The sequence below is a fragment of the Pinus tabuliformis genome, chromosome 9 (assembly GCF_031772625.1).
Source record: "Pinus tabuliformis cultivar Carrire ecotype Pingquan chromosome 9, CPIR1, whole genome shotgun sequence".
NCBI lineage: Eukaryota > Viridiplantae > Streptophyta > Pinopsida > Pinales > Pinaceae > Pinus > Pinus tabuliformis.
The window spans coordinates 1,385,671,978-1,385,744,066 of NC_142307.1; the positions used below are offsets into that span (position 1 = coordinate 1,385,671,978).

Sequence of the window (72,089 nt, forward strand, 5' to 3'; positions counted from 1 at the left end):
TAATTTGTTTCCAAAGTTTTGACCTAAATTTTGTGCCATTTAAGGTCTCAAATAGTCTCAAGAAGTTTATGGACTCCAAATAACCAAAATGGGACTACCCTTAGGGACCTATAAGTCAATATCTTCAATTTTTCCACCTAGAAAGTACCAAAATAGATGAAAAAGTATACACTGATCCATTTTGGATTGGGCATGGCTAAAATATATCAATTTTTCCTTTGATACATTGAAAAATAAAGAGCTTACATAGGAATTCACTAATGAAATGATGCATGAAATTTATAACCACCGCAACCGAGATCTAATTAAAATATCCACCAGAACTGATTATACATATATATACTAAAAGGAGGAGGGACTCACTTTATATCAAAACCATCGGGCTCAAGCCTTTTTTTATAATAGTCTCTGGAACTAGTACATCCATATATATCCACCAGAGTCGATTAGACATATATATACTAAAAGGAGGAGGGACTCACTTTATATCAAAACCATTGGGCTCAAGCCTTTTTTTATAGTCTCTGGAACAAAATTAAAAAAAATCAAAACAATCAAAATTAAAAGAACAAATTTAAAAATTATAAAAAAATCAAAAAATTTAAATTAAAAAAAAATTAAAAAAATCATTTAATAAAAAAATTAAAATTAAAGAAAATTATATTATAAATTTTAAATTATAAAAAAAAATTAAAATATATTTAAATTAATATATATATATATATATATATATATATATATATATATATATATTAAAAAAATAATAATTTTAAAAAAATTAAAATTAAAAAAAAATATTAAAACTCCTCCCCTCGCTCTCCACCCGACCCGCCAAGGCAAACTGGCTAGAAATCATAGGCTCGACATATCAGTGTTGCGGCTCAAGCTTATGTGACAAGTACCCTACCCAAGTGAGACAGATGATTGCAGGTTGGGAGGTAGACCTCAACCAATGCACCGAGCAGGAGATACAAGAGGAAGAATGAAGGTTGTTGGTTCCGGATCCCGGAAATACTGGCGACAGGCCTACATAGTATAAACAAGCAGTGCATCTCTATTGGATGATGAAGAATATAGTGGCTAGGGCAATTATGAACACAACATGTTTCATTAAAATTGATCCAGGGTTTTAGGAAATCCAAAAGGAATTCCAACTTGTCCACTTCCAAATTCAGTAGAAAAATGTTTGGTTTGGTCGTACTAAGCGACACATCAGGTGCCCGCCTCAATCAAAGATTCTGGGTTCTAGTGCAAAGGACCCAGCTCCATCGGAGTCATTGGAGGACTAGCTCTAGATGTTTCTTTTTTTTGTGGTTGTTGTTAAATTTTGATGTTGTATAAGTCGTTAAGTGTTGGCATTATGATATAGGTGTTGTCCTTGATGGGAACTCACTTAGATGACAGATCATAGTGCAGTAGGTCAATAGCAAAGAATTAATGATTAGACTACAAAGAATGAATAAAGAAAGGTATACGCAGGTTAACCTTGACAAAGGTGCATATACACATGGGTTAACAGACCAAAAAGAGCATATAACGTACACACGCACTTTCACAGAAGGGAAAGCGCGTATACCTTGGAAAACTAAGTTTTGGTTCGAAGTATTTTGTCCATGGTATTTGGTTCAAGGAATTGACCCTTGGTATTTGATCCAAGGTATTGGTCCTAAGTGGTTTTGGTCCATGGTATTGAGAAAGGCCTAAAACTATAAAAGGAGGAGAAGATCATTAGGCCAAGATACACAAGTATTGAATATCTGATGAAGTGTGAGATCTAGTATGCAGGTTATTGGGTTATGGTGCATCGCTGGATCTGAACTAAGGAGGAAACTTAGCAGTTGATGGAGGATAAGATCTAATGATGGATCGAGAACATAAGGAATCAAATGAACTATCATTATGTGTTTTTGTTCATGAATATTCTAGATCTGAATACTGACGCATATATTATTTTGTAAATGATATGATCTAGGTATAACTGAAGTCTGGTATAGCTGCAGAATTATGAATTAATATTTGCAGATGTATACGCTGGTTGGCTTTGAGGAAAGCATGTATACACGCAGGTTCGGCACATGAAAATAGTGTATACCTTATAATCTATGTTTTAGTTGATGCTGTTTGCTATTGCAGAGTTCTGGTCAGGGTTCTAGTTACTGTATTCTGAATTATCAAATTGATGGGTTGTCAAAGTGATTGATTGATTCGGTTGTGGTTGGTTCGAAAGGAGATTGGTTGATGTAGATATATTTGATGATTGAATGATGTTGTTGATGGATCCAGTGTGAAAATTTATGAGACGTGGTCCCTGGAAGAAAAGAGAAGGTTGTAGCCTTCTGTAGGCCGGCATCTACATACTAGTAAACATATCAGCTAGTACAAGAGCTAGGGGGTTGTAGCTCCCTTCTAGTAGAAGTTGGAGAATGAGGGAAGGTTGTAGCCTTCTGCGAGTAGAATCTTGCGTACTGGTATAAGACTGCACCAGTACAAAAATTGTAAATAGAATTTTCTTGTTATTAAAAGAAGACATAGACGATTGCAGCAGGTGGTTTTCACCCACATTAGGTTTCCACCTTATATCTTGGTGTTCATGTGTGATGCTTTATTCTATTTTTACTACACTGTCTAATGAATTCTTGATATACTGGTTAAAGTTCAATGCATGATAATTTGGGTAAATCAAAAGACCTCTGCATATACGCTGGTTGCATTAAGTACAGTTGCGTATACACGCTAGTTCACTAAGCTGAAGTAGCGTATACATTTCAATTTTGAAAATTAAATTATTAATACTGATTCACCCCCCACCTCTCAGTATTATTTCCAACAATTGGTATCAGAGCAGGTCCTTCAGAAGAAGCTTGATCACTTGAAGGAAGATCCATCATGCGGGGCATCCATCAGACCGCCAATCTTTGATGGGAGCAACTTTGTTTATTGGAAGGTAAGAACCACAACCCATCTTCAATCTCTTGGAACAAATGTCTAGGAAATCGTGGAAGGAGGATATACATTTCCATCAACAATTCCTACAAATACAGTAGGTAAAAAGCAATATGAAACCAATGCCAAGGCTGTCAATACATTATTGGGAAGTCTGTCACGATCAAAGTTTGTCAAAGTTATGCAGCGCAAATCAGCCAAAGAAATATGGGATAAAATTGTTCTAAGCTACAAAGGAGACTCTCAATTAAAATGTGTTAAATTGCAAACCCTCATAATTCAATATGAAACTCTCAAGATGCACAATGATGAAAGTATAGCTAGTTACTTCTACGTATAGATGAGATTTTTAATTGCATGAAGAATCTGGGTGAAGAGATAAAGGAAGTTACCTTAGCTGAAAAAGTTTTAAGATCCTTATCTGATAAATTTGAATCAAAAGTATCTGTCATAGAAGAAAAGCAGGATCTACAAACTATTACTATGACACAACTTCATGGAATCTTAACCGCCTTTGAGATGAGAAAAGGAGGTCCTTCAGATATTAGAGAAGCCGCATTTAAAGCTTTAGCAAAAGGAAAAGAAGAACTCAATGAATCAGGACATATTTCAGAAGAAGAAGAGGAAGCAAACTTTGTCAAGAAGCTTCAACAGGATTCCGGAAGATTCAGAAGTAAACTACCTTTCAAATGTTTTGCTTGTGGTAGAGTCGGTCATTATGCTGCCAAATGTCCTCATAAAGATAAATATGATAAAGAGAAGGAATTCACAAAATGGAATAGAAAACAAAGTGTAAGTAAAAAGAGCTACTTTACTCATGAAGATAGTGATGGTTTATCAAATAGTGATGAAGATGAAAATAGTAATGACTCTAGACTTTTGATGGCTTATGAAGATGATGACTTTTTGGATGCTTTAGATGAAGATGACCTTTATGAAGAAATATCTAAACTCAAAATATGTTTAGAAGAAAAGAATATGATTATAGATACCTTGACATACCAACTTGCTGAAAGATAAAAACACAATGAAAAGCTAGAATGTGAGATTGTGGGTCTAAGAAAGGATCTTGAGAAAAAAAAAGCTCTCAATCTTAAATTTGCTAAAGGATCATAAAAGTTAAATGAAATTATCAAAGTGCAGCGCTCTCCTCTGATAAAGACAGGTCTTGGATATACTGAAGAAACATCTCAATCACAAAAGTTGTCAACCTCCACTAAAAGCTATCTTGATGTAGCAAAGAGCAGTGAACAGTTTGATAATCGTCAGCAAAGGCATAAATCAGATCACCAGGTGAATCAGGCTCAATTTAATTCAAGGATGAACATAAGCCACAATCAACCTCAGGTAAATCGTACTCAATTTGCTTCAAAGATAAATATCAATAGAAACTACAATCAACAGGTCAGTAGATTCGATAATCGCATGAACTTCTTTAATGGTCAATGTTTCTCATGTCATAATTTTGGACACAAAGCTACTTAATGTGTTGCTTACAAAACTATCATGACTAGAGAAGCACAAAATCAAAGGAATGTGACAACGATCAAGAAAAGTTCCTATACTAACTTTTCTCTTCTTGAAAATGAAATAGAATGCTCAATCTGTAACAACTTTGGCCATGAAGAATCTGAATGCAAGAGTAAATTTTGGCAAATAGCCCAAAAGGAGCAAACTCCATTAAATCCCAAAATATGGAGAAAGAAAGAACTGCGAACAGAAAGATGTGGTATAGCCTTGTATGCAGAAGGACAAGAAAACTAGTGGTACATCGATAGTGGCTGCTCAAAACACATGACAGGTGACAAAGAAAAACTACACTCATATAATGCATTAGAAAAGGAAAAGAGTGTCTCATTTTGAAACGATACTCTTGCTGTCATAAAAGGTAAAGGCTCTGTTTTCTTGAAAGAAAAAGTTAAAGCTGGGAATGTTATGTATTTTGATGGCTTAAAGCATAACCTACTGAGTGTGAGTCAAATGTGTGATCAAGGAAATGAAGTAGTGTTTCGATCAAATGGATGTGTTGTTCGTGATCTTGATACAGGAGAAACCATGATCAAAGGGACAAGAAATCCAAACAACCTATACATACTCAAGGGAGGACAACAACAGTGCTATCTAAGAAAAAATGATGAAAACTGACTATGGCATAGAAGATTGGGACATCTAAGCTTCTCTCAAATAAGAAAAGCATGCAGATTCTAGGTTGTTCGTGATCTTCCAAATATAAACATTCCTGAAAATACTATATGAAAATCATGTCAATTCGGTAAGCAAACCAGATCTCACTTCATCGAAAAGGAAGGGTCAGCTAGTAAGCCCCTTGAACTCATTCATACTGATTTATGTGGACCATCAAGAAAAAAGGTCACGTCCTGGAGAAGAATACTTTATATTGTTCATTGGTGATTTTTCCAGAATGTGTTGGATAGGTCTTATAAAGCATAAAGGTGAAGCATTTGAAAAGTTCAAAGCCTTCAAAGCTTTGGTTGAAAATGAATCAGATCGCAAAATCAAATGCCTCAGATCTGATCGAGGAGGGGAATTTACCACAGATGAATTCTTTAACTTTTGTGAACAACATGTGATAAAAAGACAGAACTCCACCAGAAGGACTTCTCAACAAAATGGAGTGGTAGAAAGGATGAACATAATTCTTCAACAAATGGTTCGTGCTATGCTAGATGAATCCAGAACTCCTGCAACCTTTTGGGGTGAAGCTGCATTTGTCGCCGTCACTATTCTCAACCAAGCAAATGTTCAGGTAAACAACACTCAAACTCCGCATGAACTTTGGTATGGTAAGACTCTTACTGTAAAATACTTCAAAGTTTTTGGAAGCAAATGTTACATCAAAAGGACTGATGAAAAACTTGGTAAGTTTGAACCCAGAGCAGATGAAGGTATTCTTCTTGGCTACTCTTCCCGAAGTAAAGGATATAAATGTTACAATAAAAGACTTGGGAAAATTATTGAAAGTATTGATGTTGTGGTTTATGAAGCATGCAAAAATCCAAAACAGATAAAAATTGAAGATTATGACAATGAAGAAGATGACGATCATTTTCCCACATCAAATCACACTGATTCTGAAGAAGAAACTAATGAAGCACCAAAAGAAGAGATAACGATAGAAGAAAAGACTCCGTCCAGGTATGTTTAGAAAAATCATCTAGAAACTCAAATTTTAGGGGAAAAAGGGGCAGGTGTGCAGACTAGAAGAACCATTGCTGAAGCTTCAAGCTATCTAGCATTACTATCTTCCACTAAACCTCAAAATGTAAATGAAGCATGTAAAGATGAATGTTGGGTCAAGGCCATGAATGAAGAACTTGGGCAAATTGAAAAGAATAATACTTGGAATTAGTTCCTAGACCTCATGATAAGAATATCATGGGAACTAAATGGATATTCAAAAAAAGCTGAACAAAAATGGAGAAGTTATTAGAAACAAGGCCAGACTTGTTTGTAAAGGATATGCTCAACAAGAAGGTATAGATTTTGAAAAAACTTTTGCACCTGATGCTAGACTTGAAGCCATAAGAATGTTTCTTGCTCTTTCTAGTTTTCAGAAATTCAAAGTATGCCAAATGGATGTAAAATGTGCCTTTCTTAATGGAGACTTAGAAGAAGAAGTCTATATTGAACAACCAGAAGGATTCATTCTTGGAAATGACGCAAAACTTGTATGCAAACTTAGAAAAGCTCTCTATGGTCTAAAATAGGCTCCAAGGGCATGGTATTACTGTCTTGACAAATATCTCCACCAACAGGGTTTTTCAAAGGGGTCAACAGATAGCAATCTATATACAAAGATGGACACTGGTAAATTGCTAATAATTGTTGTGTATGTTGATGATATCATTTTTGGTAGCAATGAAGAATCCATGAGTCAGAATTTTGCTTCAGTAATGCAGCAAGAATTTGAAATGTCCTTGCTTGGAGAGCTTACCTATTTTCTTGGTCTACAAGTTCAACAAAATAAAGATGGTATTTTTTTCTCACAAACCAAATATCTCAAACAGATCCTGAAAAAGTATGGCATGGAAGATTCTAAACTAGTATGTACCCCAATGGTAACAGGATGCAGTCTTAGCTCAAATGATGAATCAACAGCAGTACATCAACCAACTTACAGATCCATGATTGGCAGTCTGCTTTATCTAATAGGTACCCGACCGGACATCATGCATGCAGTGGGAATAGTTGGAAGATTCCAAGCAAATCCAAAGGAATCACATCTTCAGGCAGTCAAAAGGATTTTCAAATATCTTCAAGGAACACAGAACTTTGGTTTATGGTATCCTAGGGATACAGATCTTACACTTCATGCATATACAGATGTGGATTGGGCAGGAAGTGTTGATGACAGAAAAAGCACTAGTGGTGGTGCATTCTATATGGGTTCCAGGTTAGTGTCTTAGTTCAACAAGAAACAAAGTTCAATTGCATTATCTACAGCTAAAGCAGAATACATGGCTACTGCATCTTGCTGCACACAATTACTTTGGATGATGCAAACCTTGCAAGATATTCAGATCACATGTACTCCACCCATCTCCATTCTATGTGATAATACAAGTGCCATCAGTATTTCAAAGAATCCAGTCATGCACTCCAAGACCAAGCATATACCCATCAAATATCATCTCTTACGTGAATAAGTGCTTGAACAAAATGTCAAATTGAGTATGTTCCCTCCAAAGAATAGGTTGCTAATTATTCACTAAACCACTACCTAGAGAGACATTTGAATATCTCAGACAAAAGTTGGGAGTAGTTTCTGCATCATCCTACTGTTAAATCCTATTTTTCAGAGTAAGGTGGTTATACGCAAGTTTCATGAAGTGTAGTCGCGTACATAAGCGAGTTTCTGTGGACACAGTCGCATACATGTTGGTTTGAGGAAAAGCAGTAGGACAGACTCGGGAAAAAGGATCTGATATGGTTTAGTCAATTATTTGCTCTGTTTGATGATGGTTACAAGTTGCTGATGATGTGTGGAAATGTGTTGGTACTCATAATATGTTATTTAGAAGTGCTTTTGATCCTCACAAGTTAACTTGATGTATATCTGATTGATGGTGATGCCTTGATACTTCTTGCTGATATACATGATCAGATCTTACAGTGAACAAATGGAATAGGTTCAGGGGGAGCATATGCTTCGAATAATGCATTGTTGGCATTATGGTTAGAAGTCTTTGATGATGATGCTTATGTGGCTAAATGATACATCTTGCTATCTCAGATGATACTTGGGGTCACATTGTTGGTATTAAGATCAGATTCATGGATGATCACTTAAGTGGCATATTATTGTTGGTTGGCCAAGAGAATGGTATTGTAGGTTACAGGTTTGGATGTTGTTGACAGATGATTATGGTGCAGATCATATACATGTATGATAGTTGCTGATGACTATCATGGTCTTGCTTAAATTGCTGGTCTTTGTTATAAAAGTCATGTATATCATTTGATGTAAAGGTCATGCAAAGACCTAATTTGTAACCCCACTTTGCATGGGAAGGATGATGTAATAATTTCTATTTTTGTCATGTATAAACATTTGGTGTATCCCCACTTGGTTGGGAGATTGATGTATGTATGAGTCATTGGTGATAGGAAGGTCATACTCACTTAGTTTAGTTGTAGAGTCATGCTATTCTTTTGAAAAATACTTTTGCAGACTCCGGATGTGCTCAGGGGGAGCAAGGATGGTTTAGTACATCTCAGCATGTACAAAGGGGGAGCCCAATCAAATATTTTAGCATGTACTCAGGGGGAGCATGAACAGCATAATGTATGTCAAAGGGAGAGAATATCTTGATCCACCCTTTGCCCTTGATGTCAAAGGGGGAGAGTGACTTGGTGTTGTTGTTGCCATCAAGTCCAAAGGGGGAGATTGTTGGCATTATGATATAGGTGTTGTCCTTGATGGCAACTCACTCAGATGGCATATCATAGTGCAACAGGTCAATAGCAAATAATTAATGATCAAACTAAAAGAATGAATAAAGAAAGGTATATGCAAGTTCACCTTGACAAAGAAGCATATACATGTGGGTTAATAGACCAAAAGGAGCGTATAACGTACACATGCACTTTCACAGAAGGGAAAGCGCGTATACCTTGGAAAACTAAGTTTTGGTATGAAGTATTTGGTCCATGGTATTTTGATCCATGATATTTGGTCTAAGGTATTGACCTTAAGTATTGGTCCTAAGTGGTTTTGGTCCATGGTATTGAGAAAGGCCTAAAACTATAAAAGGAGGAGAATATCATTAGGCCAAGATACACGAGTATTGAATATCTAATGAAGTGTGAGATCTAGTATGCAGGTTATTGAGTTATGGTGCATTGTTGGATCTGAACCAAGGAGGAAACTTAGCGGTTGATGGAGGATAAGGTCTAATGATGGATTGGGAACATAAGGCATAAAATGAACTATCATTATGTGTTTTTGCTCATGAATATTCTAGATCTGAAGACTGACGCATATATTATTCTATAAATGATATGATCTGGGTATAACTAAAGTCTGGTATAGCTTCAGAATTATGAATTAATATTTGCATATGTATAAGCTGGTTGGCTTTGAGGAAAGCGCATATACATGCAGGTTCAACACATGAAAATAGCATATACCTTATAATCATGTTTTAGTTGATGTTGTTTGCTGTTGCAGAGTTCTGGGTTCTGGTCTAGGTTTTGGTTACTGTATTCTAAATGATCAAATTGATGGGTTTTCAAAGTGATTGATTAATTCGGTTGTGGTTGGTTCAAAAGGAGATTGGTTTATGTAGATATATTTGATGATTGAATGATGTTGTTGATGGATCTAGTCTGAAAATTTATGAAACGTGGTCCCTGGAAGAAAAGAGAAGGTTGTAGCCTTCTATAGGTCGACACCTATGTACTAGTAAACATATCAGCGAGTACAAGAGCTAGGGTTTGTAGCTCCCTTCCAGTAGAAGCTGGAGAACGAGAGAAGGTTTTAGCCTTCTGTAGGTAGAAGCCTGCGTACTGGCATAAGACTGCACCAGTACAAAAATTGTAAACAGAATTTTCTTGTTGTTAAAAGAAGACAGAGACGATTACAGCAGGTGTTTTTCACCCACATTGGGTTTCCACCTTATATCTTGGTGTTCATGTGTGTTTCTTATGTATGATGCTTTATTCTGTTTTTACTACACTGTCTAATGAATTCATGATATACTGGTTAAAGTTCAATGCATGATAATTTGGGTAAATCAAAAGATCTCTGCATATACGCTGGTTGCATTAAGTACAGTTTCATATACGCGCTAGTTCACTAAGCTGAAGTAGCGTATACATTTCAATTTTGAAAATTAAATTATTAATACTGATTCCCCCCTCCCCCTCTCAGTATTATTTCCAACAGTTAAGTAGTACTGTTGTTAGTAGGTTAAGAGTGAATTAGGTTTAGACATTCATGCCTATAAGGCTAAGTTTGACAGACTTAAGAACTTTAGATATTGGATGGCGTATAACACATTCCGATGGAAAAAAGACCTTGTTTCCCGATGGGCATGTTGAGGCCACAGAATGTCTATTAAGGTTGTAATTTTCTTTTTATGAATGAATGAGAGGTCCTATTAAGCTTACAAAAAAAATTGTTTAAAATACCTAAATGAAAACTTCTTCCATGGGTTGGATTTGAGTCAATTTATTTATTGTCTATGTTGTTGAAATCTAAAAACTTAGAAAAAAACGATCACTAAAATGTAAAGTTTTGGAAATATATGATGCATCCAAGATTTAAAAAGGTTTATAAACTATTATAATATAAAATTTCAGAAAGTTTAAGATTTTATAGAGATCAATCACATCTTAGATCAAGTAGCTATTTCTTAAAGTAGGAGAAAAGAAAGGAACCTTTTGTACTCAACTCATTATGAGTAAGAATATCCTTACTTAGTATAATACATTATCTATCCAATATAATCTAAAAACATAGAAGGGATGAAATGTGTTATTGATAGTTAAACATCAACATATTAATTATATATAATTTTTGAATTTTAAAAAAAATAAGAAAAGAATAATATATATATATATATATAAACTCTTGGAAAAATATATCCATCTTAATTTTTATGCATTTAAAAAAAAATATTTCAAAATTTTTAATTTTTCTCTATAATTAATAAATATATGTAAAATGAATTTGCATTTGTATAAGAAGTATCAATTATATAACAAAGTATATTAAATGGAATAACCTTAAATAAAAAATGATTGCAATTTTTTATCAAACATTTGATGGTTTTTAAATTAGTAATTGATTTGCTTTTAACATGATGTTTTTTGTTTTCATGACATAGAAAAACATACCTAGTCTCATTGTTAGTTTTTCAATATGTTTAATGCCTTAAACAGACCACCCCCTCCCCCCTAAAATGAAATATATAAAGTAATAACTATATGATTGTAGTGACTATGAGATAAAAACATAATTCAAAGAAAAGCAAAAGGCGAGGTGATTATATAATTCTTGGAATCAATATGATAGAGAGAAACCTACCCATTTGCAATCATAAAAATAACATCATACATCAATATCCAACAATTATCTAATTTTTGGAATCAATATGATAGAGAGAAACCAACCAATTGCAACCATAAAAGTAGCAACAAGCATCAACATCCTTTGGAATGAGGCTTTCAATAACCTCCTCACACATGAACATGACAAGTATATTTCTTGTAGTTGACCTCAATGCTATTAATGTATAAAATAGATTCAATAAGATGGTTTGAACAAAAAAGACTTCCGATATGAATTAGTCTCATAGTCAACAAAATTCCTAGTAAAACACTTAGTGAGATTGTCATAAGTTGAATTCAAATATAATAATAAATGTTGATTTTGAATGACATGATTGGTCATATTTTTTGGAAAAAATACAAAGTTGGCATTGGTTAATGCAAAACCTCTCAGAAATAAAAAAAATAAAAAATAAAAAAAATTGCGAAACAACATTTTTTAACAATCAATGTGTTGTTAATAGCCAACTTTTTCATGTCAACATCAATAGTGGAAGTTAAAAGACATGAAAATCGACAATCCAAAATCTCCTTTTTTGGACATTATCAAGCATTTACAACTATACTCCCTTCATTGGTATGGACAAAGAAAGGATGTGTGAGTAACTTAAAAGTCTAACATGTGGCATCAAACCAATGAATGATGATGTTACTTGTGATGTAGCACCTTCTTACATTGTATTAAGGGAAACTACATTTATGTTCAAGTTATTAGTTGTACGGGAGGAAAGAGCCCTAACTAAGTATTTCACATAACAAAGAATGTGACCATAAATATTCTCTTTATAAGTATCACTATGAGAGAAGTAACGAAATTGTTAGGAATTTGATTCACTCTAATTAAGTGAAGGAAAAGGAAGTAAAAAAGTCTGATGTAATTAATCATCATCATAAAAACTAATGAAATTAATATGTGACTTGTTTGAAATGGGATTCCTTCCTAGGTCATGGAACATACATACATTTAGAAAGAGCAATGATCAAAGCCAATGTGTGGCCACTAATGCGAAATTGTTGACATGATGATCCTTCCATGCATGATGGACTATTGATATCATTTGAAACAAAAATTTATAGCTTATAATTGAGTTTTACCAACTACCCATGAAATTGTCCCAAGGTGTAATGGTGATGCTGAAATGCAATTTGAATTATACCAAGTTGTCTCTAAATAATTATAATATGCCATCATTATGACATAAGTAGATTTTGTGCTACACTCAAATTCTATTCATCTCATAAGAAGCTGTCTATTAATAATTATAACATCAAATCATTATGACACAAGAAGAGTTTGTGCTACATTGAAATTTTATTCATCTCATTCTTCTTTAAACATTTTTCCAGTTGGCTTTGATATCATTTGAAACAACAATTTATAGCTTCTAATTGAGTTGTACCAACTACCCATGAAATTGTCCCAATGTGTAATGGTGATGTCGAAATGCAATTTGAATTATACCAAGTTGTCTCTAAATAATTTTAACATGTCATCATTATGAAATAAGTGGAGTTTGTGCTACACTCAAATTCTATTCATCTCATAAGAAGTTGTCTCTAAATAATTATAACATGGCATCATTATGACACAAGTAGAGTTTGTTCTACACTCAAATTTTAGTCATCTTATTCTTCTTTAAAAAAATTTCGAGTTGCCTTTCATATGTATGGATTAATTAATTAGAATTATAACCTACCACTATTGTCACATGGTTTAGTGTTGTTATCTCTAATTATTCCACCTTGTAATACAAGTGGATGCAATATTATTCATTATTGACATGCTTTCAATGCCTTAACTTTTTATTAGTCAAATAGATGGATTGCAAATTTCCTGATTATGTATGTTTAATCAAAAGAGATTATAAATATTTATTATTATTGAATCATGTTAGCCAAAATTATTTTTGGAAAAATTATTTAAACCATTTATAATATGATTTGATTATCCATTTTTTTTTTAAATTAAAAACACTTAGCTATAAAAACATCTAATTTATAGAAAAAACAAAAAAATAGTCATATAAACAGTCATGGATCACTAACATCTCTTATTCATCCATATCTATAGTCATGAATTACTACTATCCTTATTTATTAATTGATATATTTCAACGCATCTACTATTATTTAACTTAGATTTAACATTATGAATTAATGCCTTGTGAATAAAACTATTATTGTTTAACCAACCACATTGTAATGAGACATTTTTTTATATATAACATTCTAATGGCACATGGTGTAAATTAAATAGCAGTGTTGTTAGGAATTCCCTTGCCAGTGAGTCCTCCTTGGTGAGTCTGATTTGAGGTGTTTGGATAAAGCAAAGTATAGGGAACCTTGGCCAGACCAGACCAGTTCTTCAATATTTCTGCATTCTGGTTTCTTTCTCTTATATTCTTCTCTATCTCCTTCAAATTTGTTCTGAAACGTTTAAAAGCCTCTATCACACATTCATCATCGCTCCATTCATTCATGGCTCTTTTCCCCAAATATACCTCATTTGTTGAATGCCTCAACATGATTTCTATGAGGGCTATACCAAGGGTGGTTTGAAACTGGTTACTTAGAGTTTTAAGGCTAGCCAAGTCACGATTCTCCACCAACTCTGAGAACTCCTGGGACCCTTCTTTAGGGTTCAATCTTCTGTTCATGGTGGGCCGATCAGGCATGTATCCGGCATAAGGGTATTGCCCATAATTAACTGCAGCATGAAGATCCGAGGTCACCCATATGATTGTTTTTATTTCTTTTTCAATTTCTTCCACGCTCTCCATGTTGTACCACCATGTTTCGTCCTTCTTGTCTACGTGACCAACATTTTTTATTTCGGCCCACCATGCTTGAAGCTCTATATCAGATTTCACTGCATCATCACTCTGGTAGTACAAGGACAGGTACTCTTTAACCCATGAAACTATTGCAAACCATATCTCCAAGGAGTTGTCTTTAGTGCCACTTTTTGGAAGATTTTTTCGGTGGATTTTTCCGGTCTAATTTCTCTAACATCTGGCAAGAATTCATTGAAATCACAAGCATGATGGGTAAATCCTGCACAATAGAAGTTCCCTAGGGGTTTTTCATGGTGTTGAATCTATATATATAGTAAAAAAACCAGTTTAAATAACACAAATCAAGATTTCACCTCAATTTGTTCCACCAGATTTTGGCACTGAAACTCCAAAAAGTCGCACTATAGACAACTCCTATCTCCAATCCACAGCATAAGGGTAGCCTTCGATCATCAACTTCATCCCGTAGGGTGTTGATGAGTCCATCACTGCCATATATATATCAGAATTCAAATGGATTGTTGGAAATATTAATCTCAACCACCATCTTAAACACATTGACAACCACCATACTTTCCCAGTCAACTTTTGCAGGTTGCAATTTTGTTTGCAGGCGAAAGGACTGAAGTTCTGAAAAGAAGTACAGCACCGACCATTCCGCAACACATCACATAGTTAAAGCACTTAATACATAGTTTGTAAAATGTATATTCAACCATTTACTCCGCAACTCTAATACATAGTGGGTAAAATGTATATTCAAACATTTACTACGCAACACTTAGTTGTAGTCCGCAACCTCTCCAAGTTCAGAAAAAACCCTCATTATGTATAATCGCCCATCTCTTGTCTTAATGATTTGTTGTGTCATGTATTAATGTTAAATTTGTATGTTGAGTTAAATATGAATGTAAAGATTCATTTGTATGAGTGAGCGAGAGAGAGGGTGAAAGTCTCTGAGGTAGTGAGGAGAAAATTGTGGAGCAATTTGTGGTGGGTGTGTGAAAACAACAGTCACTGTGTGTTACTCTGCAACCCATGGTGAAGTGTAAATCGTCATAAACCTTTTTTTTTACTTGGTGAATGAATATGAATTTATTTTCATGCATTAGAATTTAATCCTAAGTTTTATTGTGTTGCTTCAAGCTTTACTCTGTTTTACTCTATTTTGCAGTGAGTGAATTTTGTGCTTTATTAAGTCTCTGTGTAGTTGTGATATCCTTGCCGCAACTGAAGTTGACTTTGTCGCAACTGATTTCTGAGCAAGACTCCTCTCCTCTCCCCCTACAAATTTTTCTAACATGGTATCAAAGTAGGTTAAACTTTGTTAGTGTAAAAACAAGTGTTTTTATTAGCAATTGACAATTGCTTTGAGGGCAAAATTTTGAAGTGTATTTACCAGCAGGTAGAAAGTTTTTTTTACACTCGGAAATGGAAACATCAAGCACAAGCTTGAATAATCCTCAAATACCTCAATTTAATGGAAAAAATTATGATTATTGGGCTATTACAATGAAGGTCATGTTTTCTTCTCAAGACATTTGGGATTTGGTGGAGAATGGTTTTCAAGAACCAGCAGATGCAACAGCATACAATGCCTTGTCTCAAGCAGAAATGGATTTGTTGAGGGACAACAGGAAGAAGGATGAAAAAGCCCTCTTCTACATTTTTCAAGCAGTTCATGAAAGTATTTTCCCAAGGGCTGCAGCAGCAACGAAGTCCAAGCAAACACGGGACACCCTCCAGACAGCGTACCAAGGAATGGCAAAAGTGAAGACAACAAAACTGCAAATGTTGAGAAGAGATTTTGAAACACTTTGTATGAAAGAGTCTGAGAATGTAGACTCATTTTTTACACATGTAATTGGGTTGGTTACTCAAATCAGGTCTCATGGTGAGACACTTGAGGAAAGGAGAATAGTTGATAAAGTTTTGAGAAGTTTGCCAGCAAGGTTTGATGCCATTGTTGTGGCCATAGAAGAGCCAAATGATCTCTCACAGTTCTCAGTGGATGAACTTCATCCATCATTGATTTCTCATGAACATAGACTGAATAGAGCAACAATTTTGTCATTGGAGCATGCCTTCAAGACACAAGTTTCAATTGGTCAAGGTCGAGGTAGAGGACGACCATATGCTAGAGGAAGAGGAAGAAGCCCACACAAAGGTGGAAGAAGCATCCCTTCAAGCTCAAGTGGAAGAGGAAGCAATCAAAATCCAAGTCAAGGCCCAAGCCAAAATCAAGCACAAGGTCAAAGTTATGATAAATCTCAAGTCTAATGTCATTATTGTAAGAAGTATGGTCATTATGCAAATGAATGTAAAAAGAAGCAATATGAAATTAGTAAAAAACCAAGTGTAAATTTCACAAAAGAAAATCAGAACCATGATAGCATGTTTCTAGCTTGTAATGTAGCACAAGAAAGACAAGTGAGGTATGGTATCTAGATTCAAGGTGTAGCAACCACATGTCAGGGAACATAGAAATGTTTTCCAATCTAAATGAAAGTGTGAAATATAAAGTGACATTAGGGACTGATAACAAAGTCTCTGTCATGGGAAAAGGAAGAGTCAATATCGTAACAAAGAAGGGGGAGAAGAAATACATCTCAGATGCTTACTTTGTCCACGGTTTGAAGCATAACCTCATAAGCATTGGACAACTCATGCAAAATGGCTACAATGTCGTTTTAAAAAAATGATGAGTGCACAATTTTGGATAGGCCACCAAGCAAACGATTGGTTGCAAAGGTTCAGATGACAAACAATAGAGTGTTTCCCCTAAAGATAAGATCAGATTTGAAGGAAGAAGGTGCACAAGCACAACTATCAATGAACTCACAAGAGGATGAAAGAAAAGATGCAGTTGTCACACAAGTAAACTTTCAAGTAGAAGTTAAAGATGAAAATTGGTTATGGAATTTGAGATTTGGTCATCTCAACTTTGGAGGTTTGAATTTGCTGCATAGGAAAGGGATGGTGAATGGATTTCCACTTATAGAAAAATTGGACAGCCTATGTGAAGGATGTATCTTGGGCAAACAACATAGAGAGACATTTCCAGCAGGAAAGTCAATAAGGGCAAAGGCACCTTTGGAGATTGTCCACTCAGATTTATGTGGACCAATGCAGACACAATCAATTGGTGGCAGCCACTATTTATTGACCTTCATAGATGACTACACAAGGAAGACATGGGTCTATCTCCTAAAATAGAAAATTGAAGTGTTTGATTGCTTTCGTCAATACAAAGCTCTTGTTGAGAAGCAAAGTGGAAACTACCTCAAATTCTTGAGGGCAGACATAGGTGGTGAATATATCTCAAGTGATTCCTTTGATTTTGCAAGGAGCATGGAATTCACAAGCAATTTACAACAAGGTATACACCTCAGCAAAATGGCGCAGCAGAAAGGAAGAATAGGACCATTATGGAAATGGCAAGGAGTATGTTAAAGGAAAAGAATTTGCCAAATGTTTATTGGGCTGAAGTTGTCGCTTGTGCAACATATATTTTGAATAGATGTCCAACCAAAAGTGTCGAAAACATAGTTCCTGAAGAGGCATGGAGTGGAAGAAAGCATAGTGACACTCACATGAGATTCTTTGGTTGTGTGGCATATGCACATGTCCCAGATGAGTTAAGGAAGAAGTTGGACAAAAAGGGGGAGAAATGCATATTTTTTGGTTATAGTGATGAATCCAAGGCATACAAGCTCTACAATCCATCAACCAAGAAGGTCATAATAAACATAGATGTGCAGTTCATAGAAGAAGAAGCATGGGATGGAAGTTTAGAGAAGAAAGTCAATGTCAAAGCATGTATACCACGAGGACAAAGAGTAATTAACAGCAGCAAGTAATTCATCAACAATGACTCTCTCTACTCCTATTCAAGCGCAACAAATCAAGCAGCAAGAAACACCATTAACAAATAATAGGATAGCGTCGTGAAGTCAAGCCAGTGCTTCTCCAAGCACACCACAAAGAGAAACACAAAGTGACATATCAAGCCCATCTTCAGCAAGCACAAGAAGACCAAAATTCAGAAATTTAAATGAGATTTATGAACAAGATGAAGTTGATAGTAGCGCTGGTCTGAATTACTTATTTGCATCGTTTTGTCATGTAGATGACTGAATCCATTTTGAAGATGCAGTCAAAAAAGAAAAATGGGTTGTGGCAATGGAGAAATAAATAGAAGCAATAGAAAAGAATGACACATGGGAGTTAGTGAACCTTCCGCAAGGAAAACAAGTCATTGGAGTGAAGTGGGTCTATAAGACCAAGAGCAATGTCAACAGGAAGATTGAAAGGCATAAAGTAAGACTAGTTGTCAAAGGATACAAGCAGCAACATGGAAGAGATTATGCAGAGATGTTTGCGCGAGTCACAAGGATGGAGACAGTGCATATAGCTGTGGCGATTGCCACGCAACATAAATGGAAAGTGTATCAAATGGACGTGAAATCAACGTTCTTGAATGGAGTGCCGAAAGAGGAAGTGTATGTTGCACAACCCCCTGTTTATGAGGTAGAAGGAAAATAAGACAAAGTGTATCGATTGAGGAAAGCTATTTATAGACTGAAGGAAGCACCACATGCATGGTACAGTAGGATAGATGCCTACTTGTTAGACAATGGTTTTGACAAATGTGACGATGAGCCTACTCTCTACATCAAAGAGAGCGATGGTAAGATTCTTATTGTCGTCTTATATGTATATGATTTGATTTTTACAGGGAGTGATGATTTCCTCATCGTTGAATTCAAAAAAGTCATGAAGAATGAATTTGAAATGACTGACTTGGGGTTGTTAAGGTATTTTTTGGGCATAGAAGTGAAGCAAATAGAAAATGGCATTTTTATTTCTCAAGCAAAATATGTAGCAGACATTTTGGAGAGGTTTAATATGCAGAACAACAAGCCCGCACCAACTCCAACTATTGTGGGGTTAAAGTTGAGCAAAGAATATTCAGTAGTAATGTCAATTTGACATTATACAAAAGCATGATAGGCATCTTGATGTATTTGATTGCCACTAGGCCGGATATAATGTATGCAATGAGTTTGGTGTCAAGGTTCATGGAGACACCCAAGGAAAGACATTGGAAAGTAGCGAAAAGGATTGTAAGGTATGTCAATGGGACAAAACCGTATGGTATTTTGTACGCCGCAGCAGATGATTTCAGGCTAGTTGGTTACACTGAGAGTGATTGGCCAGGAAGTGTCGATGACAGAAAGAGAACATCGGGATATGTTTTTCATTTGGGTTCTGGAGCCGTTTCATGGGCCTCCAAGAAGAAACCAATAGTGTCATTGTCAACAACCGAATTTTAATATGTCGCTGCAATAGCAACAACGTGTCAGGCAGTTTGGATGAAAAGGATGTTGAGGTATCTTCGCCACGGCCAAGAAGGAACGACAACTATTTTCTGTGACAACATCTCAGAAATTGAATTGTCAAAGAATTATGTCTTTCACAAGAGGACCAAGGACATTAATGCTAAATATCATTTTATTAGAGAGTTGATTAACAATGATGAAATTGTGTTGCACCACTATAGGTCACAAGTCTAACAATTTGTTGATATTTTCAGAAATCCATTGGCACATGAAAATTTTGCTTGTCTCAAAGATTGTTTGGGAATTGTCAATGGTGGCAGTTGTTATTAAGGGGGAGTGTTCAAAATATTAATCTCAACCACCACCTTAAACACACTGACAACCATCATACTTGCCCAGTGAACTTTTGCAGGTTGCGATTTTGTTTGCAGGTGGAAGGACTGAAGTTCTGAAGTACAACGCTGACCATTCCGCAACACATCAGGTAGTTAAAGAACTTAATACATAGAAGTACAACGTCGACCATTTCGCAACACATCAGGTAGTTAAAGAACTTAATACATAGTTGGTAAAATGTATGTCCAAGCATTTACTGTGCAACTCTGAGTTGAAGTCTGCAACCTCTGCAAGTTCAGAAAAACCCTCATTTTGTATAATCGCCTATCCCGTATCTTAATGATTTTCTTTGTCATGTATTAATGTCAAATTTGTATGTTGAGATAAATATGAATGTAAAGAGTCATTTGTATGAGTGAGCGAGAGAGAGGGTGAAATTTTGTGAGGTAGGGAGGATAAAATCGTGGAGCAATTTGTGGTGGGTGGGTGAAAACAATAGTTAATGTGCTTTACTGTGTTACTTCACAATCCCCGGTGAAGTGTAAATCACTCTAAACCTTTGATTTTACTTGGTGAATGAGTCGCAGTCTCATATGAATGTATTTTCATGCATTAGAATTTAATCCTAGTTTTTATTGTGTTGCTCCAAGCTTTACTCTGTTTTAATTCTCTGTTTCACTAAGTCTATGTGTAGTTGTGATATCCTTGCCGCAACTGAAGTTGACTTTTCCGCAACAGATTTCTAAGCCAAACTCCTCTCCTCTGCCCCTGTAATTTTTTCTAACATGGATGACACAGATTGAGATTAGATTTTAGGCAGTATCAAGATTAGATTATGATTACCTCTTAAGGAGATCTATAGGCAACCCTTGTTCGTCAAACCTCCAATCATTGTACGCTACCGCAAACATCTCCATGCTATACTTTCCAAGAAATATTGTTGTTTCAAGAATGCCTCCACCATTTATAAGAATTTGGCGAGCCAGAGCATTGATGTTCATGGTGTCCCGAAAATGGGGGCTCAGTAGCTTATACATGGGATTCATCACACTCAGTTGTCTGTTGGTGGTGATGAAAATTGGGTCCATGACTGTGTGAGTCTTGAGCCTGAAAAAATCCCACCATCACTTAGTTGGGACCCTATATTATATAATGATATTGTAAATACCAAACCAATTCTACATGTATATTCCCAAATTCTGCATGATTTTACCAGTGACTGATAAGCTGATGGTAACGAGAATCATTAATGGCTACGTATCATTTGGCCATCTACCATAGAGCTCCTTGTGTGCCTTCCTTTGTTGGGGTAAGCACCTCCTGAACACTTTCACGACATTGATCTGAAGGGAGTAGGCTTAGATCGATTGCAATTGATCTTAATGTGCCATCATTCCTAAGGAAGAGAATTGTGCAAGAAGCATATATATTAGTGGTAGCCAAAGTGTTTATTCGGTTCACATAAGGCATGAAGACATCATGGTGGTCCAGAATGAACAACTTTTTGTCCTCCATACTATGAACATACATATCATATAAATTTATAAATACATATCTTTGTGAAGAAGAATCACAAAGCCATATAACCATATGCACAACAAATTAACACACAAAAATTAAACTGGTGGAACAGGCAGAGAGCCATCATGTGGTCTCTCATGCTTATGTAATTCATATTATTCAAAAAATTTAATAATACATTTAAATACATGAGTAAGTGGTCTTAAGATAGTGTGTCCATCTTAGACTTACTTGATTGAGACAATTTCTCAACTTGCACACTAATTTAGGAGAGCTAGTTGGAGAGAATATCTCATCCAAACTAGACTCCTTAGTTTCAGGAATTCTCATGATTTTATTTATTTAATTTAATAATTGGATTTATTATTGATTTTTAAGAAAGTGAGGCTAACATTCCCCCCCCAATGATAAGTCCAAAACGAACAAGGAACCATCTTCCAAGTTCTCAAGTTGATCCTCAAAAAGCATTTGCCTGAAAAACTACCAAAACTGGATGTTGAAGAAACTACAATATGAAGAGACCATGAGTCAGTTGCATGACTAATTCATCTCTGAATGTCGCTTGACAACTCCATCATGTGCCAAACCACAAAAGGATCCAACTGTCCTTTTCTTGAAAACAACATCCGGTGTCCATTGACACAATTTGATGAACTCCCACTTGCATATTTGCTAATGATGACCGCCCACTAGCTGATGAAGATGCCCACTAGCTACTTCGTTGATGTTGTCAAGACTTTCAGTCTGACAACCACTTGTCAATTTCATTAACATTTCCCCCCTTTGTCAGCTGAAAGGAGAGGCAATTGTCTCCAAAATATATCTGAACTCCCCCCTGTAGGTGGAGGAGTATTTCACTAATGTACTCCCCCATTCAACTGCATGAGAGTACTGTCTTCACTTGACTGTTGGCTGCAATATGTGTGAGTGAATCTGATTGTAAAACTTGTACAATATTCTGGTTATGGATGACCATTCCCAGGGATCAATCCATGAATAATTTATCTTCAATCTAGCTGACTATCATTGGTTGCAACATTTCTCTGATGTATGATTTGACTTGCCACAATGGCTACAAGGATGGAGATCAAAACATTGATTTTCCAAATGATCGGTTCTTTGACAATGAGAACATTTCGGTTTGTCTGCAACTTGAGTTTGTGTGCATTTCTATTTGTCTACAACTTCAGTTTGTGTGCATTGACGTTGGTCTGCAAGTTGCTGAGAACTTGCTGAGGTGATTTGTTCAAGTAATCCGGCACTGACAAACTGAATGGGCTTTGAATAATCAGGGATATGTAAGTTGTCGTTATCTTTGACATATCCTAAGCCGCATTGATTTCAATTACTTTGAATTTCTTCCCATGGCTTGATGATGGGTTTGGAAGAAAGTTGAACTGGAACAACTTCAACACTTGAAGCTGGTTGGATGAATGAAGTCGAATGATCAGCTATCTCTGGATTGGTCAAAGACTTGGAAGCAACACGCTTCTCTTGCAACTCATTTCTCTGCAGTTGTGACTCCAGTTGAAGGAACTCAATCGTTTCATGTGCATGTTGAATATGCACTTGAATGTCAGCAAGATTTGTTTTGTTGATGTTCACCATGTTGCCAACTGATGATAAAATAAACTTGGTAAGAATTTGGGACAGTTGAATGTGTGTCACCATGTTAGCTTGCTCACTTTGAATGCAGGCTTGCTGGTACCGTTGCTTATTGCTGATGCTGTAAACACTTGCTAGAGTTTTATAACTTGTTTGCTTGAACGCTTGATGTCACGCTCGCTTGATGACGATTTATTTGCTTGAATGTTTCATTAACACTTTGTTAATGCTTCAATCAAATTCACACTGGCTCATTTGTTATAGATGTCGTGCTTTGAACTTTCACACTTGATTTTGACACGCTCGCTTGCTTTGTTGTTTAAATGACACGCTCACTTGCTTGGTTGTTTGAATGGCATGCTCGCTTGCTTTGATTGGTTGAATGACACGCTCGCTTTAAACACTGGCTTGATTTGATGCTCAGTTGAACTTGCTTGATTGATTACTGACACTTGTGATTTCTTGAATGTACGCACTAAATGTGATGATTTAAAAAAGGAAGGGTGTCGAACACTGTCGAAAATGCACCCAAGAGACAAATGACAAGTTCAATATTGATGACTCAGTTGAAGACTTACTTGACTTAATGTATTCACCTTAACAATTCAAATTAGGGTGTCGGTTACAACCGAGAATGAACCCATACAATTCAGTGAAAAAATGTTTATCTGCAAGTGATACAAAAGTGTTATTGATGTCGTTAAGCTTGAAGTGATTGATTTGTAGCGTCCTTAACTTGATGGCGTGAATTAGCTGATGTGAAATGTTGTTGTAAAATATTACTTTTATCAAGGCAATGATGTGATGCTCTGTGCTTATGAACTTTATTTATTATGGGAGCTTTGATTTCAGGAGTTTGATCGATGACTTGTATATGTAAACTTTCTTATGTGCATATAGTTGTTTTGTTTAAGCATAATAAAGAGAGTGTTTTACAAATTCGACTCAAATCATGCAAGCACATTCACGACACAGAGTGTACCTATGATCCCCTTATTCAATTTCACGCAGATCTAAGACACGATCACCACAAAAAGATATGTTTTTATTAACCTTCAATATACATCATCATGACAATGTCTTCAGTGAGGTGTCTCAAGCACAAACTGAGAACTCCTTGGTGTCAAATTGTCTTCAAAAACTGACTCTAAAACAATGATAATGCCAAGCTCTAGCGTCAAAGTTAACTTTAATATTTGTTTTAGCTCTATTCAAAATTACCTTATTTCTCTAAAACACAAGATCCATACACCTTTTGAACTAATCTTTTTTTTATCCCACTCCTTATCTCTCCTAAAATTATCCACCACTTATCACTCCCAAAAAAATACAAATTAAAAAATCACCTTATCACTCCATTACAAAACACCCTTCTATTTTTAAATGCCACTTTAAAAAAAACATACATAATAAGTAGCCCACGAAGTCTTTCATAAAATTAATGAAGTTCCTTTTAAAAAGTGAATTAACTTTCATAAAATCGCCCCTTTTTTTTTAACGAATCTCTTTCTAAACGTCAAAACACTTTAAAAAGCCAAAATACACTTTAAATTTTTCATAAATTATACCTCTTCATTGGAGAAGAAGTTGAGTATGGCCGCATCTGAATTTTTAACGCATTTTGTTTGGAAAGTAGCTCTCTTCCACGCTAGCTCTCTTTCATGCTTTTTCTTCACGCTGGATCTCTTCCCGGCTTTCTTCACTCCACGACAGCCATTTTGAAGTATTTCTATAGACACATACATGATCCTTCCTCGCACTTTTACGTAATACAAACCCCTCAAAATATAAACAGTGACAGAAGGGTCTTCATGAATTGTTTGGTGAAGGTGCTGTTTAGGTGCTCTACTTAGTGGTTTCGGCCAAAACAGATCTTATCTTTGTTGGAGATCATATGAACAGCAAACAATAAAATATATACACAGAAATTAAAAACATGCACAGGGACACAAGAATTAACGTGGTTCACCCAACCAATCTGGGCTACATCCACACAACTAAGGCATCGGCAATCTTATTAATTAAATCAGGAGATTACAAAATGAAATCCTCCCAAAACTCTCACCCTCATAGCAAACAATCCGAATGGTTGCCTGTTATATAGAAAAGAGAATCTAAAAACCTCATTAACTCACTCACATCAAATATAGGAGGCATTAATCATCTCCCAACAACCTGGAGCTAATCTAGGAACTGAATTTCTATTGTTGTCACCTACAGAGATTTTTGCCTATTTTACTCCAAACAGAAAATCTCAACAATCTCCACCTTGACAACAATTAGCCTGATGCCCTATTATTATTATTTTATCTTTTCTGCAAGCCAAGAGAAGCCAAACACCAGCGTAGCTTCTCTAACAAAACTGGTTTCGTGAACATGTCTGCACAATTCTCCTTTGTATGCACCTTTTCAAGAGAGACTCCCCTTTCAGTGATAACCTGTCTTACAAAATGGTACTTAATTGGAATATGCTTTGATTTACTATGATAGGCCGGATTTTTAGCCAAATGTATTGCACTTTGACTATCACAAAGTAACCTGATGTTGTCCTGTAACCTACCAAACTCACCAAGCAAACCTTTCAACCAAACCGCCTCTTTTCAAGCATGCGAAGTAGCAATGTATTCTGCTTCAGTAGTGGATAAAGCAACAATGTTTTGTAGCTTTGACATCCAGCTAATAGCTCCACCTGCAAGAGTAAAGACATACCCTGAAGTTGACCTTCTCTTATCCAAATCACCTGCAAAATTAGAATCAACATATCCGCAAACAAATTCATTACTCTTATTGTAAGTAATACAATAACTACTTGTGCCTCTCAAATACCGAAGCACCCATTTTACTGCTGACTAGTGCTCTTTACCAGGATTTGCCATATACCTGCTGACAACCCCAACTACATGTGAAATATCTGGTCGCGTACAAACCATCGCATACATCAAACATCCTACTACATTGACATATGGAATTCGAGACATATAATCCTTTTCTTCATCTATATTAGGACATAAACTGGAAGAAAGCTTGAAATGGGAAGCTAAAGGGACTGACACAGGCTTCACATTATTCATACCAAACCTCAAAAGTATTTTCTCAACATACTTCTGTTGTGATAGCCACAGCTTACCATTACTCATGTCTCTAAAAATCTCCATGCCCAAAATCTGTCTTGCAGCTCCTAGATCTTTCATATCAAATGTCCTTGCCATTTGAGCCTTCAACCTGTTGATTTCTTCTATGCTTTTGCTTGCTAAAAGCATATCGTCAACATACAATACCAAGATAATGAATATGCCATTATTCAACTGTTTAAAATAAACACAATGATCATATTCACTTCTAACATATTTCTGACTCAACATGAAAGAATCAAACTTCTTATACCACTGCCGAGGCGACTGCTTTAGGCCATATAATGACTTCTTGAGCCTGCAGACAAATTTCTCATTGCGATGGTGAACAAACCCTTTCAGTTGTTCCATATATATTTCCTCATCTAAGTCACCATGTAGAAATGCAGTGTTAACATCTAACTGCTGCAACTCTAAATCAAGCAAAGCCACTAATGCTAACACAATTCTAATTGAAACAATTTTAACCACTGGTGAAAAAATCTCATGAAAGTCAATACCGGCTTTCTGAGAAAACCCTTTTGCAACCAGCCGTGCTTTGTACCTGTCTTCCGTACCCCGTTTCAGCTTGAAAACCCATTTACACCCCACAGTTTTCCTGCCTTTCGGAAGCTCAACCAGATCCCATGTACCATTCTTACTTAAGGCCATCATTTCGTCCTTCATGGCTGCTTTCCACTTGTCACTATTTGAACCTTCTACAGCTTCCTGATAACACAAAGGTTCATCATCATTAGCGATCAAAGCAACTGAAGTAACATGATCATCATACCTTCTCGGAGGGCGTTTGATCCTTGTAGACCTCCTTAAGAATGTTTCTGGTGCTTCCACAATTGGCTGTCTATCATCTGTAGGAACTTCTTCATGATCGCCATCTGAGACCTGTTCATGACCTCCATCTGAACCCTGTTCATAATCTGATTCTGAAACCTGTTCATGACTAGAATCTGAACTATGGTCGTTATGACTATCATTAGAAATGCTGTCAAACTGAATGTGCTGGAAATCAAATAAATCATCCTGTTTCAATCTACTATCTACATCTAACTGTACAAGAGAGGATTCATTAAACTTTACATATCTGTTGATGATGATTTTGCGGGTAGTAGGATCCCACAATCTATATCCCTTTGTTCCATCACCATACCCAACAAAGACATACCTTTTCAATTTCGGATCTAATTTAGTTCGCTGATGTTTAGGCACTAGAGCATATGCTTCACAACCAAACACTCTGAGTTTAGAATAGTCACAAGGATGTCCTTTCCATACCTCTTGCGGAACCTTGCAGCCTATCGCCGTTGATGGAGATCAGTTTATCACATAACAAGCTGTTGCCACTGCTTCCGTCCACAACTCCTTTTGCAACCCGGCGTTACTCAGCATACACCTTTCTCTCTCTAGAAGAGTCTTGTTCATGCGTTCAGCAACTCCATTCTGCTGAGGAGTATAAACCGTGGTCTTATGTCTCTCGATCCCTACATCCTTGCAATAGCTGTCAAACTCCTTGGAGGAAAACTCACCACCATTGTCAGTTCTTAAACATTTTATAGTTCTACCAGTGCTGTTTTCTACCAATGCTCTAAACTGCTTGAAAACTGTAAAAACATCAGACTTCCTTTTCAACATGTAGACCCACACTTTTCTATAAATGTCATCAATAAACGATACAAAATATGACGAGCCACCATATGACGCTGTAGGGGCTGGACCCCAAACATCTGAATGGATATAATCAAGTATGCCTTTACCAGTATGTTTGCCTGTTTTAAACTTTTCTTTACTTTGTTTACCAAACAGACAATGTTTACAGAAATCTAACTTTCCAGATCTTAGATTAGGAAGTAACTTGCGGTCAGCCAAAATTTTCAACCCTCGTTTGCTCATATGGGCCAACCTTTGATGCCATAGGCGAATGGAACTACTGTCCTGTTCAGACACCGACACATGATCTGACCCAGTTCTACCTTCTAATTGAAAAAGATTTCCTACCTTCTTAGCCTTCATCACTAGTAAAATACCTTTATAGATTTTCATAACTCCACCTTGAATTACAGTTTTATATCCATTCATATCCAGTGCTCCTAATGAAATTAGATTTTTTCTTAGATCTGGTACATGTCTCACATCAGTTAACAATTTGGTTGTACCATCTAACATTTGCAGTTGTATACTTCCTATTCCAACAACACTGCAAGTGACATCATTACCCATGTACACGACTCCATCATCAACTGATCTATATGTCTTAGACCAATCTTTATGAATACACATGTGGTTAGATGCCCCAGAATCTAACAACCAATGTTGATCATGTTTTGAAACATTAACAGACAATACCTCATCACTCATACCTGAACCAGATACTGAACCTGTATCTGTGGTGTTGGCTTCCTTCTTTTCTGTCGAAGAGCCTTCTTTAGCAGCCTGCTTTCGCTTCCAACAATCCTTTTTCAGATGTCCAGCCTTGCCACAATGCCAGCACTTCACCTTTGTCTTCTTTCCTTTGGACTTTGAACGAGAGTCGCTATGCTTGCCCCCGGAGTGTCTCTCTCTTGAGTGACCTCTGGCCATCATTACCTCTGACGTAGAGGTGTCTGCATTCGACCTCTTCCTTGTCTCCTTAGACAACAAGGCTCCAACAACATCGTCAAACTCAAGAATATCTGCTGTACTAAAGCTTATGAAAGTAACAAAGTGATCCCAGGATTCGGGTAATGAACACAATAGAGTTATTGCCTTATCCTCAGAATAAAATTTTACATCTAGACTGTCTAATTGTACCAGCAAGGTATTAAAAACATTCAGGTGATCAGTAATTGAGGTACCTTCTTTCATCCGCAAACCGTAAAGCTGCCATTTCAGGAGAATCCGATTTGTCAAGGATTTTGTCATATACAGCTTCTCCAACTTCGTCCACAAACCAGCTGCAGTCTTCTCTGACATGATGTTAAATAAAACATCATCAGCCAAACACAACCAAATTCCGCTCAAGGCTCTGCCATCCAATTCATTCCACTCATCATCTGTCACGGGGGAAGGCAGTTTGGACCTGCCCAACAATGCCTTTGCCATGCCCTACTGTACCAGCAGATCATGCATTTTTACCTTCCAGATCTCGAAATTATTTTTCCCATTAAACTTCTCGATTTCGAACCAGACACTTTGAGTTTTCGCCATTTGTATCAACAAAAAACACAATAATCTCCAATATCCAACTTTAAATACCAGCAATAAAAAAAACTGCCTATGCCTTTCTGCCTTTGCCTTTAAAAAAAAACTGCCCTTTGCACTTATATTACTTTGAGGTCTTTATTGATTTAGAATTTGGTTGATTTTTTGTTTTAAAAGTCGCAATGCATGAAACTTCCATTTATACCAAATTCAACTCAAAATATCAAATGCAAAAAATCCGAATTTCCATATACAGCTTTACGTTATTGCACAAGGAATTCTCAATGCATTTAATGTGAAAGCCGATTGGAGCAGGGGAAACACTATAATCAGATATACTTGATATGCCACGCCTTATAGTAACTTTTCAAAACACAGACCATTTATAACCAGCGCGCAATTACTCGAACCATTATAATCAATTTATAAACGCAGACAATTTATAATCATTTGAAACCCCCACGCAACAATTACTCGAACCATCACATATAACTACGCTGTTTTTTTAGAAATATATTCACGCTGTTTTAAAAAAAAAAACATATCCACGCTGTTGGAAATACATACCCACGCAGGTTATATATCCACTCCACGCAGCACCAATATCTATCCGATGTCAACCGACTCCTCTGTCAGGCAGCGCCAATAACCAGCGCCTCGATCATCGAGAAGCAGATCTCAACGCACTAGGTAATACACCGCACAGCGCAGCACCTCCTTTCGTTTATCGAACAGCACAGCACCTCCTTTGGTTTATCGAACAGCGCAGCACCTTTATACGCAGGCAGCACCGTTATACTGGTTATACGCAGCAAGGTTTCAGCTATACGCAGCAAGCATAAACAGCGAAGACGCAGTGCAATAAGGTAATACGCCAATACACCAGCGCTAATCCACAGTAGTTGCATAGGACAGCAGTGCGCACCATGCACCAGCAACCTCTAACACGCCCTTGCGCTCCACCTCCAACATGTGCTCCACCTCCAACTGCTCTGATACCACTTGTTGGAGATCATATGAACAGCAAACAATAAAATATATACACAACAATTAAAAACATGCACAGAGACACAAGAATTAACGTGGTTCACCCAACCAATCTGGGCTACGTCCACACAACTAAGGCATCGGCAATCTTATTAATTAAATCAGGAGATTACAAAATGAAATCCTCCCAAAACTCTCACCCTCATAGCAAACAATCCGAATGGTTGCCTGTTATATAGCAAAGAGAATCTAACAACCTCATTAACTCACTCACATCAAATATAGGAGGCATTAATCATCTCCCAACAACCTGGAGCTAATCTAGGAACTGAATTTCTATTGTTGTCACCTACAGAGATTTTTGCCTATTTTACTCCAAACAGAAAATCTCAACAATCTCCACCTTGACAACAATTAGCCTGATGCCCTGTTATTATTATTTTATCTTTTCTGCAAGCCAAGAGAAGCCAAACACCAGCGTAGCTTCTCTAACAAAATTGGTTTCGTGAACATGTCTGCACAATTCTCCTTTGTATGCACCTTTTCAAGAGAGACTCCCCTTTCAGTGATAACCTGTCTTACAAAATGGTACTTAATTGGAATATGCTTTGATTTACTATGATAGGCCGGATTCTTAGCCAAATGTATTACACTTTGACTATCACAAAGTAACCTGATGTTGTCCTGTAACCTACCAAACTCACCAAGCAAACCTTTCAACCAAACCGCCTCTTTTCAAGCATGCGAAGTAGCAATGTATTCTGCTTCAGTAGTGGATAAAGCAACAATGTTTTGTAGCTTTGACATCCAGCTAATAGCTCCACCTGCAAGAGTAAAGACATACCCTGAAGTTGACCTTCTCTTATCCAAATCACTTGCAAAATCAGAATCAACATATCCGCAAACAAATTCATTACTCTTATTGTAAGTAATACAATAACTACTTGTGCCTCTCAAATACCGAAGCACCCATTTTACTGCTGACCAGTGCTCTTTACCAGGATTTGCCATATACCTACTGACAACCCCAACTACATGTGAAATATCTGGTCGCGTACAAACCATCGCATACATCAAAAATCCTGCTACATTGACATATGGAATTCGAGACATATAATCCTTTTCTTCATCTATATTAGGACATAAACTGGAAGAAAGCTTGAAATGGGAAGCTAAAGGGACTGACACAGGCTTCACATTATTCATACCAAACCTCAAAAGTATTTTCTCAACATACTTCTGTTGTGATAGCCACAGCTTACCATTACTCCTGTCTCTGAAAATCTCCATGCCCAAAATCTGTCTTGCAGCTCCTAGATCTTTCATATCAAATGTCCTTGCCATTTGAGCCTTCAACCTGTTGATTTCTTCTATGCTTTTGCTTGCTAAAAGCATATCGTCAACATACAATACCAAGATAATGAATATGCCATTATTCAACTGTTTAAAATAAACACAATGATCATATTCACTTCTAACATATTTCTGACTCAACATGAAAGAATCAAACTTCTTATACCACTGCCGAGGCGACTGCTTTAGGCCATATAATGACTTCATGAGCCTGCAGACAAATTTCTCATTGCGATGGTGAACAAACCCTTCTGGTTGTTCCATATATATTTCCTCATCTAAGTCACCATGTAGAAATGCAGTCTTAACATCTAACTGCTGCAACTCTAAATCAAGCAAAGCCACTAATGCTAACACAATTCTAATTGAAACAATTTTAACCACTGGTGAAAAAATCTCATGAAAGTCAATACCGGCTTTCTGAGAAAACCCTTTTGCAACCAGCCGTGCTTTGTACCTGTCTTCCGTACCCCGTTTCAGCTTGAAAACCCATTTACACCCCACAGTTTTCCTGCCTTTCGGAAGCTCAACCAGATCCCATGTACCATTCTTACTTAAGGCCATCATTTCGTCCTTCATGGCTGCTTTCCACTTGTCACTATTTGAACCTTCTACAGCTTCCTGATAACACAAAGGTTCATCATCATTAGCGATCAAAGCAACTGAAGTAACATGATCATCATACCTTCTCGGAGGGCGTTTGATCCTTGTAGACCTCCTTAAGAATGTTTCTGGTGCTTCCACAATTGGCTGTCTATCATCTGTAGGAACTTCTTCATGATCGCCATCTGAGACCTGTTCATGACCTCCATCTGAACCCTGTTCATAATCTGATTCTGAAACCTGTTCATGACTAGAATCTGAACTATGGTCGTTATGACTATCATTAGAAATGTTGTCAAACTGAATGTGCTGGAAATCAAATACATCATCTTGTTTCAATCTACTATCTACACCTAACTGTACAAGAGAGGATTCATTAAACTTTACATATCTGTTGATGATGATTTTGCGGGTAGTAGGATCCCACAATCTATATCCCTTTGTTCCATCACCATACCCAACAAAGACATACCTTTTCGATTTCGGATCTAATTTAGTTCGCTGATGTTTAGGCACTAGAGCATATGCTTCACAACCAAACACTCTGAGTTTAGAATAGTCACAAGGATGTCCTTTCCATACCTCTTGCGGAACCTTGCAGCCTATCGCCGTTGATGGAGATCAGTTTATCACATAACAAGCTGTTGCCACTGCTTCCATCCACAACTCCTTTTGCAACCCGGCGTTACTCAGCATACACCTTGCTCTCTCTAGATAAGTCCTGTTCATGCGTTCAGCAACTCCATTCTGCTGAGGAGTATAAACCGTGGTCTTATGTCTCTCGATCCCTGCATCCTTGCAATAGCTGTCAAACTCCTTGGAGGAAAACTCACCACCATTGTCAGTTCTTAAACATTTTATAGTTCTACCAGTGTTGTTTTCTACTAATGCTCTAAACTGCTTGAAAACTGTAAAAACATCAGACTTCCTTTTCAACATGTAGACCCACACTTTTCTAGAAAAGTCATCAATAAACGATACAAAATATGACGAGCCACCATATGACGCTGTAGGGGCTGGACCCCAAACATCTGAATGGATATAATCAAGTATGCCTTTACTAGTATGTTTGCCTGTTCTAAACTTTTCTTTACTTTGTTTACCAAACAGACAATGTTTACAGAAATCTAACTTTCCAGATCTTAGATTAGGAAGTAACTTGCGGTCAGCCAAAATTTCCAACCCTCGTTTGCTCATATGGCCCAACCTTTGATGCCATAGGCGAATGGAACTACTGTCCTGTTTAGACACTGACACATGATCTGACCCAGTTCTACCTTCTAATTGAAAAAGATTTCCTACCTTCTTAGCCTTCATCACTAGTAAAATACCTTTATAGATTTTCATAACTCCACCTTGAATTACAGTTTTATATCCATTCATATCCAGTGCTCCTAATGAAATTAGATTTTTTCTTAGATCTGGTACATGTCTCACATCAGTTAACAATTTGGTTGTACCATCTAACATTTGCAGTTGTATACTTCCTATTCCAACAACACTGCAAGTGACATCATTACCCATGTACACGACTCCATCATCAACTGATCTATATGTCTTAAACCAATCTTTATGAATACACATGTGGTTAGATGCCCCGGAATCTAACAACCAATGTTGATCATGTTTTGAAACATTAACAGACAATACCTCATCACTCATACCTGAACCAGATACTGAACCTGTATCTGTGGTGTTGGCTTCCTTCTTTTCTGTCGAAGAGCCTTCTTTAGCAGCCTGCTTTCGCTTCCAACAATCCTTTTTCAGATGTCCAGCCTTGCCACAATGCCATCACTTCACCTTTGTCTTCTTTCCTTTGGACTTTGAACGAGAGTCGCTATGCTTGCCCCCGGAGTGTCTCTCTCTTGAGCGACCTCTGGCCATCATTACCTCTGACGTAGAGGTGTCTGCATTCGACCTCTTCCTTGTCTCCTTAGACAACAAGGCTCCAACAACATCGTCAAACTCAAGAATATCTGCTGTACTAAAGCTTATGGAAGTAACAAAGTGATCCCAGGATTCGGGTAATGAACACAATAGAGTTATTGCCTTATCCTCAGAATCAAATTTTACATCTAGACTGTCTAATTGTACCAGCAAGGTATTAAAAACATTCAGGTGATCAGTAATTGAGGTACCTTCTTTCATCCGCAAACCGTAAAGTTGTCGTTTCAGGAGAATCCGATTTGTCAAGGATTTTGTCATATACAGCTTCTCCAACTTCGTCCACAAACCAGCTGCAGTCTTCTCTGACACGATGTTAAATAAAACATCATCAGCCAAACACAACCAAATTCCGCTCAAGGCTCTGCCATCCAATTCATTCCACTCATCATCTGTCACGGGGGAAGGCAGTTTGGACCTGCCCAACAATGCCTTTGCCATGCCCTACTGTACCAGCAGATCATGCATTTTTACCTTCCAGATCTCGAAATTATTTTTCCCATTAAACTTCTCGATTTCGAACCGGACACTTCGAGTTTTCGCCATTTGTATCAACAAAAAACACAATAATCTCCAATATCCAACTTTAAATACCAGCAATAAAAAAAACTACCTATGCCTTTCTGCCTTTGCCTTTAAAAAAAAACTGCCCTTTGCACTTATATTACTTTGATGTCTTTATTGATTTAGAATTTGGTTGATTTTTTGTTTTAAAAGTCGCAATGCATGAAACTTCCATTTATACCAAATTCAACTCAAAATATAAAGTGCAAAAACTCCGAATTTCCATATACAGCTTTACGTTATTGCACAAGGAAGTCTCAATGCATTTAATGGGAAAGCCGATTGGAGCAGGGGAAACACTATAATCAGATATACCTGATATGCCACGCCTTATAGTAACTTTTCAAAACACAGACCATTTATAACCAGCGCGCAATTACTCGAACCATTATAATCAATTTATAAACGCAGACAATTTATAATCATTTGAAACCCCCACGCAACAATTACTCGAACCATCACATATAACTACGCTGTTTTTTTAGAAATATATTCACGCTGTTTTAAAAAAAAAAACATATCCACGCTGTTGGAAATACATACCCACGCAGGTTATATATCCACTCCACGCAGCACCAATATCTATCCGATGTCAACCGACTCCTCTGTCAGGCAGCGCCAATAACCAGCGCCTCGATCATCGAGAAGCAGATCTCAACGCACTAGGTAATACACGGCACAGCGCAGCACCTTTATACGCAGGCAACACCGTTATAATGGTTATACGCAGCAAGGTTTCAACTATACGCAGCAAGCATAAACAGCGAACACGCAGTGCAATAAGGTAATACGCCAATACACCAGCGCTAATCCACAGTAGTTGCATAGGACAGCAGTGCGCACCATGCACCAGCAACCTCTAACACGCCCTTGCGCTCCACCTCCAACTGCTCTGATACCAATTGTTGGAGATCATATGAACAGCAAACAATAAAATATATACACAGCAATTAAAAACATGCACAGGGACACAAGAATTAACGTGGTTCACCCAACCAATCTGGGCTATGTCCACACAACTAAGGCATCGGCAATCTTATTAATTAAATCGGGAGATTACAAAATGAAATCCTCCCAAAACTCTCACCCTCATAGCAAACAATCCGAATGGTTGCCTGTTATATAGCAAAGAGAATCTAACAACCTCATTAACTCACTCACATCAAATATAGGAGGCATTAATCATCTCCCAACAACCTGGAGCTAATCTAGGAACTGAATTTCTATTGTTGTCACCTACAAAGATTTTTGCCTATTTTACTCCAAACAGAAAATCTCAACAATCTTGGTAGGAATTGGCCAACTTCAGTTTGAGGTCTTTGAGTACCGGATGGCACATGAATATGGAGTCGAAACCAACCATGAACCACTTGGATTTAGTGTTTCTAGATGGGTTGCAGGAGGTTGGCTAGCACTAGAGAAGGCTGGAAAATTGTATAACTGTATTACAGTAAAAGACATGTGGGAGCGACCTGTGCTTTTATTTCGCAATGAGCGGAATGTGTCTCAGTTGATGACAGAGAAGTTACTGCTTTATGGGGGAGCCATTCAAATTTCCAATCCTCTCCTTGTCGGTCTAACTCTCAGGACAAAAATGGAGATGAAACCGAATACAAAACATCCCAAAATAAATGAATATACAACTTCACTTTAAAAAAAAAAGGAGGTAGAAGACCTCTTCAATAAGCCGAAGTCCAAATTCGATGGGGCTGTCATAAAAAATTCCAAATTTGAGGGGGCTTTCCAATAGGAATTTGTACAACCACGACAAATCCTTCCTAGCAAAAAAATATCTTGCCACAACCGCCTTAAAGTATTCTCGTTTTGTTAGGATCCTGTCATATAAAAAGAAATCTGGTGCGTAGTAATTAAATGTTTCAAGTTATCCTTACATTTCATGACGAAAAACTGGTCCGTAGTTCTCAACAATTCACAACGTCCCTCTGCATACCAAATTCATCCCTCTTCCAGTAACACTGTGTCAGTCCCAACCCCTATTATGCACAGCTCCACGAGAGCCATAATAGGGAATAATAGGGAATTCACATAGCTCAAGCAATCCAGCGATTTGGGTGTCACATCCAGCGAATCCAACACAAGCACAATGACACAAAGATCACATTCGCTCCGCTCTAATACCACATGAAGAAGAATCACAAAGCCATATAATCATATGCACAACAAATTAACACACAAAAATTAAACTTGTGGAACAGGCATAGAGCCATCATGTGGTTTCTCATGCTTATGTAATTCATATTATTCAAAAAATTTAATAATACATTTAAATACATGAGTAAGTGGTCTTAAGATAATGCGTCTATCTTAGACTCACTTGGTTGAGACAATTTCTCAACTTACACACTAATTTAGGAGAGCTAGTTGGAGAGAATCTCTCATCCAAACTAGATTCCTTAGTTTGAGGAATTCTCATGATTTTATTTATTTAATTTAATAATTGGATTTATTATTGATTTTTAAGAGAGTGAGGCTAACACTGTGAAAGGGATCCAAAATCTTGAATATAGGATTTTTAATAATTTAATATACATCTGGGCATAGATAAGAGACATATCATATTAATTTATAAACACATTTTTTTAAAAGGGAGACATGTCATATTAATGTTTTGTAAAATTAATCATGGTCAACTATGGCCTGACGTTGCATTGTGACAAACATTGGCTCAATATGAAAACCAACCATGGTTCAATGTCGAATTGTGACAAAGATTGTCTTGATATGAAAATCAATCATGCTTAAGCATGGTCCAATGTCACATTGTGACATTGATTGTCTCAATATGAAAATCATCCATGGTCAACCATGGTCAACCATGTTTTTTTTAGGGTTTATACTTATCTTAGGTTTATATACCTTGGGTTTATAATATAATCCCTTGAGTTTTATATTATTCCCTTGGGTTCATAATCCTTTGGTGTTTTAGTATTAATCCCTTGGGTTTATTATTTTCTTAGGTTTATAATATCAAACACTTGGATTTATTAATCTAAGGGTTCAACCATGGTTTAGCATGGTCCGACGTTGCATTGTGACATAGATTGTCTCAATATGAAAATCAATCATACTCAACCATGGTCAATCATGATTAATCATAATCAATATGAAAATCAACTTTGGTCAATCATGGTCACATTCTGACAAACATTGTCTTAATATGAAAATCAACCATGGTTCAATATCACATTGTGACAAATATTGTCTCGATATGAAAATCAATGATGTTCAAACATGGTCCAGCGTTGCATTGTGACATTAAGTGTCTCAATATGAAAAACAACCATGGTCAACCATGTTTATTTTAGGGTCAATCATGCTCAACCATGGTGCAACGTCACATTATGACAAAGATTGTCCTAATATGAAAATCAACCTTTGTCAACCATGGTCCAATGTCGCATTGTGACAAACATTGTCTCGATATGAAAATCAATCACGGACACCCATGGTCCAATGTTGCATTGTGACAAGGGTTGTCTCTATGAAATCAATTATGGTCAACATTGTTTATTTTAGGGTTATAATATTTATCATAGGGTTTATATACCTTGGGTTTATAATATTAATCCCTTGGGTTTAATATTATTCCCATGATTTCATAATCAGTTGGGTTTTAGTATTAGTCTCTTAGGTTTATTATTTCCTTGGGTTTCTTAATGTATTCCTAGGGTTTAATATTATTCCCTTGGGTTTAACATTATTTCTTTGGGTTTTTAGTATTAATACTATGGGTTATAATATCAATCATTGTCAACCATGGTCCGACGTTACATTGTGACAAACATTGTCTCAATATGAAAACTAACCATGGTCAATCATGGTTCAACGTCGCATTGTGACAAATATTGTCTCAATATGAGAATCAATCATGCTTAAGGATAGTCCAATGTCGCATTGTGACATTGATTGTCTCAATATGAAAAGCATCCATGTCAACCATGGTCAACCATATTTATTTTAGGTTCTATAATATTTATCTTGGCTTTTATATACCTTGGGTTTATAATATTAATCTCTTGGGTTTAATATTATTCCAATGGGTTCATAATCCCTTTGAGTTTTAGTATTAATCCCCTAGGTTTATTATTCTCTTGGGTTAATATTATCGCCTTGGGTTTATAATCCCTTGGGGTTATAGTATTAAATCCAAGGGATTGATATTATAAACCCAGGGGTTAATATTAGAACCACAAGGTATTATAAACCCAAGGGACTAATATTATAAATCCAAAGTATATAAACCCTTAGATGACCATGATTTATATCAAAGCTAAAAGATTAATATTATAAACTTATGAATAATATTATACTCTAGGAATATGAATCTTTAGATTAATATACCCAAGGGATTGATATTATTATCCCTTGAGTTTATAATTTTAAATAACATTTAATATTAAATAATATTTATTATATAGAAATAATAATTATTAATTATAATGATCTAACAATATTTTTGTTGTAATAGCTTTTTTGTATTATTATTTCTATTGTTATATATTTATTAAAGATAAATACAAATCAAATTTTAAGATATATCAACTACATTAATATTTTTAATGTAATTGTGCCAATTTTATATACATATACCCATAAATAAAAAAACATCATAATAATTTATAATTACAAAAATACTAGAGATATCATATTAAATTATAAATACAAAGGGGATCACGAACTTGGAATATAAGATTTTTAATAATTTAATACAAATCTTTCCGTCGATAAGAGATACGGTTTTTGAATTGGAGTTTGACTTAAATAATTCTTAGATCGAGCTCTTTCACTCGATAAGAGAAATAGTTTTTTAATTGAAGTTTGATCTAAATCATTTTTATTTATTATTATTTATTCATAATTTAATTTTTGTTAGTAAATTTTATATAGTTAACTTTATTCATGCTGGTTATGGGATATCGACTTAATTGAAGTTCGAATTAAATAATTTTTATTTATTTATAATTTTTTTATTTATTAATAATTTGCTTTTTATTAGCCTATATTTTATTAGTCATAAAATTAATTTATTGTAGTTGTGGTTTATTGATTTATTGTTTTTATTGGAAAATTATGATATAAAATAATAGGGTTGAAAAATGTTAATTCCTAAACGAATATGTATACTTTATTTTATTTTTAGCACGTATTTTTAATTATTAGGGCTACACAATTGTCTAAAGAGTTTCATTTATGAGAAGTGAACTTGGAAAACAGATATATTAGGATTGTTACATTTTGTTGTATTTGGTGTAGTTAAAAAAAAATTATATTCATAATTTTTATTTTGTAATATTCATAGATGATACAATTAAGAAGATTTGGCCTATCTCATGAAAAGAAAAGGTGAGGTGTTTGAGATATTTTTAAAAAATCATGTTGTCCATGATAGCGAGACTAACATACTCTTGAATTATTTGAGAGACTAACTGTTGAATTGTTTGAGAAAAAATAATGGTGGATAGCATTGAGAGTAACATATTGCTGAATTGTTTGAGGACAAATAATGCTGAAGAGTATTGTTCCATCCAATGACTTTAACCATTATTTTAATAGGTTCTAGATAAAGCATGAGAAGATGATACTCCTCAAAGGAATGGTACTCTGGAAATGATGAATTACATTATCATGGAGATGGTGAAAAGTATTTCAAATTTAAGAATGGAAAAACATTTTTGGGTAGAAGCAGTAAGGAAATAGCAGGGTGGTCCTCATCATCACCTAGTATAGCTTTGGATGGTGGCATTCAAGAGAAAGATTGGTATAAACTATTTTGATCTGAAACATTTATGCATAATCCTAAAGAACATAGGACCAAGTTAATCTCTATAAATAAAGCTTAAAATAAGGATTTCTAAAGTATTTAGGGTATATTAGGTTCAAGCATAGAGTCAATTTAGATTTTGTCCATGATATTCTCAATTGATTGTAAATTATCACTTAAATCATTATAAAACATGGTAAAAAGAAAAAATACTTTAAAAATATTTACAGGATACAAAATTGATAATATATAAATTGTTTTCTTTGTGATTTATCAATTTGATAAGAGAAGTCGTAAATTGTTTTCTTTGTGATTTATCAATTTGATAAGTGAAGTTGTTAGGAATCTGTTTTAGGAAAAAATAGATTAATTTATATATTAAACAAAACCATGAATTAGCCCCAAACTTAACCAAATTATCTAAACCACCAAACCATTAATGAAAGATTGCATAGAACACTACATACTGATCATATATATATATTACCCGATTAGAGAAAAGGATACGGCCTGTATTGTCTGTAGAGGCGGGATAAACCCATGAGTTGCAATCGAAATGAACGTTGCCATGATGGGGAACTTCAAGCGTGAGTGAGTTGAGGAAGAACTCATCATGATGCGAATTACCGGCTATACGTAGTCTGGCCGGTAACGAGTCTTTCAGGCCTAGAAATCCAGTTTTGTAGAAGCGCTTTCTCGCCAAACTTACCACATCCACTGCCTTCAGATGAATTTTCGAAACAGTTTACATATTAAATTACAAACAATTGGGTGAATCTGCAAAATTAACCAAAAAAAAAAATGGAAAAAAGAAGATGGAAAAAACAGCTCGAGGAAAGCAGCACCCACTGGAATCGATTTCAGATGCGCTGACAAGTTGGAATGAAACTCCCTTTCCAATCATCTCGCTAGGATCGTCTAGTATGTCTGCACTGAAATCATTAAAATCTAAAACATTTTTCGTTTGTAACACCACAAGTCTTCAATCTTCTTATGTTGTCTAGACGTACACTGCAATGGGGACCAACGTGAAAGACCTCTAAAAGTATATCCATGGTGGATAGATAATTGGATATTGCTGCAAGTTATACCCTAACTGGAAGAATGTGAAGGGAGATGGAATTATAATGATAATCATTTCTGCCGAGGAAAAAATGCAACAGAAATAAATGAGATGATGATACTATATGATATTTTAACGTGACTCATAAGTCTAACTTCAATTCTATTTTGTTTACACCAATTATATGCCCTATCTTATCCACACAGAAAGAGACATATTTACGTGGTAAGGCGTTCTCTTCTAAAATCCATCCCTTTTTGCCTACCTGTCATCCTTGGACACCGTACGATTAGATGTTAGATGATTACAAAGACTTGAACCGTCCATCAAAACAGTTACAAATTCGTTGGAAGTGTTTTTTCTTTTCTTTATTGACTGGTCTTATACATACAGCATATGTGAAGAGAGCTCATGAAGGGACATCGTCAGCGCCGCCCATTCCAGATGCTACCGCCACAGCTCTGCATTGCTTTTCTGGAGCAAAGGTGCCGTCTCCTTCTAATTGTAATGGAAGGATTCGAAGCGTTTCGCCCTCCCCATCGGTGGCTAAATCAGCCAAAAGAATGGTCTGTTTCTTTTATCTGTGAATCTACTTGGTTTCTTTGAGTTGGGATTCGTCCATTTTATATATTGAGTTTGTCTTTCTCTATTTCACTTTTAGTATCTGATTGATCTGTTTTTAGTTTTCCATTTTTGTATGTGTGTGTCTGCACCATTTGTTCAGCCCATTTTCTTTTCCTGAGGAAGGTGAACAACCAATTTTATTTTGCTGCCGGGTTTAGGGCTTAATGTGGACAGTTGGAGATGGATCGGTGATTTCAGATTCTTATGCGGTTGTAATCACTGGAATGGAGTAGCAGGTATGCTATCCTTATTTACTAATATCTACAAAATAGGATATTATCTATAGAAAGGGAACGTGAGTATGCATACGGTCCGACGCTGTTTCTACGAGAGGTTTAACAGTTTTTATCATTTCTATTTCAGGGAAATGCAGGGTGTGGGAAAGAACTTTGGCGTAGCGTTTCTTTGACATTTGAATGGAGATAGAGATCGTCATGGAGGTAAAGATCTCTCTGTACTGGGCCGTGCTGTTAATTTTATTTGGTGAAGATCTTCCTGTACTGGTCCGTGCTCTTAATTTTATTTGGTGAAGATCTTTCTGTATGCTTATCGGTAATTTTGGCCAGCGGATTTTTGACCTAATCTTTTTCTTTTTTGAAACATTGAAATTAGCCTTAGCTGAGTGAGTTTGCGTTCCTCTAAAATTAGCCTTAGCTCTGTCATAGGCTTTGCTGTGCTCTATGTCGTCTATGCTCATTATTGTACTAAAACCCTTTTTCTATTTCAGGGTTCGGTTGGTTTGGGTTTGAGTGCTGTTTACATCACTGTGGTTTCAGGCGGGAGAAGAATAGAAGATGGCGGAGGATCAATCTTTTCTCAATTATTTGATGTGTATGTGGGTAATTGCAGAGGTCGTAGTCGCCGGTACTGCGTCAACATCGACCTTCGCCTCGATGCAAGGTAGGCCGACCCATACCTTGTCATTTTCTTTTTAGATGTTTTGCCCGGTAGGCGGAAATATACCTTGTCATTTTCTTTTTTAAATGTTAGGCAAAAAAAATACAATGATCTCTAATTTTAAATGTTTGGCCAAAAAAATAGAATATTCTCTCGATCTTTATGCATATAGCTGGAAATTTAGTGTGAGAATAGAATGATGCTCTCTGTTTCAAATGTTTTGCCAAAACTAGAATGATGTCTCTCTCGATCTTTATCCGAATAACTGGAATGAGAATATTGGCGGAAGTAGCTGTGGAGGTAGTCCATACCCAGACATATTGATGAGTAGTTAATGGAGGTGTGAGTGAGAATGGGTAGCTATTCCATAACCATAGACATAAATGAGTAGGCAATGGAGGTGCGAGCCGTATCATGGTCAGACCATTCATGTTATGGCAGCGATATCGATTTGATGTGCTTCAGTTTCTGAAACAGTTAGTTTGTAACTTTGTGGTTGAGAATGTTGGCGGAGCTGTGTAGGTTACCCATAATACATATTAATGAGTAGGGAATGGAGGTTTGAGCCGTACCATGTCAGACCATTCATGATAGGTCAGTAAAATCCATTTGATGTGCTTTGTTTTCTGGTTTTCAAATAGCGTTTTCTTTTTTTATTATGTTTTGCCAAAATGCAGAATGAATGATGTCTTGATTTTTCGATTTTCCTCCCAATAACCGGAATGGGAAATTGGAAATTGAGATTCTTGGTAAATAAATTCTAAACACCAAAACTCCATAAGTTTCTAGAGATTTGAACACAAGTGATGCCTCCAGAAAGTGAAAATGTTGCGTAGCTAGCTGTGTAGGTAGTGCATGCCCATAGACCATTCATATTATGGCAGCGATATCCGTTTTTATGTGGCTTCAGTTTTTGGTTTCGAACAGTTTGTTCGTCGTTGCTGGTTAGGGTCAACGGGTTACGAAAGGTTGAGTTGTTAATACTGAAATGATCATTATAAAGAAATTAACTATATTCATTCATTAATATATATATATATATATATAACTGTTGATATAATAAAATTATGTTGTTTAAAAATTAATCTGAATTTAAAATAAAATTTAAAAATAATTTGTAATTACGCCGTAAGGCGTTTCCCTCTGAAATCCATCCCCCTTTTTGCCTACCTGTCATCCTTGGACACCGTACGATTAGATGTTAGAAGATTACAAAGACTTGAACCGTCGATCAAAACAGTTACAAATTCATTGGAAGTGTTTTTTCTTTTCTTTATTGACTAGTCTTATACATACATCATATGTGAAGATAGCTCATGAAGGGATATCGTCAGCGTCGCCCATTCCAAATGCTATTGCCATAGCTCTGCATTGCTTTTCTGGAGCAAAGGTGTCGTCTCCTTCTAATTGTAATGGAAGGATTCGAAGCGTTTCGTCCTCCCCATCGACGGCTAAATCAGCTAAAAGAATGGTCTATTTCTTTTATTTGTGAATCTACTTGGTTTCTTTGAGTTGGGATTCGGAGTTTTTTGGGGAGTTGGTATTTTTTTTTGCTTGACCGTGTTTGGATTTATTGCAAAAACCCATTGGAACGAAACCCCGTCCTACAAAATTTCTAAAGGTATATCGATAGTATCAGCCAACTGTTGTGGCTTATTCTATTGTGTCTATTTCCAAAGGAGATTTATTATAAGCCACTGGGTTTTTCAAAATTCTACAGATACCCAAAAAATGGATTCTGTTTGATTGATAATTTGTTGGGATTTAAATTATGCAGGTGTCGGCAGCATTTTCAGAGCAAGAGGTCGAAGTTGCGGAGGTGTTGTTTGGATTTGCAAGCCACCCAAAAAATGGATTCTGTTTGATTGATAATTTGTTGGGATTTAAATTATGCAGGTGTCGGCAGCATTTTCAGAGCAAGAGGTCGAAGTTGCGGAGGTGTTGTTTGGATTTGCAAGCCAAATTACTAGTGCAGAAGAAAATTTAAATGATTTGAAGGCGGCCTCGTCATCTTCTCCTTCTTTGCCTCCAAATGTTTCATCTCCTATGCGTGTATCATCTCCCATTTCTGCTTCTCCATCCCGATTGGCTCAACCGACCGAGGGTATATTTGCCTTTCTTTTGATTGGCTGCAGTCTCATGCTTGATCTTATTTTTTCCTCATTGATTTTTTTAATTGAAATGTACTGAAATCTCTTTGCAGGTCCCAAGAAGAAAAGGCCTCGCCCCACTAAGATTGATGAAATTGGATCCCCTGCTGCTCCTGCAAATGCACTCGCTTATTGTCAGTCCACGGGGATGGAGATTGGTTCTTCTGACAATGCATATGGCGTTGGTGGGTTTACCAATGAAATTACAAATATGTTGCCTTCTACAACTTTTGCAACTCAGAATCATACTACATCTTCGTCCTTTGGTCAGAGATATGGAGAGCTGACCAGGGAAATAGTTACAGTAAGCGAAAAGATTAGTGTTAAGTTTGAGGATTCAGATGTTGTTGCACCCCTACCAGAGGCAAAAACGACGAATATTCCTGTAAAGGTGGAAGGCGCTCCTGAATCTGAAAGAAATCAGATAGAAGCAGAGAAGATTGATAGGTAGACTGATGTATTGTCATCTGAAAATTCAATAGGGAAATCTGAATCTCCAGTGATGTAAGTCTTTCAGAACACAGAAGCACATGCATGCAATTTCCTATAGTTAGGATTTTTTTTTTCCTCCAATTCCTTAAGCTGCTTTGTTGGATTTCTGTCTGGACAACTCTCCTTCAATCGTGGATGCTAAGAATACTTCTTTAGAGAAAATGGAGATAGACCTGATGGTATGTTTTTTTGTCAATTCAATCAACTTTTAATTTCTGATTTTCCCAATAGATAGGGAGGTGGTCTAAATAACTATATGATGGGTTTTTGTTCAGGTACCTCCAGAGAAAGAAGCTAACATTTCAGAGATAGACAGTATCGTTGTTGCAGCAGATGGAGCCACTACTGAATTGCCAGCAGAAGGAACTGTAAGAGTGCTTCACTTTCTGCATCCCACGTTGTGTAGTAGTTTTTTGAAATATGGGATAAATTGCCTATAACAAGGATGAAGTATATTAGTGTATAAAAGTTTATTGCAGACACTTAGGTAAGAATGCATGTCATTGCTGAAGTATTTCGTGTAAATTCTTCTTTGTGATTATAACAGATGGGAGTCAGCAGTGCATTTGAAGGCAAATCTATATCAGTAGAGAAAGTAAGAGATCATGAGAAAAGGGAAGATAGTTCAGAGTACAAAGAAGGGGAGAAGAGCTCTTGTAAGGGAGACCTCATAGAGGGAAGTGTTGTTGAAATACATATAAAGGTGGAAAACATTAAGGAAGAAAGTCAGGTAGACAGTATGCGAGGAAATGATAATGATTCAAGCAAATTATTGCCACAGAAGTAGGAGGTAATCACCAATACTGATTCAAGAATGCAAAAACAAGAGAATCCTGGTTAGTGAACTTGCTCTTTTAGTGACAAGAGATTAATCTGAAAATTCAATTTATTGATTTTGTTTTCTTGCTTGTTTTCCATCTAAAAAACCTCTTCCATTAGTCATGGTCACATTTTCATACTAATATACGTCATCATATTTCTAACTGTCGGGTTCCATCAGATGTTCCATCTCTCGTCGTTTTAGCTTCATGTGTTGTCAGTTGCTCCACCAATGGAGCTGCTGGACCTTCACCCATATCCATGGCTGTAGCAGGGTGGCCTAGAGCCTTATCTGCTCTTGGGTATGAACATCTCTCTACCCTGTTATGTTGATCATGTTGTTTTTTTGTTGCTTGTAATAAGCAATCATTTTCTGAGCTGAAACAAGGATTTGTTCAGCAGGTATTTTGGACCAGCGGCGGCTACTTGGCCTGGAACATCTCTTCCTGGAATGATGCCTGTTGAAGGAAACTTGATGAAAGGCAAAATCTAACACTGAAAATTCAAATTCACCAAAGAGTATTTCAAAGGAAAATCATCGTGATAATTGAGTAATATGGAGAACAACTACAAATCCATGCTACCAGCATTTTTCCATGGAAAATAATCTTGCAAATTGAAACCCAACGACACCCTTTATGAAGAAACCAAAAATACCAAAAACCCTTGTCTTCTCGTCAGATCTACCAAAAGATTCATATAACCGTAAGTAATTTCAATACTCTTCCACAAGAACCCTCAACAAACATATCAGTCTTCAACAATCCAAAGGTGAGAAATCTCTTCAGAGATGACTTATTGCTTTGGCTCACTGTTTCCAATAATCCATCTTTTACAATCTTAGAAATGAACTGTGTATATAACTAAAATCATATGTTATAATGTAAAATAGATGTCATTTTATGACAAACCAATCGATCTGATAGTTCCAATAGCGATGACAAAGTTGTGATCAATTTCCATAATATCATATCGAAAGTTATACTAAACGCTTCATAACAATGAATTGCTGATCTAATGGATCAAATAGTGAAAATTGAAATAAATCTGATGGTTGTTATTCCATATTGGAATAGAAGATGTGAGCACATTAACCCAAAGCTCTTGATCTAATAATCCAATGGTGAAAGGTGAAGAAATATCCAAATTCCATAAGATATCAGAAATTAAGTAAAGTTTAAAAGCAAGTTACACTTTCACTGGATCTGACAGCTCTCATGATCCATGATTGAAGGTCTATATTCATACCATATTGTAACATACATAGAACTTAAAGTAAACTTACACTTTTGATATATTGAAGGGTTAGAGTGAGTTGAGATTGATGGTGAATATTCATATTAGGTTGTAACTTGCAAAGTTTTTAACCATAAGTTACATTCCAGTGAATCTAACAATGAATATCAATAATGGTGATTGAATTTTTAAATGGGTGGAGTTAATAGAATTATAACAAGTGGGTTCCACCCAATATTCCCACTATCTATTATTAGGTCATTTTAATGGTGGTAAGTAATAGAATTTGTACTTACATTTACATTAATGGTTTAAAGTACATCATTTTAATTATGGTAATTAGTAGAATTTATTATTAATGGTTTAAAGTACATGTTATCACTGGGAATTTTAACGGGCCGTGTAAAGGAAAATCCCAAGGTAACATTGAATTAGTTTTTAGATTGGAAGTGGACCTTTCCAGCTTAGAGAGAGTTATCTCTCATAACTTAGTCACCCTGTGTCACCCCAATAACTCGTTATTTACTCAGTATAATGGCTAGATATTATGTACGATAAGATTTAAAATGTTGTAAGACAAAGTGAAATATCCATTGGGAATGGAGTTATGATAATTAGCAAGAAATCTGATGGATCCATTTAAAATGTTGTAGGACAGAGTGAAATATCCATTAGGCATGGAGTCATGATAATTAGCCCGAAATCTGATGGATCCTCCATTACCTGGGTATGGATATTAGGGATATTAAGGGTTAAAATGTTGTAGGACAGAGTGAAATATTCATTGAGCATGGAGTCATGATAATTAGCAAGAAATCTGATAGATCCTCCATTACCTAGCTATAGATATTAAAAACAGGATAGATGAAACTTTCTTAGATTATCGATGTAGTTGAAAGTTGAATGGGGATGATAGGCCACTACAGTAGAGCATCCAACGAGGATGAATTCTAAAGTAGCTTTAGAAGGAAATGAAAGTATTTGATTGTAAGAAAATAAAGCATCAATGAGAAATTCTAAAATATTTGCTTTCCAAAAATGAAAGTATTTGATTGTAAGAAAATAAGACATCAATGATAAATTTCAAAATATTTACTTTCAATAAAAGATTGAAGATTACATATAAAATAAAATCACCTAGAAAGAAAAAATTTCAACATAAAGAAACAGATAGGAAAGTAGCATCTCAAGAATCTTTGGACCATAAAATCAAGAATTTTTGGTCCAATCAGATTCAATTAATCTCAAATTTACACAGTAATTTTTTCTCTCTGAAACCAAACCCTTTGTCCTTTTTTCATCTGTTTTATAGAGATATTACGTATGTTTCAGATCCAAAATATGTGGAAAAATATTAACTACGAAATATTCAACACAAAATTGTACACTGCTTCCTTTCTATTTTCTGAGGGGCAATGTACACTCTGAGTAGCCACTTGTGATATTAAAACAGTGAGCTTTGAGGTCAATATAATGCTCAGACTTATTGAGAAACAAGAGCTAGAGATATTCAATAGAAAAAGATGGAGATGGGAGTTTCAATGGACAATCTGCTTCAAACAATTTCAGCTCACGGAATCAGGAATCCGATTTCAATTATTATGCCTCTATATAATTCATTCTCTGATGAAGGATTTGTGGTAGAAGGACCTTGAAAAAAACCTCGTTCCTCAGATTTTGGCAAAGATGATTAGATTTCAGAACTGACAAATCAAACACATGTAACCATCAGTGTTGTTAGATTTATCACCAGCAAAATCTAACACTGAAAATTCAAATTCACCAAAGAGTATTTCAGAGGAAAATCATTGTGATAATTGAGTAATATGGAGAACAACTACAGATCCATGCTACCAGCTTTTTTCCAAGGAAAATAACCTTGCAAATTGAAACCCAATGACACCCTCTATGAAGAAACCAAAAATACCAGAAACCCTTGTCTTCTCATCAGATCTACCAAAATATTCATATAACCATAAGTAATTTCAATACTTTTCCACAAGAATCCTCAGCAAACATATCAGTCTTCAACAGTCCAAAGGTGAGAAATCTCTTCAAAGATGACTTATTACTTTGGCTCACTGTTTCCAATAATCCATCTTTCACAATCTTAGAAATGAACTGTGTATGCAAATAGCCACGCTTACAACGATAGAATTAGATAGAAATGAGGGTGATGAATATGCAATATACAACCAATCAATAGGATGCTCATTGCTATCATTGTTACAGTCACGCATAAGTCAATGTCATGCAATCAGTGTTACTCTTATAGCATCAACAAATCATCAAGGATCTGTCACACAAGGTTTATGTCCTGTGTCAATCTCTTTAGCTATTAGTGCTATTGGTGAAGCTTCAGACCTAGGATCACAACTTGAAGAGAAGAGGCTGGTAGAGCCTCCTAATCTGAAGATAAATATCACAGATACCCAAAGAAAAGCTCGGTCTTCTCAAGTAATGGTGCTTCTAAGTTTGCTACTGAGGCATGACAACACAAAATTGTACATTGCTTCCTTTCTATTTTCTAAGGGGAAATGTACACTCTGAGTAGCCACTTGTGATATTAAAACAGTGAGCTCTGAGGTCAATATAATGCTTAGACTTATTGAGAAACAAGAGCTGGAGATATTCAATAGACAAAGATGGAGATGGGAGTTTCAATGGACAATCTGCTTCAAACAATTTCAGCTCACGGAATCAGGAATCGATTTCAATTATTATGCCTCTATATAATTCATTCTCTGATGAAGGATTCATGGTAGAAGGACCTTGAAAAAAACCTCGTTCCTCAGATTTTGGCAAAGATGATTAGATTTCAGAAATGACAAATCAAACACATGTAACCATCAGTGTTGTTAGATTTATCACCAGCAAAATCTAACACTGAAAATTCAAATTCACCAAAGAGTATTTCAGAGGAAAATCATCGTGATAATTGAGTAATATGGAGAACAACTACAAATCCGTGCTACCAACATTTTTCCAAGGAAAATAATCTTGCAAATTGAAACCCAATGACACCCTTTATGAAGAAACCAAAAATACCAGAAACCCTTGTCTTCTCATCAGATCTACCAAAAGATTCATATAACCGTAAGTAATTTCAATACTCTTCCACAAGAACCCTCAGCAAACATATCAGTCTTCCACAGTCCAAAGGTGAGAAATCTCTTCAGAGATGACTTATTGCTTTGGCTCACTGTTTCCAATAATCCATCTTTTACAATCTTAGAAATGAACTGTGTATGCAAATAGCCACGCTTACAAAGATAGAATTAGATAGAAATGATGGTGATGAATATGTAAAGATGTGGTTGAGTCAGAGATTGCAGACTCAGAGGTTTGCTTTATTTCTGGATGAAGTTTGGAGAGATGGTTCCCAGTTGATGGAAGAATTTGGTTTGTTGCTGCTAACCCACCACTCCAACTTGAGACTTGTTGTAAGTTCAAGAAATCACAAAGTCTTGCCAGAAATTGGAGTTGCAGAGACATCTATAATAAGAATGGGGTATTTGGTAGAAGAGGAAAACTGGTAGCTATTTTTTATTCATCCTTTTCGAATTCCATGATTTAGTTGGGGCTTACTCACGAGGTTCTTCTTCGGTTGTCCACACTCAGGGAAAGTGTTCAACCTTTAGCCAGTTCTTTGTTCTTGATTGGCATATCTGATTACAAGTTATTTTCTCACTGATATACAACCAATCAATAGGATGCTCATTGCTATCATTGTTACAGTCATGCATAAGTCAATTTCATGCAATCAGTGTTACTCTTACAGCATCAGCAAATAGTCAAGGACCTATCACACAAGGTTTCTGTCCTGTGTCAAGGTCTTTAGCTATTAGTGCTATTGGTGAAGCTTCAGACCTAGGATCACAACTTGAAGAGAAGAAACTAGTAGAGCCTCCTAATCTGAAGATAAATATCACAGATACCCAAAGAAAAGCTCGGTCTTCTCAAGTAATGGTGCTTCTAAGTTTGCTACTGAGGCATGAAAACCCAAAATTGTACATTGCTTCCTTTCTATTTTTGAGGGGTAGTGTACACTTTGGGAAGCCACTTGTGATATTAAAACAGTAAGCTCTGAGGTCAATATAATGCTCAGACTTATTGAGAAACAAGAGCTGGAGATATTCAATACACAAAGATGGAGATGGGAGTTTCAATGGACAATCTGCTTCAAACAATTTCAGCTCACGGAATCAGGAATCGATTTCAATTATTATGCCTCTATATAATTCATTCTCTGATGAAGGATTCGTGGTAGAAGGACCTTGAAAAAAACCTCGTTCCTCATATTTTGGCAAAGATGATTAGATTTCAGAAATGACAAATCAAACACTTGTAACCATTAGTGTTGTTAGATTTATCACCAGCAAAATCTAACACTGAAAATTCAAATTCACCAAAGAGTATTTCAGAGGAAAATCATCGTGATAATTGAGTAATATGGAGAACAACTACAGATCCGTGCTACCAGCATTTTTCCAGGGAAAATAATCTTGCAAATTGAAACCCAACGACACCCTTTATGAAGAAACCAAAAATACCAGAAACCCTTGTCTTCTCGTCAGATCTACCAAAAGATTCATACAACTGTAAGTAATTTCAGTACTCTTCCACAAGAACCCTCAGCAAACATATCAGAGCATGTGTCATTGATGAGGGCTGAAGATTTCAAAAAGGGGTTCTGGACAACTTCTAGCACGTGTCCTAGGAAATCTGTAGATGTAATTAACTTGAGAAGTTTGATCTGCAGACATAATTCATATGAGAAGTTTGATCCACCTACAAAAGAAGAGAGACTGTGAAACACAACATGACATAGCCTTATAAATTGTAAACCCAACAAGCCATCGAAACCCTAGCCAAAAATAAAACAAAAACTTTTCAAAACAATCGTCAATTTTCCAAAAATCCTTCAACCGCATGGAAGAATCATGCATTTGATATGCATTTTCACCCTCACGCACACTGTGTTTTTGTCTTTTCATTAATACAACATAATATAATTATGAGTTTGGGTTTAGAAATTGTCAAAAATAAAGAGTTCAGGTTACCAAGATGAAAAATAAGAGTCAACCTTAACAAATATCCCTGGACTCTTGAGCTGAATAAACTCCAATGACAATACCTTTCTTGTGTCTTAATTAGAAAGGCCCAGAATTATGTGCAATATAAATTCTCTTACCTGAATAAGGAGGAGAAAAATAGAATTCCACATAAGAGACTAATTATTTTAATTAACTAAATAATAATAGAAAGTAAATTAAATCACCTTTATTTTACTAGATTATTTACAATGATTTTAAAACATACTTTTAGTGTTACAACTATTTTTTTTTATGAATATATGTGATTTATAAATAAACAAATTCAAATTAAAACTCATTTATTATGATTTTAAAGCATACTTTCAGTGTTAAGCAACCATTAAAATTTTATGAATAAATTTGACTCCATAAATAAATAAATTCAAATTATGAGTAGAATTTTTTTTGGGATAAGTTATGAGATGCAGAAGATTCGTTGTATAATCCCAACCACGGGTATGATACAAGAGAGACTAATTATTTTTATTAATTAAATAATAAAAAAATTAAAATTATGATTTAGTTCTAATAATCATCTTCATCTTATTGGAGAGAGACTAATTATTTTTATTAATTAAATAATAAAACAAATTAAAATTATGATTTAGTTCTAATAATCATCTTTATCTTATTAGATTGTTTACTATGATTTTAAAGCATACTTTCAGTCTTACACAACCATTAATTAATTTTTATGAATAAAAGTGATTTTAGAAATAAATAAATTCAAATTGAAACTAAATTACTATGATTCTAAAGTAAATTCAAATTAACTCACATGTACAATTTATAGTGTTCCCACTACCTCTCCTCTCCTTTGGCTATAGCTTTCCCATTGAGCAACTTGGTAGCTTCATAGTCATGAACAACGATTTATATGCAATATTAATTCAATAATTAATAAAAAATAGTGTGAGGCACCCTAAATCAATTTCATTTCTACTACATCTCTACATTTCATTTAGATTTTCCCATTCCCATGTCCTAATTGTTCCTCAATTTATGCCTTACGGCGTTTCCTTTGCAACATTTGGTGCAAATGCTAGTTATTTCCATTACAAACTTATCCGCACAGAAAGATACATATTTATTTCCATTCCACTTTCTACCGCCTAAAGTTCTTGGATGATTGAATGCATTTATGCCGTTGTTTAACGAGGCTATAGTTCACTTTGGACGGAGAATTTATGCTTAATCGGCTAAGAAAAAAAAAATTACTATGGGTGAGTTTTTGAAACATTTATTTTTCTCTATAATATAAATGGATTTAATTATATAAAAATTCTAAAATATCTAAAATCTTAATCTTGAAAATTATAATTTTGATTTTCAAAAATACAATTCTGGTTTACATTACACATTATTATACTTGTTATATTTGAAACATTTATTTTTCTCTATAATATAAATGGATTTAATTATATAAAAATTCTAAAATATCTAAAATCTTAATCTTGAACATTATAATTTTGATTTTCAAAAATACAATTCTGGTTTACATTGCACATTATTATACTTGTTATATGCCTGCTAGAGGCAATGTATAATTGATTAGCTATTAATTGAAACATTGTATGATTATCCACTATTAATTATGTTTAGCCAAAACAAATTTAAAACTTTTTAATAATTTAACATTATTAATTTTTTATAATATTTAAATTTATTTATTTAAAATCTAATTAATTCAATTTTACCACTTATTTTTATGTGTAATTGTGAAAATATAATTAATAAAAACATAAAAACGATTGTACAACCCATATAAAAGCACGAACGGAACGTAAGAGCAGTGTGATGTAGTTAATGAAAAATATAATTAATAAAAAAATAAAAAACTATTTTACAATCCACATAAAAGCACAAATGGTACAATGTGATATTTTTAGCCAATGTAAATATTTAATTTATTGTCAATTAAACTATTTCTTGAATTAAATTATGCATAAATGAAATAGCAGTGACAATGAAATATTGTTTTTACCTGTTAAAGTAGTTAAGTTGACAATTACCAATCCCTAACTAATTTCTTGAGGATTTATTCAAGAAAGATCAACAGGATAGGGGTATCTAATATCAAGGAGAGAGAGTGAACAAGAAAAAAAAGAAAAGGAGAAAATATGCGCTGAGATGTGAGGCAACTTTTTGTAGCTACTTCTAGTTTGGACTAGAGAGCTGTAAGTAGTGAGACAATGGTTTCTAGAAAAAAAGAGACGGTTCCTATATTCAGGAACAACACGGGGGGACTAGCTAGTACAATAATCTCAAGTTTGCGAGGAAAGATTTTTTGTAGCTACATCTGGTTTGGATAAGAGGGCTATAAGTAGTGAGACAGTGGTTTCTCAAAAAAAAGAGATGGTCCCTGTATTCAGGAACAACAAGGCGAGGGGACTAGTTGGTATAGTAGTCTCAAGGTTGGGAGGAAAAGTAGCAAGCATATCAAGGTCTAGTTTCATACCAAAACTGGAAGCTAGCATGTTCCTGATAATTGAAATCTCATACTATATAAGTAGAGGTCTGATATATATAAAACTATGCTTGATATTTGCTAATAGATATTTTAGAGATAGAATGATTAATTCTGTGTGTCCTGTGTAGAATAGTCCATAAGCAATTTTTATGTACCTAAGTTAGAAAGAAGAATTACTTTACTCGGACCAAGAGAGAAACACAGTCTATATGTGGTTGTACTACACAGGAACTTACAAAAGTCTAGATATGCAAACATTATGTCAATAAAACAAAACAAGAAATCAGGAATTGTTGAGATTTTCCACACAAATTTATAAAAGAAATAGTATGCCCATCATTCCTTTAAAATGTAAAGGAAAACCTTGATTAAAGGGGAAAGAAGGAAAAATAATACATGATCAAAAACCCTCATAGACATTCTAACTGCGTAAAGAGGATCAATTAGGAACCCGGACCTTCCGGTAATAACAAAAACTTTAAACACTAAACAAAACAAAAAGAAACAGAGTTTATTGACCTGCGACGGGTAAATATATATCCTTTTATTGCGGGCAATGCCAGATAAATTGTAAACTCCACTTGAAAATTGTAGTGGACCTTAAAAATTATAGATTCAACTTGAAAAATAATTGAGCATTTCGACTTTAATATCTGAAGAAAATGATAAAGCATTTTACCAATTATTACATTATTCAGAAGAGGTATATAGAACAATTATTATACATGGCAAACAAGAACTGTAATGTCCGTGTAGTTGATCGCAAAGCCCTTTCAATAGCATTGAGAAACTGTACCGAACCTATTATCCAGAAAGGAGGTAAACAGAGCTAGACCAGGGTTTTTTCCACCATTAAAATCTATTACAGAACTTATTACAAATATAATTTGCCCTTAAAGCCAATGAACTTTTAATATTAGAGATGTTGCAGTTAATAGAAATTATACATAGACAGATAAGTTAACAGTTATGATACCAGAGTCTTCTTTCTCTTTAGAACCCAAAACCTCAAACCTAAGAAACCCTTAAAAATTGTAATGGGAAAAACTCAAGTACCTGGTAGATGGGCTGGAACAACCATTGTTGCACCCAGCTGGCCGAGCAAAGGTTTTTTTCCGGCACCTCATCCAAACCATCGTCACCTATGAAACCCTCCATCCCTCTTGGGAAGAGTAACAAAAGTTAAACACTATGCATGTAAACAAAAGAATGGGTAAACTTGTGAATAGAATTGTATTGACCACATTAAGAAATTTACCTGGATTGTAGCTGCATGTAAAAACCCTCCTCGCAACAGGACGTCGAACCACAACCAGATGCGCCTGTTAAAGGTATCCATTGTCGATTAGGAAGCATAACATGACAAGGGTGAGCTTAACTAGGAATCAAATGCCCTCAAAACGACAAAGGTTATACTTGTAGCTAACTGTGCACAAAAAACCTCTCCGCAGAGAGCGTTATGTGTAATCCTGGAAGGAAGAAATGAGAAGGCGACAACACTACATCGGAGGCATAGAACCCCGAGGTTCTCCACCACCATCTGATCTGAGGCGACATCTAGGAAGAGTGGATGAGGAGTCACTCCCGAGATCGACAACGAAGTTGTACAACAGACAAAGATTCCAGAGGGGCAATACCTCCATACCTAGGTCGATGCATCAGCCATAGAGTTAATGCAGCTTTAAGTGTAGACATGTGGCAAATTAATTCTTAGCACAATGACATGATAGAATTAAAGAACTTAGCTTAAATTACAGTTTGATATACAACAATATAACTAGTCATGGTCTAAAGGTTGGTAAGCATGAGCTAGTTGACTTGGTTGGAAACTCAAACCAATGTCTGATCATGATAAATATTAGATGTGCCAAGATTATATAAAAATATGATTCATTTGATTTTTACAAAAGGACCATCCTATTAAAATTCGATGAGATGTAAAAATAGCATTGGTAAGAAATTACAATACTAGTGTAAATCTACACTTTAATGATGAAATAACTCTACTTAATACCAAGTAATTTTTTATTTTATTTTATGAATATCTTGACATGTGGGTTTGTGACATATGGTATCAGACTGCTGACGTTGCAAAACTGAGACCTCTGGAATATAAGTAAATAACAACATCTGTTATGTGCACAGAGGAAGAAGGGAAAGCAGTCAGCATGAGGAGGACTAGAAATCCACCACATAGGTCTGTAATGGGAACAGGGCCAACATCATTTCAAGAAGCCAATCTTGAGGTATGGGTACAGTTGGGGGAAGAGTCGTGCAGTACCAATACTGCCATCATGGAAATTGTACAAGAATTAAAGGAGGAGATGGCCTGGTTATGGGAAGATAATGAAAGGCTGATGCAGGAGAAAGAGAAGATTATGAAGAGTATGTCTAATAGACAGAATCATCGGCCACTAATCCCTAGCCCTGAGCACGGAAATATGATTGGCGAGCAATAATTTCGAACTAAGAACGTGGAAACAGAAGGCGTCGAAGAGAATCATGAAGAAGAATCAGATAATGTGTTGGGACAAAAGACACAGAAAATACAAAAAATGGAGCTTCAAGGGGAATTTCGGAAAATAAAACCTCCCCTCTTGGATGGTGAACAAAAAGGGGCAGTAGAAGCCTGGCTGATCAATATGAACAAGTATTTTCAGTTGTACGAGTACGACCATAATTTAAAGGCTCGTTTGGCCATCTTTCAACTACAAGGGAAAGCCACCCTATGGTGGGAAGAAGTAAAAATAGTTCATGAGGTAAATGAACAAAGCATAACCTGGGAAAATTTTCAAAGGTATTTTAAAGAAAAATATCTAACTGAAAGATTTTATGACGAAAGCGCAAAGGAGTTTCATGCTCTCTAACTAGGTAAATTGTCTATGGATGAGTTCATAGCAAAATTCACATCTTTACTTCGGTATGTACCTTACATACGCGAAGAAAAGGCAAAAGTGTAGCGGTTTATCAGCAGTCTTCCACTGTTCATGAAAGAACGACTTGAGTTTGATAACTTGAAAACCATGGACGAAGTTATACAGAAAGCACAGATATGCTACTAGCAAAACAAACAAAAGGGAGATGTGGGAAAGAGATGGGTTGACAAAAAGGAGATTAAATTTACTTCTAATCACAATGGAGATAAGGGCACAATCAACAAAGGACCGTATAAAGGTCAAACTTGTTGGAATATGAACAGAAATCAGCCCAGATTTAAGCTATCAGGTGAAACCAAAATGAATTAGCAGTTAGGAAGCATTGAAGTAGAATTAACCACCAGACCACCTGTACAATGTTGGGGATGTGGAGGGCCACATTATGTCAAAAACTGCCCACACTGCAAGGGAATTGATCAGATTTCACAGATTCAAGAAGCATCTACTATGGGAGAAGTGGCAAGAAGTATTCCTAAAATTAATGCTTCCCTTGAAGACCATCAGGCAGAATATCAACCAACCATGGTTGAATTCGAAGGTAAAGTTTTTGACTGAACCATATCCATTTTAATTGATCCAGGAGCTACTTTGAGTTATATTAGCCCCAAGATAGTGGAACAATGTTGTTTGCAAGTTGTTAAGTTTAAAAATCCTTGGTTAGTACAACTAGCCACAGGAGCAAAAAGAAGGGTGTTGGCCAAGGTCAGCAACTGTCCCCTAATGTTAGCCGGTCAGTCTATTATGGCAGATATGAATGTGTTACCCCTGGGATCATACAATATCCTTATAGGTATGGACTGGTTGGAAAAACATTGGTCCCTCATTAATTGTAAAACCAAAACCATTAATTACCTAGATGAGAAAGGAGAAAGACAGGAAATTCAAGGCATTCAAAAACCTCTGAAATTAAGGCCTGTAACATCCTCCCCATTAGCAAAATGTATCAGAAAATGTTGCCAAGTTTATGCAGTACAAGTAGGGTATGCTAATTCTAAGGATAAAAATGTTTCTTTAGAAAATATACCAGTGATGCAGAATTTTTTGGATGTGTTCCTGAAGAAATCCCGGGACTACCCCCAAAAAGGGACATAGATTTCACCATTGAGCTGATTCCCTGAGCTGCTCGAGTCTCCCGAGCCCCTTACTATATGAGCATACCAGAGTTAACAGAATTAAAAATGCAGTTACAAGAGCTTCTTGATAAAAAATACATCTGTCCAAGTGTATCATCTTGCGGAGCTCCAGTGCTTTTTGTTAAGAAGAAGGATGGAACCTTGTGATTGTGCATGGACTATCGTCAGTTAAATAAACTAGCTATTAAGATTAAATACCCCCTACCCCGTATAGATGAGTTAATTGATCAGGTGAAGGGTGCAACTGTATTTTCAAAAATTGACCTCCGCTGGAGTCACCATTAGATTAGGATAAAGGAGAAAGATATAGCAAAAATTTCTTTTAGGACTTGTTATGGACATTATGAGTTCGTTGTGTTGCCCTTTGGACTGACTAATGCTCCCGTGACCTTCATGTGCCTCATGAACAATATATTTCATCAGTATTTGGATAAGTTTGTATTAATCTTTATCGATGATATATTGATCTACTCTTAGAACATAAAATAACATAAGGAGCATCTCCATATTGTCCTGCAAGTTTTAAGAGAACAACAATTGTATGCTAAGTACAATAAATGTTATTTCTTTAAAGAACAAATCCATTACTTAGGACATGTCATCACCAAGAATGGAATTGCAGTAGGCCCAGAGGAAATAAAGACTACCATGGAGTGGCCGGTACCAAAAGACGTAGTTGATTTAAGATCATTCATGGGTCTAGCCGGATATTATAGACGATTTGTTCAAGGTTTTTCTAGGGTGCATACCCCATTACCTCTCTGAAAAATATAGGGAAAACCTTTAGGTGGACCGCGAATTGTCAAAGAAGTTTTGATCAGCTCAAACATCTACTTACCACTGCACCCAATTTGAGCATTGTTGATCCTAATAAATATTATGTGGTTTGTACATATGCCAGCAAGGAAGGTGTAGGTGGTGTATTAATGCAAGAAGGCAAAGTTGTTTCCTATGAGTCTAGGAAGCTTAAGGAGTATGAGAAAAAATATTTAGCTTATGACTTAGAGCTGATAGCAGTCATCCATGCCTTGAAGATGTGGTGACATTACTTGATGGGTAAGAAATTTTTGTTAATGACTGATCATCATAGTCTAACAAACTATTTCAAACAACCCACCTTGAATGCTAGGCAAGCTCGTTGGGCTGACCTCCTAAGCAAATTTGATTTTGAAATCAAGCACTTGAAAGGAAAAGAGAACTGAGTCATGGATGCCTTAAGTCGAAAGGTAAATTGTTTATATGAGGTCTCTTTCAGTGAATCACGAACTACTTTTTATGAGAAAATTCGAGAAACAACCATGCAGGATTCATAATATAAACATTTATGACAGCAAGCTAAAATTCTAAACAACCATGAACAACAACTGGGATATGAGGTAAATTCAGAAGACTTGTTGATTTATAGGAAAATAATATATGTGTCTAATCAGAAAAATTTAAAAAATTTAATTTTAGACGAATATCATAAGATTTCATATGCAGGCCACCTGAGGTACCAGAAACAAATTACTATTCTTAGAAAGGAATTTTTCTGGCCTGGTATGAAGAGGGAGGTAGCAGAATATTTAGTCCGCTGTTTGGAATGCTAACAAGTGATAGTAGAGCACCATCACCCAGCGGGATTACTCCACCCATTGCCTATTCCTAAATGGAAATGGGATACCATATCCATCAACTTCATTGCAAGTTGCCCAAGTCTGAAAGGAAGAACGACTCAATGATGGTGGTAATGGACAAGTTGAACAAATTTTCTCATTTTATACCGGTACAGTCAACCTACAGGGCAGTACAAATTGCTAACATTTTTATGCAAAACCTTTTTAGATTACATGGAGTACTCAAGATGATCATTTCCGACCGTGATGTGAAATTTACATCAGTTTTATAGAAAGCTCTATTTGAAGGTTTAGGTACACAACTTGACTTCAACACTTCTTATCACCCTCAAATGGATGGGAAGACGGAGTGAGTAAAACAAATAGTAGAAGACATGCTGCGGAATTATGTAATGCAACAACCATCTAAATGGGAAGACTACCTACACTTTGTAGAGTTTGCTACCTGTCCCTAACTAATTTCTTGAGGATTTATTCAAGAAAGATCTAGAGGATAGTCGTATCTAAGATCAAGGAGAGAGAGTCAGCAAGTAAAAAAAAAAGAAAAGGAGAAAATTTGCATTGAGATGTCAGGCAGTTTTCTGTAGCTACGTTTGGTTTGGATCAGATAGCTGTAAGCAATGAGACAGTGGTTTCTCAAAAAAAAAAATGGTTCCTGTATTCCGGAACAACACAGGGGGAGACTAGTTGGTACAGTAGTATCAAGGTCGGGAGGAAAAGTAGCAAGCAGATCAAGGTCTAGTTGCAGACCAAAACTAGAAGCTAGCATGTTCTACATAAGTGAAATCTCATACTATATAAGTAGAGGTCTGATATATATAAAACTATGCTTGATATTTGCTAACAGATATTTTAGAGATAGAATGGTTAATTCTGTGTGTCTTGTGTAGAATAGTCCATAAGCAATTTTTATGTACCTAAGTTAGAAAGAAGAATTACTTTACTCGAACCAAGAGAGAAACACAGTCTATATGTGGTTATAGTACACAGGAACTTACAGAAGTCTAGATATGTAGACATTATGTCAATAGAACAAAACAAGAAATTGAGAATTGCCAATATTTTCCACACAAATTTATAAAAGAACTAGTATGCCCATAATTCCTTTAAAACGTAAAGGAAAACCATGATTACAGGGGAAAGAAGGAAAAATAATACATGATCGAAAACCCTCATAGACATTTGAAATGTGTAAAGAGGATAAATTAGGAACCTAGACCTTCTGGTAATAACAAAAAATTTAAACAGTAAACAAAACGAAACGAAACAGAGTTTATTGACCTGTGACGGGTAAATATATATCCTTTTATTGCGGGAAATTCCAGATAAATTGTAAACTCCACCTGAAGATTGTAATCAACCTTAAAAATTATAGATTCAACTTGAAAAATAGTTGAGCATTTCGACTTTAATATCTGAAGAAAATGATAAAGCAATTTACCAACTATTATATTATTCAGAAGAGGTATATAGAACAATTATTATACATGGAAAAAAAGAATTCTAATGCCTTCAGAGTCGGCCGCAAAGCCCTTCTAATAGCATTGAGAAACTGTACCGAACCTATTATCCAAAAAGGAGGGAAAACAGAGCTAGGCTAGGGTTTTGTCCACCATTAAAATTTATTATAGAACTTATTACAAATATAATTTGCCCTTAAAGCGAGCATACTTTTAATATTAGAGATGTTGCAGTTAATAGAAATTATACATAGACAGATAAGTTAACAGTTATGATACTAGAGTCTTCTTTCTCTTTAGAACCCAAAACCTAAAACCTAAGAAACCCTTAGAAATTGTAATGGGAAAAATTCAAGTACGTGGTAGATGGGTTAGAACAACCATCGTCGCACCCAGCTTGTCATGCCCCTAGACCTGCGGTAGTCTTTCAACCGCTTATAGCGAGGTGCGGCACCACCGAACACTTTCTTTTCACCAATACTTATGTTCGTGGACTACGCCTAATTCACTTTCTCCTACTTAGTTTGTGTTTCGCAACCAAGTATTATTATGTTTATCCTTTATACCAATGAACACCCATACTCATTCATTATCAACAACAATTATAAACGAAGAAGATAATTGCACAGTATAAAGAGAGGGGCAACTCACTGAACAATGAGTCTGCCCGAATCAATATATTATATAATCTTCAATTTTACAATGTACAAGCTAAATCTTGGGAAACCCCAAAATTACACATAGTCAATTTTACAATCAAGGTGAACCTCCATTCACCTTCGTGCACACCTTGCACGATGGGCGGGTGCTCACCCGAGCCACCAAGACACCCACGCCAAGTCCTGGCACAAATCGGCACTTTGCACGACCGTCGTGTACACCTCAACCGATCATCGGGCACACCTTGCCCAACACCTTCACTTAACTCCAAGTGCGTTCACCAACTGTGCGATTCAACCAAGAAGTGCGCATGAGATATGCACCCTTATCCCCTCTTGTTTTTGCGCACAAGACTGCACACTTAAGTCCTCATGCGAAGATGCTTGTGTCGAATGATCATTGAATGCTCCAAAACGCATCCATATATATACATGTCGCAATGTGTGGGCGGGCTGCCCAGTCGACCGCCCAACCTTGTCTACACACCCCTTGAACGCCCAAACGTACGTCTGTTTGCCCCTTGTTCCAAGTCGGACTCCCCACATCGTTCAACGCTCCAAAGGATTGTATAAACCTCCATCGCACTTCACTTGTTCTATCGCATGTTCATTTGTATCGTCGCACATCGTCGCACCCGCTTGTGCTCTGACACGCCACACACTCGCGCCCGCGCCCGCGTGTAGCCCAACTCATCGGTTCGCCCAACGCCCGCGCCCGTCGTGCGGCCCGACTCGCCCGCGTGCCCGCTGTGCACGTCAACTCGCCCACGCGCCCGCCCGCCAACTCGGCCGTGCCCGGTTTGCCCGCGCACCTGAGGAGCTTACATCCTCCTCCACCTGAAATCGTTGTCGTCCTCGACAACATACCATCCCGGTAGCCATCCACCAAGATCATCAATATCCATGATGTTAACTCCTCCACATACTGCAAACATCCCTGCAACATATGTAGAACTCCATCTCCATCATGTCTCGTCTTAGCAACCATCTGTCACCAAGCTCCCCATACCAAGGTATACACCTCATTGGTATGTCATACATCAGAGATCATCTTAATCCATGATCGTCGATCACCCTGTCACAATCTCCACATGCTACTGTCCATCATGGAAGGCTGGTCCCTCCATCCAAGCTACATGCCCACTGCAACATCTCATGTCGACCTCATCATGTGTCATCCTCATGTGAACTGCTGCCATGATACTCCAACACAATGCTAACACATCTTTGCACACTACTAGTCCCCATGTTTGAACTAGTTGGGTAGCTAATCCAACCGTCACGCCCAAACCATGAGAGTGAACATCCTCATGCCATCATCAGTCGTTTCTCAGTACATCCTGTCACATCATCAACTTGATCAAGAATCCATCTCCATATAAGTAAGTCATGCTCAGGTCCATGAAGTAGCCCTCATCTCATCTGCAACATGTTGTCCATGATGTTTGGTGTCAATGTGCTGCATGAAATCAGCCACATCTATCCCAACATCATCCATATGTGTATCTCCTCCATATGAAGAGACCATCTCATCAAACTGGCTCTCGATGTGTCACATCCAGGTCTATGAAGCATCCTCCATCATATCTGCAATGTGTCATCCCTCAAGTCAGCCATAAAAACAAGTATACCCCTATCTCATCTATCCATGTGCTGCCCATGATCATAGATCAATCAGCTTCCATGTCAAAAGGTAGTTGAGTCTCGGCTCAACCCATGCCCAAGTGTAGTCACCAAGGGATCATCATCGTTGTAACTCCATCACTTCAAAGTGTCTCATATCAATCCTCCACATCAAGTCACTCTTTCAAGCCATTCCCATACATGTACTTGAAAGTATGCACCCCATCCTGCATCAAAGTCTCTGACCTCAACTCCTCAATGCATCAAATCCTCTAAGTCCACCATATATGAATTCTCCCAAAAGTCACAACAATCTCATGTCATCATGAGCTCCATAAGCCATCCCTACCCAACATCTCAGCAAGCATGCAAGTCTCAGCCCAAAGGTCTCTGCAAAATGCCTCAGCTCTCCATGTAGTAGGAATGCTCCATAGTCTGCTCACAACTCCATCCAAGTCCATGGTCTTGTTGTATAAGAGTGCACAACCTCTCCATCGGCTCATAAGTAATAAGTCTCCATGTCACACCAGCAAATCCATCTGCACAACATCCCTGCCTTGGCACTCCTCATTGGATGCCCATAAGTGACACCTCTACAAGTGCTCCTGCACAATGTCCCTGCATAAGACTGCCATGCTCCATGTCTCCAACCTAATGTCCATGACTAAGTTGCCAATGTAGTCCAACCAAGTAGACTCATCACAACAATCGGTCATCCTCATCCAAGTCTGTAATCTTCGGTTTAGTGAACTTGGTCACCCAACCATATCATCATCACATGAGTCTCTCCATCATAGCTCCTCCACTGAAGGTTCCACCAAGCCTATCTCTTTGTCTCGGCCATGAGAAGTCCACCCAAGCATCATCGTACCTCAAGTGTGTGCCCTTCAATCTATTCATGAGTCATGTCGGGCACCTAGCCAATTCTCCATGTGGCTAAAGCATGACCCAATCCTCCACAATGATCATCATGTTCCTCCCTTGTCACGAGCCTTTGTACCTTCTACCATAAGGTCACAAACAACCCCAACAAGTCCTGCAACAATCAACAATCCTTGCTTCTCCATACAAGGTCTCATCATAGACATCCATGGTAAGATGCTTCCTTGCATCGGCAAACTGGCTTTGCTCTTCTCTGCATACGATCCATCTACCAAATGCTCAAGTGAAACACAAGTATCAATACTTACATCATCATCATCATCATGAGGCTCCTCCATCTGAGTCTCCTCATCCATCCATGTCTGCAAACTGCACGATCCTGGTTCAACTTGATCAATCTCAAGCTCATCCTCCATCATGGTCATGTCTGCAACATCCTCAATCATCATGGCTTCCTCTTCCTTGTCAGTGCAACTTGCAACTTCATCTTGCTCCATTGTCCAACCAAGTTGAAGAAATTCATTTTCAACATTTTTTTCCAAGACCTAAAGCTTATCTCGAATCTGGGGGTTCTCTTCTTTCATCCGCTTCAACCTGTATAAGGTAAGCAAGAGTTTCCCTTCACATTCTTCCAAACCTGCCATGCCATGTCGTTCAGCTTGGTCCAAGCACGATGCTTCACCTCTGCTAAACCTGCTTCACCATTCACCTGAATCACCCTGATATTCCACATGTCACCTGCAAAACTTGAGCTCCCTGCCAAGTCTTCGGTCTTCGTAGAATCAACTCCTTGATTCAGTTCACCAAGTTTCCTGCAAAACTTGGACTGGCCCTTGTTCCACTCGTGTGTGAAACTAGCTTCCTTCTCCTGCAAGTACCTGCTTCCACTGTCATCAACTGTCAAGTGCATCCACACCTACACTTCGTCATGTACCAGCTCTGATACCACCTGTTACGCCCCTACACCTGCGGTAGTCTTTCAACCGCTTATAGCGAGGTGTGGCACCACCGAACACTTTCTTTTCACCAATACTTATGTTCGTGGACTACGCCTAATTCACTTTCTCCTACTTAGTTTGTGCTTCGCAACCAAGTATTATTATGTTTATCCCTTATACCAATGAACACCCATACTCATTCATTATGAACAACAATTATAAACGAAGAAGACAATTGCACAGTATAAAGGGAGGGGCAACTCCCTGAAAAATGAGTCTGCCCGAATCAATATATTATATAATCTTCACTTTTACAATGTACAAGCTAAATCTTGGGAAACCCCAAATTTACACTTAGTCAATTTTACAATCAAGGTGAACCTCCGTTCACCTTCGTGCACACCTTGCACGATGGGCGGGTGCTCACCCGAGCCACCAAGACACCCACGCCAAGTCCTGGCACAAACCGGCACTTTGCACGACCGTCGTGCACACCTCAACCGATCACTGAGCACACCTTGCCCAACACCTTCACTTAACTCCAAGTGCGTTCACCAACTGTGCGATTCAACCAAGAAGTGTGCATGAGATATGCGCCCTTATCCCCTCTTGTTTCTGTGCACAAGACTGCGCACTTAAGTCCTCATGCGAAGATGCTTGTGTTGAATGATCATTGAATGCTCCAAAACACATCCATATATATACATGTCGCAATGTGTGGGCGGGCTGCCCAGCCGACCGCCCAACCTTGTCTACACACCCCTTGAAAGCCCAAATGTGCGTCGGTTTGCCCCTTGTTCCAAGTCGGCCTCCCCACATCGTTCAACACTCCAAAAGATTGTATAGACCTCCATCGCACTTCACTTGTTCTATCGCATGTTCATTTGTATCGTCGCACATCGTCACACCCGCGTGTGCTCTGACACGCCACGCGCCCGCGCCCGTGCCCGCGTGCAGCCCAACTCGCCGGTTCGCCCACGCCCGCGCCCGCGTGTGCGCCAACTCATCCTCCGCCCCCGCTTGCGCTCACGTGTGCGCCAACTCGTCCTCCGCCCGCGCCCGTGCCCATCGTGCGGCCCGACTCGCCCGCGCGCTCGCTATGCACGTCAACGCCTGCGCTCCCGCCAACTCGCCCGCGTGCCCGTGTGCGGTTCACCCACGCACCCGAGGACCTTACACAACTAGCCAAGCAAAGGCTTTTTCTAGCATCTCACCCAAACCACCGTCACCTGTGAAACCCTCCATCCCTCCTGAGAAGAGTAACAAAAGTTAAACACTACGCATGTAAACAAAATAATGGGTAAACTTGTGAACAGAATTGTATCGACCACATTAAGAAATTTACCTGGCTTATAGCTTCATGTAAAAACCCTCCTCACAACAAGACGCTGAACCAGAACCTAGATGCGCCTATCAAAGGTAGCCATTGTCGATTAGGAAGCATAACATGACAAGGGTGAGCCTAATTGGGAAACATACACCCTCAAAACGACAAAGGTTAGACCTATAGCTACCTGTGCATAGGAAAACCCCTTTGGAGAGAGCGTTATGCCTAATCCTGGAAGGAAGAAATGAGAAGGCGAGGACACTACATCGGAGGCATAAAACACCGAGGTTCTCCACCATCGTCTGATCTGAGTCGACATTTGGGGACCGTGGATGAGGATTCGCTCCCGAGGTTGACGGCAAAGTGGTACAATAAACGAAGACTCCATAGGGGCAATACCTCTATACCTAGACTGATGCATCAACCATAGAGTTAATTTAGCTTTAAGTATAGACATGTGGCAAATTAATGCTTAGCACAGTGACATGACAGAATTAAAGAACTTAACTTATAATTAAAGTTTGATATACAACAATATAACTAATCATGGTTCAAATGTTGGTAAGCACAGGCTAGCTGAGTTGGTTGGAAACTCAAACCAATGTATGTTCACGATAAACATTAGACGTGTCAAGATTATATAAAGATACGATTCATTTGATTTGTACAAAAAGACCATACTATATTAAAATCCGATAAGATGTAAAAATAGCATTGGTAAGAAATTACACTAATGTAAATGTGCGCTCAACGATGAAATAAAATAATTTTTATTTTATAAATATCTTCACATGTGGGTTTGTGACACACCTAACAACAGTGTCATGTAGTTATTGAAAAAGACAGACGCATAATACCTTAATCCACATGTTGTAATTAGTATTTACGCATAAATTACATTGGCTTGTTAGGTTAAATATGGAGTTAGCACTGTGAACGAGTAACGCTGATACCAACCCTCACATATAATAATTCTTATACCAACATTCACATATAATAATTATAATAATTCTGGACGCTCTTATTAAAATAATAAAGTTCCATATTTTCCTAGGTTGAATATTTTTTGATATACTTATTAAAATAATAAAGTTCCATATTTTCATAAGGTGAATCTTTCTTGATATATTTTTTTTGTTATTTTTATTTCCACCTTTCACAATGCATATACTGATAATTTCTTTTTCATTGAAAATTTAAAATGCAATATTATTTTATAAATGTATTTTGTATTTTTATCTTAGAAGAAAAACTATAATGACTGAATTGAACCATTTATAAGAAATATTTCAGCATAAATCACATGCAAAAAATATTTGTCGACGCGTTTCGAACCAACTAATGTGGTTCATCGTGTGATTTACGCCGAAATATTTCTTATAAACCTATAATGACGTTTAAATATCATAAGTTAACAGAAAAAATATTATTTTTATTTTATTGTTTATTAGTTTATTATTAATAATTTATATATATTTTTATTTATAAATATGTAAAAAAATATGCAAATTGTTTTAACTTTATTAATTTAGCAACTTTAAAATTATAAGAGAAAAACATTTGATAAAAAATATTTTAATTTCAAAATTCTAAATATTTTTTCTAACATAAATTTTTTTTTTATAAAAAATTATAATTTATTATTAAAGAGTTTACTGTCATATTATTTACAATATTACATTTATTTATGTGTGCAATTATTTATGTGTGCAATTGATTGATAGAACTGGGAACATTAATCAAATTATTGTTTTATCATGATTTATGATAGTATTATTTACTTGGTCGATATTTAAATATTATTATATTTAGAAAAATAATTTTATAAGTATGTGGTTTAATTGCACTCATTTATTTGAAGTGATTTTATATACATAACCAAGGAAAACTAATCTATGGTTCTTGACATTAAATCAGGGAACAACATCCCAATTGGTGTCATCTATTGCAATCATGTTTAACATAACTTTCTCAAATTTTCCATAATCTCAATTATGTTTTTAGAATTATAAAATTTCAACTATTATAGGTCATATATTTATTTTAAAACAATGGAATAAAAATAATTCATTGTTTACCCAAAGTCTATTTAAAATATAAATATATGGAGTTTGATGATCATAAAAATATTTATTACAATAATTTAATGGTGCATAATATCATTAAATATCATAGGTTATTAATTTCACATGTCCATAAAATCATAACTCATTTCCTATAACACTTGTTTATATGACTTTCTTTAATTAGTCATTTTAATTAAAATCATAGAAAGGGCATAACTACTTTTCTCTATAACTATTATTAAAAATATTTTAAAATATTCCATAAAAGATAAATCCCTACCATCTTCCTAATAGTTATTAATTATTAAATTAAATTTCTAAAATCTCTATTCCATTTCACTATAAATATAATAATAATATTCTTTTTATCTTCGTTACAATAATTTTTACTATCAATTTTTTTTCATAAAAAAGAATATAATATAATTAATTAATTTAAAAATTACATAGAAATAAAAAATTATATCAATACAATTTTATTACATAAATTTTCCTGAAAGTGTGATCAATCATCTCTTTCTATGTCTATTTTACGAAAAGAAAATACCCATATGTAAAGTTTAGAAAATACCATAAACAATTAAACAAATATATATTCAATGAATTAATTGTTATGAAATCTCTATATTACATATGCCATAACTAAAACAAAATCCAAGCATTCACGAGCGTTAGAAACTTGAATTGAATTGGTAGGAACCTCCTCTTTATGATATCGTTTATTCCATTGATATGGTTTAAAGAATTAGTGTACATTTCTAACCATTAGAAATTGAGATATCCATTTCTAAACAATTAGATATAAAGAAATATCTTTTCATTTACTATATATACTTTGTTTTTTTTTAAATTTTATATTAACCATTTTTATTTATAAAAATATTTTTGTAAATTTAATAATTTAAATTATTATTTTTAAATTTAATAATTTTAATAAATTCAAATTATATTTAAATATAAAATAAGTATAATTTAAATATATATTAGTCATATAATATATTTTATAAAATAAAATAAAAGTATATTTCATTTTACATTTATCTGTTAAAAAATCATCCATCTATCTCTTGCCTTTGTTATCTTTCAGTAACACTGGTTTATTACAATTGAGACTTAAGTGTATAGATGAATCGTTTTTTTTAATAATATTTTTTAAAAATAAATTTAAATCTATTTATTTTACAAAATTTAAATATATAAAATATATAATAATTTTTCAAAACACTAAATTTGTTTATATATTTAAAAATATGTTTTAAATTATTAAAAAATTATAATAGACAAATTAATAAAAAAGAAACACATTTATTTATTTATTACCATTATAATTGGGTAGGGAATTGAACCACATTTTTATCATGTCCAATATATCACTCAGACAGAGAATTGAACTAATAACTTCACATCAAAAAGTGTTTAAGACCTCATAAATACAATTAAACCTTAATTTAATAAGTGCATAAATGATTTGCTTCTTTTTTTTTTCGTCCAAATTTAATGATAATTTTTAAAAATAAATTTAAATTTATTTATTTCACAAAATTTAAATATATCATATTTTTTCAAAACTGTGTTTCTATATTTAAAAGTACATTTTAAATTATAAAAGATTACACTAGATAAATAAAATAAATAAATTATATTTATAAATTAAACTTAGCTTTTCAAAATAAAACTCATGCTCCTCTGCAATGTCCGTCACCTTTCAAAATAAAAATGTGTGTCACATATCAGAGTATGTATACTCATGCATATCTCTACATTTTACGGCAGCTCTCCAGTGTGTCCTACTCCATCTTCCCAACGTTTTCCGTACCAAACGTCGTTATCATATCCTAATTCTCAGGTTGGCTTCCGTTCTGATTGATAGAATTTAATAGTGGGTGAATTCAAATTTTAAAATTGGAATGGAGAAACAGATATATGGGCCATTCACTCGGCAGATGGG

At 36.0% G+C, this 72,089-nt stretch overlaps 1 long non-coding RNA gene and 1 pseudogene across 2 annotated transcripts; one reads left to right on the top strand and one right to left on the bottom strand.

Moving 5' to 3' along the window:
* Window positions 1–13,766: 13,766 nt before the first annotated feature.
* On the bottom strand, window positions 13,767–41,558 carry LOC149153666 (linoleate 9S-lipoxygenase 1 pseudogene; annotated as a pseudogene).
* A 940-nt stretch (window positions 41,559–42,498) lies between these two features.
* LOC149153667 (uncharacterized) lies at window positions 42,499–44,175 on the top strand. 2 transcript variants are annotated; one of them, XR_016263605.1, is made up of 3 exons: window positions 42,499–42,577; window positions 42,705–42,781; window positions 43,069–44,175. It is a non-coding gene; the product is annotated as an uncharacterized LOC149153667 (long non-coding RNA). The 2 variants fall into 2 exon arrangements; XR_016263606.1 differs by lacking the exon at window positions 42,499–42,577 and having other exon boundaries at window positions 42,620–42,781.
* Window positions 44,176–72,089: the final 27,914 nt, after the last annotated feature.